The 72,089-nt window shown below is 36.5% G+C and overlaps 3 protein-coding genes and 2 long non-coding RNA genes across 8 annotated transcripts; 4 read left to right on the top strand and 1 right to left on the bottom strand.

The window, feature by feature from the left end:
- The first annotated feature begins 19,988 nt into the window (after positions 1 to 19,988).
- LOC130723680 (uncharacterized) lies at positions 19,989 to 22,079 on the top strand. The gene is made up of 2 exons (XR_009014327.1): positions 19,989 to 20,419; positions 21,639 to 22,079. It is a non-coding gene; the product is annotated as an uncharacterized LOC130723680 (long non-coding RNA).
- Positions 22,080 to 29,047: 6,968 nt separating this feature from the next.
- On the top strand, positions 29,048 to 32,063 carry LOC130726570 (uncharacterized). 3 transcript variants are annotated; one of them, XR_009014904.1, is made up of 4 exons: positions 29,048 to 29,458; positions 29,770 to 29,815; positions 30,030 to 31,101; positions 31,483 to 32,063. It is a non-coding gene; the product is annotated as an uncharacterized LOC130726570 (long non-coding RNA). The 3 variants fall into 3 exon arrangements; XR_009014903.1 differs by having other exon boundaries at positions 29,070 to 29,815; positions 30,030 to 30,267; positions 30,918 to 31,101; XR_009014902.1 differs by having other exon boundaries at positions 29,050 to 29,815.
- A 10,458-nt stretch (positions 32,064 to 42,521) lies between these two features.
- Positions 42,522 to 52,273, top strand: LOC130723812 (actin-related protein 2/3 complex subunit 1B-like). The gene is made up of 15 exons (XM_057574948.1): positions 42,522 to 42,695; positions 44,346 to 44,431; positions 45,920 to 45,996; positions 46,130 to 46,224; positions 46,560 to 46,629; positions 47,782 to 47,851; positions 48,619 to 48,692; positions 48,787 to 48,829; positions 49,968 to 50,049; positions 50,415 to 50,503; positions 50,614 to 50,699; positions 50,924 to 50,987; positions 51,569 to 51,675; positions 51,833 to 51,888; positions 51,996 to 52,273. The coding sequence occupies exons 1-15, from the start codon at positions 42,626 to 42,628 to the stop codon at positions 52,055 to 52,057; spliced, it is 1,131 nt and encodes a 376-aa protein (XP_057430931.1). The 5' UTR covers positions 42,522 to 42,625; the 3' UTR covers positions 52,058 to 52,273.
- Positions 52,274 to 53,506: 1,233 nt separating this feature from the next.
- Positions 53,507 to 58,617, top strand: LOC130723957 (glutamyl-tRNA(Gln) amidotransferase subunit A, chloroplastic/mitochondrial). 2 transcript variants are annotated; one of them, XR_009014405.1, is made up of 11 exons: positions 53,507 to 54,156; positions 54,626 to 54,937; positions 55,086 to 55,265; positions 55,406 to 55,500; positions 55,632 to 55,707; positions 55,861 to 55,938; positions 56,226 to 56,319; positions 56,394 to 56,443; positions 56,974 to 57,087; positions 58,139 to 58,308; positions 58,399 to 58,617. XR_009014405.1 is itself a non-coding variant. In XM_057575105.1 (10 exons), exons 1-10 carry the CDS (start codon positions 53,572 to 53,574, stop codon positions 58,229 to 58,231), a joined length of 1,677 nt encoding a protein of 558 aa, XP_057431088.1. In that variant the 5' UTR covers positions 53,507 to 53,571; the 3' UTR covers positions 58,232 to 58,395. The 2 variants fall into 2 exon arrangements, 1 of the variants encoding a protein (XP_057431088.1); XM_057575105.1 differs by lacking the exon at positions 58,399 to 58,617 and having other exon boundaries at positions 58,139 to 58,395.
- A 2,026-nt stretch (positions 58,618 to 60,643) lies between these two features.
- LOC130725408 (uncharacterized) lies at positions 60,644 to 69,293 on the bottom strand. Its single transcript, XM_057576642.1, has 13 exons — positions 69,228 to 69,293; positions 68,316 to 68,870; positions 68,164 to 68,242; positions 66,653 to 66,739; positions 66,335 to 66,493; positions 66,172 to 66,255; positions 65,945 to 66,085; positions 65,640 to 65,873; positions 65,118 to 65,556; positions 64,086 to 65,011; positions 62,916 to 63,995; positions 62,389 to 62,526; positions 60,644 to 62,310 (listed from the first exon to the last, which is right to left on the bottom strand). Exons 1-13 carry the CDS (start codon positions 69,291 to 69,293, stop codon positions 60,644 to 60,646), a joined length of 5,655 nt encoding a protein of 1,884 aa, XP_057432625.1.
- Between the last annotated feature and the right edge of the window lie 2,796 nt (positions 69,294 to 72,089).

Raw genomic sequence — 72,089 nt, 5'->3', positions numbered from 1 at the left:
AGAAAATTGTGTGAGTATTTAGAGATAGAGAACGTATGAAGGTTTTTTTTGCTCTACTAACCCTTTTTATTTTCTAATATAGATTGATATTGATACTCTATATAAAAAACAATATTTTTTAGGAAGATTTTTTTAACAGAAACTATCTAACAAAGATACATAAAAACAAACAACCTAAATCCTAATCAAATCTAAAATTTAAAAAGGTACTAAATAAATATAGATAAAAACTATCAAAATTTAGCAAATCACAATAAAAACTCATAAAATTCTGAATTAATTAAAAATCCGAAAATTCAATAAAAATACCATAAAAATTAATTAATGCTCTAAAAATAAATTAAAAATAAATTAAGATTAAATCAAGAAATAAACAACCTAAATCCTAATCAAATCTAAAATTTAATGTGGCAAACAAGGCCAAGGTGGAAAAGCTGATGTGTAAATTATTAAATGAGAATTAATAGGTGGAAAAGCTGACGTGTAAATAATTAAGTGAGAATTAATCTGGGAGCGACACGTCACTAACTTGGCCTGTGAGAGCGACACGTCATGCTAGAAGTTGTTCACATTAATACATGAACATTACAAAACAATAATAATGAAACATAGAATGGGTTAAAACATGCTTTGGCGAACAAAAGACACTTCTAGAACTACATGAAAGAATCATTAAAATTGAAGAAGAAGGATTACCAGAGATATGAGGAAAATGATATGCCTTTGACTTTTGAGTGATAACAATTCTTAGTCTACAAAGCCACAAAGCATTGTTTTTTACATACCTGGAACAAAGAGGCTGAAGCAAGAAGTGAGAAACTCGTTTTTGAGTTTGAAGAACATGCACTCTCAAATCTCAATTGTGATTTCCCTTGGTAACCATAAAAAAAAATTCTCAATTGTGATGGGGATAAATTTATAATGAAAAATTTAATTGAAGTGAGTGAAGGTCCATGTTGTTTTTGAAGCATATATGATTTGAGGTTTGCCATGGTTGAGATGAAGAAGGGAGAAATAGAGAAAATTGTGTGAGTATTTAGAGATAGAGAACGTATGAAGGTTTTTTTGCTCTACTAACCCTTTTTATTTTCTAATATAAATTGATATTGATACTCTATATAAAAAACAATATTTTTTAGGAAGATTTTTTTAACAGAAACTATCTAACAAAGATACATAAAAACAAACAACCTAAATCCTAATCAAATCTAAAATTTAAAAAGGTACTAAATAAATATAGATAAAAACTATCAAAATTTAGCAAATCACAATAAAAACTCATAAAATTCTGAATTAATTAAAAATCCGAAAATTCAATAAAAATACCATAAAAATTAATTAATGCTCTAAAAATAAATTAAAAATAAATTTAAAATAAATTAAGATTAAATCAAGAAATAAACAACCTAAATCCTAATCAAATCTAAAATTTAATGTGGCAAACAGGGCCAAGGTGGAAAAGCTGATGTGTAAATTATTAAATGAGAATTAATAGGTGGAAAAGCTGACGTGTAAATAATTAAGTGAGAATTAATCTGGGAGCGACACGTCACTAACTTGGCCTGTGAGAGCGACACGTCATGCTAGAAGTTGTTCTTTTCTAATATATATAGATTTCGAAATCTTTTGTATACCATTTGAACTGAAGGCCAAAATACCAACACCATAATTCATATTAAAATTTCAACAATCTACTAATGGATTAGATCATTAAAGCAACCACAGAGCATAGCATGATGTTTGCAATAGAAAAATGGCAAACAATAATCCATTTTGTCTCCAAATATGAATGAATAAGATTTCATTCAAAGTATTTAAGAATATATTAATCCACTAAAACTTGCATAATATAACCCGCTACCCCAGCAATTTCACAATTTGAGAAATAAAGGTAAGTGGCAGCAAGTGCAGAAAACATCATGTTACATGGCAAGTTGCTGCCATATTGAAGCATGCAATCCATTTCATCTAAGAGAAAGAAAATCATTTTTTTTTTTTGAAAATGAAATGTATATTATTATAAAAACCAGAGCCAAAAACACTCTAGGCATGAGCCAAGAACAATCTGAAATAACAGAACCAAAAGCAATAAAGAAACCTGAGCTGTGCTAAAACCCACCACCAACCCACAGAATGATATAGTCGAAATCCCAAGAAGGAGCCTCATTAAAACCTTACTTGGAAAAACCCAATGGGATAAAAACCAAGCAAGGAAAAAGAGTACCACAATTATGGGATAGACATTCTGCACTAATACAAATACGCACTACAATCCTTGAAACAAAAAATTAGCACTATCTCAAACCATGACCCTTTGCATCTCACAATCTACTTCAATTTGCATCATAGCCAACGTAAATCAGCAGCAACAGCAGGCCAGAACGATTTATTAGCAGCAGCAGCAGACACAGGCAACAGCAACAACACAACAGTCAATTTCGTAACAGTAACAACAACAGCAACAACATCAGCACCAGCAACAAACAGCAACAGGAAAACACATCCTAACAGCAACAGCAACAACAGCAACAAACAGCAACAGTGACAACAACAAATAAAACAACAGCACAAAGGCACCAGCAACAAACAAACAAAAACAGCAAAGCTGGAGAACCAATGTAAAACTGCTCTCTTCACAAACTTCCCTCTTTGTTGATCCGCCTAAGCCGCAAACATTCTAAGAGAACCATGAGCCTGACATGTCAAGTAAGATGGGGATGGTTTTGGCGAATTTGAGCTTCTAAACCACGGAGCATCAACGCTTCCGAGCCTCGCGGTCTCAAACCCAACTGCTTTCCGAGTAACCAAGTTCTCTGAGCCCGTGTCGTCACTCCATCTTCTCCCTGTAAAGGCTCTAAAAAATCAACAGGCAAAGGTTTTGGCTTATTCTTGCTTCCTTTTGGTCGACCACGCTGTGAACTTTTTTGTGAGGAATTTGTATTTGGCGTTTCCAAACCTGGTGTTACAGAATCAGTTGGAACTTCACAGCCAGGAGAACACGTAAGTTGTTGATTTTGTGATGGCGTCACAGGCGATGCTAAGGCACACACAGGAGAAGGGATTGAAATGTGATGTCTGATTATCTGGTTTGGAGTGGTATGCACAAAAACGTCCCGGCTTTTTCCTTGTTCATATGCTATTGTAGCCTCAGAAGCTGAGTGAAGGCCAAAAAACTCCTTTTGGTTGCTAAACTGATGAGGCAAACACGCCTCAAATCCTTGTTTTTTGTTATAATTTTGTGGGCCCCTGCAGAAGGAATTAAAAGGCCAATAATAATTTTTATTCTGAAGCAAATCAATGGAATTGAAAGAATAACCTGTAACTGAAAATCTCTGATTTTGAATTTTTTTATCAAAGATATGATTTTCTTTAATCACCATTCCTTCAGCTTTTAAACTCTTCCTCCATTCCTCAATCTCTTCCAATGAATAACCTGATTCAATGATATCCTGTAACTGCTCCTTCTGTTCCTCTTCTGCATTGAAAGCTGCCATTAACACATTCGAATTTGAAACGTACCCACGCATCTCCTCCTTTGCTGGCGGTTTTCTCAAACCCGCCTCCGCCTCCGGCGGGATTTCACCGTCGCCATGGGTCGCTGGCTGGGCTGCCTCCTCTCCACAGAAACGCAAGCCTTCCAAAGCCCCATCCCTGAAGACTTCATCTTCTTCCTCTGAATCAATTTCAATGGCCAATGCATAATCCTTATCGAGTGTGAATTCTGGCATTTTCGCAGCATCATCATCATTAGCTTCATCCTCTTTTGCCTCATCTTCTGCGTCATCATCCTCTTCTTCAGAGTTGTAAATTTTTACCGGCGTGGACGGCATATCCTCGACAGTACCATAATCATGCGCTTCCACATCCTTCTCAATCAAAATTACACAAGAAGTGCCACCAACATCAACAGCCATGGTGAAGCAATGTAAAAGGGGATGATTCATACGAACTAATATTCTAGCGAAATCAGCCCGATGTCGCAAGACCGTTGTGGTGTCAGTTAAAACGTAATTCCCCAATTTGTTTCCGACAGCAGTAAAGAAAGCTTCATTCCACAATCCCATCGGAACTTGCCACAGACGAATCCAGACAAAGTGCGCCGTGCCGAACGTGAACTCAGAACATGGTTTTATGTCAGTAAGCATCTGCTCTAGGAAAAAAGCACATTCCGTTATTGTGCTCTCCATCTCTTCCTTATTCTCGAACTCTAGTAGCACCTCATTCGCACCAAGCGGGATTAGTCTGAAATTAAACAATCCGATTTGACTGAACTCCTCCTGCAATACTTCAGCCGGCTTGATTGTGAGGGTTCTCGCCTGAGCACATCGTTGAACCCATGTTACGTCCATATCTGATGCAGCAAACTGTAACTGACATGCCTCTGAGTTGCCGGAGAAACGTTCTCTGCCTTGCTGTTTTTGAGGTACTGTATCATGCTTTTGCACCAAAATTTCTTCTTTCTGTCTCCGAGTTCTTCCTCTAATTTCATACTGGTTTTTCCCTGGGGAAGGAACCCTTGCAGCTTGTGGTGGCCTCTGGATTCTTGCTTTCTGCACCACCAAGTAATTCCCTTCAAGTCGCAAGCCATGAAACTTACGTATTGCTGTCCATGCCTCATCATTACTAGCAAATCGCACGAATCCGAAACGAAAGCGACGGTGATGTTTCTTATTTTGCTGGATAAAAACATCACGAAGCCTTCCTGCTTTCCCAAATACTGCTCTAAGTTTTGCAAGTGTAATCCTATCCCCCAAACCGTCAACGAAAATTGAAAAGGACTGTGTTTGCTGATTAGAATTGTGCTGTGTAGTATCTTGAGGGTGAGGACGTTGGTTATGAGGCCTTTCTGGAATCAAATTCATGCCGTCCCCTTTTGTATTTCTCGCCGTCGGAGCCTGCCATTGATGAGCACAACGTTCATACTGATCACGGTGGAATCCATATTGATGAGGGCGTGAATTATGCGCGTATGACTGCTGCTTCCGTTTCTGATCATAGCTCCCCCTAAATTGGCCCCCATTCTCTCCATATCTGCCAGGTCCCTGGGCTGCACCTTTCTGCCACTGCCGTGAGAAACCAGATCCATTCCCTTGCTGCTGTGATCTATCAAAGCTCCAGCGATAATTTGCATATCTCTGCTTAGGACGTTCCTCCTCCCAGTGACGTTCAAAGTTAGTCGCCGGTCGTCTCCATGGCCGCCGCCACCGTGCAGGAGGCTCCTTGGCAGACCTTCTTCGACTCTCTCTCATAAGTTATTTTTTTTTTTTTTAATCAATCAATTACTAATGTTTTTCTTCAAGAGAAAGAAAATCATAGAAATAAAAAAAATCTGAACATAACCAAATAGAAGAAAAAAATAGATGACAAAAAAAAAGAGGAACAAAGACAAAAAAAAAAAACAACAATTTTCTGAGTTCAGCAAAAATGGCCTACTGATTAGCAAATAGCTGAATTAGTTCATGCTCTGAAAGCAAGCCTTATTTTGCAACAATTTTAACCAATACAGAGTTTCATAAAAACAGAGAATTCTAATATGTAAAAAATCCAATAGTTACCTTCATTGCACGCCTTTCTCTTAAGCATGTAGATGTGCAGTTCTTTACAATTTTCAATCCCTACTATCATCCCTGCAAGCCCCAGAACCTGCAACATCATGACTCAGAATCTCACGATCGAACATTCAATTAATTTTTGAAACAAAAAAATAAGGGTAGAGAACAAAATTGCTTACCTAACCTCAACATTTCTCAGTGAAGATTGGGCAGAACTTTTATGCAAAATAGTATCAGCCAAATAATTGATAAGTCAACCCATCATTCTTAAAGCAAACCAAACCACATGGTATTCTTGTGCTTCAGCCTTCTTTAAGCGGTATTGAAAGTTTAAGATCTGAGTAGTTCATGGAAGAAAGTAACATTCTGAATTCATATTAGGGCCACAGTAGTTGATGAAACTGAAAGTAGTTATTCGTTGTCAATGTGATTGTAGTTGTCACTGTTTGAATGTAATGTTGAACCTAGATAGTCCTAATTCTACTATCAGCCAGATAACAGTAGCCTACGAACTAAGGGAATCAAACATCAGAGACAAAAAAATTTGGGCCTTTCAGGAACAACAGAGAGAGAGAGAGAGAGAGGGAAAGAAAATTCAATACCATAATCAAGAACAACGTAGAAGAACGACACCAATGCACAAACTGGAACCCCATAATCCCAGGAAAGGCGCACCAAATCTGCAGGACAGGAATCATAGTGAACAATTTGAATCAAATTTTCTTAGCCAAAAATCATCTCCATCACGAACTGGGAAAAAAAAAACAAAGGGAACGAATGGATGCTTGAAGGAAGAACGAATCACAGATGGGAGAAAGAGAAACAAACCTGAAAAATTGCAGGAAAACCCAAATCGAGTATGAAAACCCTGGCACCCAGCCAGCAGCCACCATTGAAGGAACTATTTCCGGTGCCAAACCTCAGCCATCTTCTCCATCACGATCAGGGAAAAAAAAAAGGGAACGATATCAGATCAGGAAAAAAGGGAAACGATATCAGTTCTGAATCCTAGCATATCACAAACAAAATCAGATAATTTCTTTCTAAATTAATAGCACAACACCGCCAGAGATCAAATACGTAATACCTAAACGGCGCAGGATCATGTGCGGCTCTCACGTGGGCGTAGAGGAGGAGGGCGTCGAGGGGCTTCTGGTCGCAGATGAAGCCGATGATGAGGGTGTTCCAGACGGCGGTGGAAGGGCGAGGCCTCCGGAAAACCCATCTTCACTTCTCCTCCGATAATCACTCTCCCCAACCTGCAACCGCTGAAACTGCCTCTGAATCTCAACGGGTTGACATTATCCGACCCGATAACCCGATCTGAAACGGGTACACGCGGCTGGTGCTCTGGATTGAGCGCGACGAGGTCCGGGACAGGATCGTGGAACTTGACGGCGGCGAAGGAAGGAGGCTGAGGAGGTGCTGGAAATCAGAGGCAGACACGGAAAATCAGTGTTTGAGAGAGAAGGTTTTAAACGAACTTGAAAGAGAAACGGCTGAGAGAAGGATTAAAGGAAGAAGCTAAGGTGAAAGGGGAAGCGTCTGTATTTTCCTGAAACTGAAAAGCGTTTCAGAAATTTAATAAATCACTTGAATGAAAGAATGAGTGGAACTGATATGAATGAACGGCTGAGATCAAACCTGAGTGAAATAAAATGACTCTTTACAAAAATATCTATGCCCACCTTTTATAGTTATTGGAATAAATTATTGAAGGACTTTTTTGCCCTCAAGGCTGCAAAACTTTGCTTTTATATATAGTATAGATATAGCGCTAGACATGTTATTCCTTAATAATATGTGGCATGGGCCGACATCAAAATTCTCAATAAGCCCAGCCCAACAATTTCCTCGCAATTAGCTTATGTCCCTATTTGAGTGGATGGTATTGAACCTCAACCCAATACTTGATCTTAGCCTAAAGGCCAAGAAAGGTATAATCTCAACCTAATCAATATCAATATCAATATCAATCAATATATATTAAAAAAGAAGAACTTTCATCAGGCTGATTTAGTGACGTGTCATTCTCACTGTAATTTAGGTTCCCTGTAGTACGAATGTCCTGTAGGATGCTAAGACAATAGGTTCGACAATCGCTTAACAGTAAAAACAGAACTTAAACCAGAAACAACAAAACACAAGAATTGTTAACCCAGTTCAGTGAAAAACTTTCACCCACGTCTGGAGGGTTTGCACCCAAAGAAAGGAAATCCACTATCTCAAGATTCAGGAATTACAGACACTCATGAACACAACAGTTCATAGTTCACTTCCTAATCTACCCAGTGTATTTCTACTTATAATCTCAACCTAAGTATGAGAGCCCCTCTCACTTTCTCTCAATCACTGCCACAATGTTTGGTGAATACAACGAACAATCAGAGTTTGAATGAAATCAAACACACAGAACCCTTCTTTGCTTTATAGAATCAGTGAGCAAAGAGGATTCACAACTAACAAAAGACAAAGCACAAACACAAATCCTAAAACACTTGATCTCTCTCTTTTAGCTTCGGTGATCTTCAAGTTTTAGGTCTTCATCCTTTTATAGACTTCAGCAGCGGTAGCATGGGCTCTAGGGTTAGCATGGGCTGAAGTAACATATTGCAGCAACAACAAATCAAAACGCAATCTTGATAGATTTGGTTTACTTATTGCACAAGTAAAGATAGAAACCAATCTTTTAACAAAGATTGTTTCAACAAATAACAACCCATAATTAAAACTCTTCTAGAATAGCTACTTGCTCCTCAAGTAACTCAAAAACATATCTTCAGTAAATCTTCAGAGGGCCCACAACAGAAACTCAAGCTAAGGACTGATGCCCTAGCTTCACGGAATCAGATGCCACGGCATCTGCCTTGACAATCAGTTGTTTTGACAAAATGCAAGGCAACATGTACCAACAATCTCCCCCTTTGTCAAATTTTGTCTAAAACAACACATAAACCAGAGAGGATAAAAATAGAGAATTAGAGAATCAATTATCCCCCTTAGTCAGAGCTCCCCCTCAAATGATGCATCCACACTAACAACTATCATACTCCAAACGACATAGTTGGAACAAAACACTTAGCAGCAAAAACACATAAACAGAAGTACAATCAAGCCTTAGCATATGATGACTCCAAAATAGATCAGCTTGAACACCAACAGATCAGAAATACTATCAGAAGCTACTCGCACATAAGCTATCCACATAAACCCAGAAAATGCTTCTTGAAACAAAACATAGCCATTGTCTTGAACTTGTCTTCAAATTAAACAGACCAAAGCTAACACTAGCAGAACACACATAGTCTTCACAGAATCAACTCCACAGTAGGAGCACAAAATATTACAGACCATAGCAGATAGAATCTTCAAACTTATAAAATCTTTAAACTTCAAACTACTCCCCCTTTTTAGCACAAATTTGGCAAAGAGGCACAAATACATCCAAAACAAAAAGACAATAGCAAAAGAACATAGCAATCTAGTCTTCTGAACTAGACTCCTCTCCAGACTCTTTTACACTTTCCTCTGCACTCTCTTCAGATCCTTCCTCCTCTTCATTTCTCTCATTCTGAGCAGCTGTAGCAGCAGCACTGTGCTCACCACCTTGGCGTTCGCCTTCTTGTAGCTTGAGTAGCAAAGCATCAACCTTGAGCTTCCTGGCAGTGCTCACCCTGATTGTCTCCTACAAAGCCTTGGAGACTTCTAGTAATTCAGCAATTATGGCCTGAGTGTCAGATTCAGTCACAGGAGGAGCAGATGTCCTACTGGTTGGCATGGCAATGTCTAGGACATGAGGCTCCATAAACAAACATTGATCCAAGGTGATTGGAACTCCACGAGACATAGCCACTTCATCAGCCCTGGGAATCTGAGGATGCTGCTTGAGAATGATCTCAGTGATAAGTGAAGGAAATGAAACAGGCAGCTTCATAGCACAAGTATCAGCATGCTTCAATGTCTGCTCAAACACAAAAGTTCCAAAATTAAAAGCAATAGACTTGCCAATCCTATAGATCAATTTGGCAAGTGATGCAGAAACACCAGATGTATGTTGTGTAGGAACCCAATTCACAGCACTAATCCTGTTAAGGATTACATACTTCACAGTAAGATTTCCAGTGGACAACAACTTCTTGCTGGGCCACTACTTCACATAACCAGCAGTAAGTTCCTTGGCAACATCATCCATGGAGACTTCCTCATCATCAAATTCAATAGCACTTCTTCCAAGTGCTTGATTTATCACAGCAGGTGAGAACGCAACACATTCAGCCCTCACAAAAACCTTCCTGAATTCATCACTCTCAGGAAGTCCAACATCCACAGAGAGATTCACCAAGAATTCTCTCACAAGCTTCTCATAGCACCTTCCAACATTTTGAATTGTCTTCATCAGACCAGCCTTCTCAATAAGAGCAATAACATCCTTACATTCAAGAACATCAGAACCAACTTCCCTTTCCTTGGCCATTCGCCTCTTGCAAACAAACTTCTACTTCTGAACATTCTCTTCTAAATGAAAAGACACTCTATCAATAGGAACAGTAGGAACATTTTGAGGGATACGCTTAACAGAAAATTTCTTTTTCTCAGAAGGTCGAATGTCCTGGACATCAACTTCATCATCTGACTCAGAGTCTTCAACATCAACTGGAATCTTCCTTTTCTTCTTCTCACTTGGAGTCTTGACAGCCTTTTGCTTTCCCTTATCCTTCACACTTTCTTGTCTAGATTTATAGGTTACATGAGATGACTTGGATCTCTTTGGTGGAGTGGGAGTAGCTTCTGGAGTAGAGACCCTTCTTTTTCTTTTCATCCTGGCAGCAACGCTATCAGGAATGGACTTAACCACGAGCTCATCATCAGAATCATCATCAGAGATGTCCTGAGCAGGGGCTGGAGCCTGGGTTGGCTCTGCATAATTGGTCTCCTCAGACTCGTCATTCTATGGATCAACATCCTTTGAAGAAGATGATACAGAGATATCAGGCTGGGTAGCATCGCCCGAATCTTCATGAGAAGTGGAATCCTTTTCAGGATTTTCTTTGGCAGAAATTTCCTTAGACCCAGATGTCTCAACATCAGGCACAACATCAGGAGGCGATTTCACAGGGGAGTCTTCAGCCACGATTTCCTCTTCATCAGTAACATCCTCACAGAGAGGAACATTGGTGGGTTCTTTGTTCTAAACCTTGGACATGTAGGTCTTTCTTGCTGGGTATCTTGTCTTTGTCTTCCTAGGAGCTTTCTTTGACACAGTAGAAGGTTGGGAAGAGCCACTCTTCAAACCCATGCATTTAACTCCTTTAGCAGTTCTTTCAATCTTTGCCTTGACAGAGTCATTCTTTCCTGAACTTTGAGACATGATGAAATGAAAGCAAACGCAAACAGAGCACAGAACAATGAAGAAGAATTGCAAACGAGAGAGAATGAGTCTTGAAGAAAATAGATGAACAAGCGGTTGAGAGAACACAATTTTCCCATTGGAGGTAGTTATAGGGCAAGTGAACCATGAAGTAACTTTCTCTCTGTTGATGTCACAACGGCAGCTAATGATGACAAAAAATAAACTAGCCGTTAACACAATGGGACACACTAATTGCTATGCGTCAAAAAGGCAAATCCCTAGATTTCCTCTTAATTTTTCAAAAGTAATTGCATCAAGGGGTTTTGTGAAAATATCAACCAATTGCTTGTCAGTTGTAACATGCTCCAAATTGACAATTTTATCCTCCACCAAATCTCTAATAAAATGATGTTTAATATCAATATGCTTAGTTCTGCTATGCTGTATGGGGTTCTTGGAAATATTGATTGCACTGAGATTGTCACAGTACAATGTCATGACATCTTGTTCAACATCATACTCCTTCAGCATTTGCTTCATCCACATAAGTTGAGTACAACTACTTCCTGCTGCAATATACTCTGCTTCAGCTGTAGACAATGAGACACAATTCTGCTTCTTGCTAAACCATGAAATCAGATTATTCCCTAAGAAGAAACATCTACCAGATGTAATCTTTCTATCATCTGCACTACCTGCCCAATCTGCATCACAGTATCCAACTAAAGAGGAATTTGTATCATGAGAATAGAGAATACCATAGTCACTTGTGTCATTGATGTACTTGATAATTCTCTTGACTTGTAGCAGATGACTAGCCTTAGGAGCTGCTTGATATCTTGCACATACACCAACAGCAAATGTGATGTATGGTTTGCTAGCAGTAAGTTACAACAGGCTTCCAATCATACTTCTATAGAGACTTTGATCAACATCTTCTCCTTGCTCATCCTTAGACAGTTTGATGTGTGTAGCAGCAGGAATTCTATTGTGACCAGCCTTTTCAAGGCCAAACTTCTTGACTAAGCCTTTAGCATACTTACTCTGTGATATGAACATAGAATCCTCCATTTGCTTGACTTGTAGCCCTAGAAAATAATACAATTCACCAACTAAGCTCATCTGAAATTCAGATTTCATTTGTCGGACGAAATGCTCCACCATTGAGTTCGACATTCCTCCAAAAACAATGTCATCCACATAAACCTGTGCTATCATGAGCTTACCATTGTCATTCTTCACAAACAGAGTTTTATCAATTTCACCCTTACAGTAACCATTGCTTACAAGGAACTCAGTTAACCTTTCATACCAAGCCCTATGAGCTTGCTTTAAGCCATACAAGGCTTTCCTTAACTTGTACACATGATCTGGATGATGTGGATCTGTAAATCCTTTAGGTTGTTCAACATAAACTTCTTCACTCAAATAGCCATTTAGAAAAGCACTCTTCACATCCATCTGATAAAGTCTGAACTTCAAGAGACAAGCAACACATAACAAGAGTCTTATAGATTCCAGTCTGGCTACTGGAGCAAAAGTCTCATCAAAATCAACTCCTTCTATCTGAGTATATCCTTGAGCAAATAGCCTTGCTTTATTCCTTGTGACTGTTCCAGTTTCATCTGATTTGTTCTTGAAGATCCACTTGGTGCCTATGATGTTTACTTCTTCAGGCCTAGGAACTAACTCCCACACTTCATTTCTCCTGAACTGCTCTAGCTCCTCTTGCATAGCATTTATCCAGTATTCATCAGTGAGAGCTTCATTGACATTCTTGGATTCTATCTTAGAGATGAAACAACTGTGAGCAATCATACTTCTGGATCTGGTAGTCACCCCTTCTTGAAGATTACCAATAATGTTTTCTTGAGGGTGATTCTTCTGAACCCTGATTGATGGAGCTTTGTTTGATGGGATATCTTTGTCTTCCTTTTTATCAGCACATGTCTCTGACTCATTGTCGACGGCGGTTGCTGGAGCATCGGCTGGAACATCAGCACCATCATCATCTTCATTCAAAACTGCTTCTTCCTTCTTGCTTGGTTCATCATCCACAGTCACATTCACAGATTTCATCATGGTCCTTGTGTGAGAATTAAAAAATCTGTAAGCTTTTTTGTTCATAGAATACCCCATGAAAATCCCTTCATCACTTCTTGGATCAAGCTTCCTCCTAGGATCACGATCTGCAAGGATATAACATTTACTTCCAAATATATGAAAGTATTTTACAGAAGGCTTTCTACATTTCCATAACTCATACTGTGTAGAGGATGTTCCTGCCCTGATGGTGACTCTGTTGTGTATGTAACAGGCAGTACTCATAGCTTCGGCCCAGAACTGGTGTAGAATCTTCTTAGCATGTAACATTACTCTAGCTGATTCCTGGAGAGTTCTATTTTTTCTTTCAACAATTCCATTCTGCTGTGGAGTGATGGGGGCAGAAAACTCATGGCTAATACCTTCTGTTCCACAGAACTCCAAGAATTTTGAATTCTCAAACTCCCTTCCATGATCACTTCTGATTCTCACAATCACACAGTCCTTCTCATTCTGAAGTCTCAAACATAGGTTCTTGAATATTTCAAAAGTCTCTGATTTTTCTCTCATAAATTCAACCCATGTATACCTTGAAAAGTCATCTACACAAACAAACACATACCTTTTTTCTCCCACGCTTTCAACCTGCATGGGACCCTGAGATCCATGTGAAGCAATTCCAGAACCTTTGTCGTGGTCTGATGCTGGAGCATCTTGTGAGGCACTTTCGTTTGCTTACCAATCTGACATTCTCCACATAGCTTTCCTTTTCCCAAGCTCAAACTTGGCAAGTCCTCTTATTGCTTCATCAGCAATAACCTTTTGCATGCTCCTGTAGCTGAGATGTCCTAGTCTTTGATGCCATACATTCAGCTCATCTTCTTTGGTTAACAAACGTCTAGAAACATGAGTTTTTCTTCTGATGTCCACATATAACAGTTGTCTTTTGATCTGATTCCTCTCATCACAATTTTGTCCTCATCAGTGGTCACAACACATTCTATTTTATTGAACTTCACATCATACCCTTGGTCACACAGTTGGCTTATGCTTATCAGATTTGCAGTTAAGCCATTGACAAGTAACACATTACTCAAGTTAGGAGATTCTGTGCTAACAAGCTTTCCTTCTCCCTTGATCTTTCCTTTAGCTTCATCTCCAAAGGTAGCATAGTTGGTTGAGTGACTTCTGATGTCTTGTAAAAAACTCTTGTTTCCTGTCATGTGCTTTGAGCAGCCCTTCCTTTGATGATGCTCTGAAAGATGTGTAGGCTACCTGACATTTGATTTCACCCTTGGGCTTCCATAGCTGCCTCATCTGAATAGGCTTTGTAGACTTGATATTATTGTGCATCTGAGGATAGCCATATAACTTGAAGCAGTAGGGTTTTATATGATTATTCCTACCACAGTAGTGACACTTCCAAGGCACAGTTTTGCCAAACTTAAGCTGAGGGTTCACATGCTGAGGCACATGTCGAGACAATGGGTCTGACAACTGATAATTCCTGGGCTTCTTGAATTCAGTTTGTTTTATAGCAGAAACAAATTTCTTTGATCCTTTCTGATCTTCTTTGTTAGATGTCCAGTAGTCAAAGCCAATTCCCTTCAAACTCCCTCCTTGCTTGCTGGTTTCTTTCAGAATTTCATCAAGCATATCAAAACCACTGTTCAGCATTCTAACAGATTTGTGAGTAGCTTCAAGCTTTCTTGTCAGAGTTGCCACTTCCTCTTGAAGTTCTGCATTAATCAACACCAGATTAGCCTTTTCCATAACATCAGCATTATTAAACTTACTTTGCCATTCCTCCAGATCTTCCTTCAGCTTTGTGCTGAGCTCTTTCAGCCTTTCATTCTGAGAGACAAGTTGTTCTATCTCACTTTGCTTTTCTCTCACAAGTTTACATGCTTCTTCCCACTTGATATGTAGCAGCTTGTAAGTCTCAGCCAGCTCCTCATCTGTAATGTCCTCATCACTTGTATCAGACTCATAGATGGTTCCAGAGAAAGCATTGACTTTGTTTGTAGATATCTCCTCCTCATCTTCAGTGTCTTCATCTGACCAAGTTACCATCATACCTTTCTTCTGCTTCTTTAGATAGGTGGCACATTCAGACCTGATATGGCCATATGCTTCACATTCATGACACTGCACTCCTTTATTCTGACCAGATCTTTCTTCTTCTTTGGTCTTCCTCTGTGAATTAGAAAACTTGGGTTTGTTGTCGAACTTCATGTCCTGGACATTAGGCCTGGTTCTTTTGTCAATCTTTCTCAATGCTCTGTTGAATTTTTTTGCTAGCATAGCCAGAGCCTCAGAAAGATTTTCACCCTCACAGTCTTCATCATCACCTTCATCAGTGTTTGACACAAAAGCAATACTCTTATTCTTCTTTTCAGACTTTCCACTCAGTTTCAACTCAAATGTCTGCAAAGAGCCAATTAGTTCATCAACCTTCATGTTCTCAATGTCTTGAGCCTCCTCAATCGCAGTGACTTTCATAGCAAATTTCTGGGGAAGTGATCTCAAGATCTTCCTAACAAGCTTCTCATCTGACATAGGTTCTCCCAAAGCAAATGAAGCATTAGACAAGTCACGGACACGCATGTGGAATTCTGAGATAGTCTCTTCTTCAGTCATCATCAAATTTTCAAATTGAGTAGTGAGCATCTGAAATCTTGACATCCTTACTCGAGTAGTTCCTTCATGTGTAGTCTTCAGAATTTCCCAAGCATCCTTTGCCACAGTACACGTATTGATCAGCCTAAACATATTCTTGTCAACTCCATTAAAGATAGCATTTAGAGCCTTTGAGTTTCCAAGAGCAGCTTCATCTTCAACACTGGTCCATTCCTCTTCAGGTTTCTCCACAACAGTAGTAGAGGTGCCTTCAACCTCAGCCTTAGTGGGGTGCTTCCAACCCTTGACAATAGCTTTCCAAGTCTTGTTGTCAATTGACTTGAGAAAGGCTATCATGCGAACCTTCCAGTAGTCATAGTTAGTACCATCCAGAATGGGTGGCCAATTGACTGATCCTACCTCCTTGTTATCCATGAGAACTTAAATAAAACTCCCTGGAGGTCACCCAACCAGAACAGGGTGCCTGCTCTGATGTCAATTGTAATTCAGGTTCCCTGTAGTACGAATGTCCTGCACGATGCTAGGACAATAGGTTCGACAATCGCTTAACAGTAAAAACAGAACTTAAACCAGAAACAACAAAACACAAGAATTGTTAACCCAGTTCAGTGAAAAACTTTCACCCACGTCTGGAGGGTTTGCACCCAAAGAAAGGAAATCCACTATCTCAAGATTCAGGAATTACAGACACTCATGAACACAACAGTTCATAGTTCACTTCCTAATCTATCCAGTGTATTTCTACTTATGATCTCAACCTAAGTATGAGAGCCCCTCTCACTTTCTCTCAATCACTGCCACAGTGTTTGGTGAATACAACGAACAATCAGAGTTTGAATGAAATCAAACACACAGAACCCTTCTTTGCTTTATAGAATCAGTGAGCAAAGAGGATTCACAACTAACAAAAGACAAAGCACAAACACAAATCCTAAAACACTTGATCTCTCTCTTTTAGCTTCGGTGATCTTCAAGTTTTAGGTCTTCATCCTTTTATAGACTTCAGCAGCGGTAGCATGGGCTCTAGGGTTAGCATGGGCTGAAGTAACAGATTGCAGCAACAACAAATCAAAACGCATTCTTGATAGATTCGGTTTACTTATTGCATAAGTAAAGATAGAAACCAATCTTTTAACAAAGATTGTTTCAACAAATAACAACTCATAATTAAAACCCTTCTAGAATAGCTACTTGCTCCTCAAGTAACTCAAAAACATATCTTCAGTAAATCTTCAGAGGGCCCACAACAGAAACTCAAGCTAAGGACTGATGTCCTAGCTTCACGGAATCAGATGCCATGGCATCTGCCTCGACAATTAGATTTGATTAGGATTTAGATTGTTTATTTCTTAATTTTATCTTAATTTATTTCATAATTTTATCTTAATTTATCTTATTATTTATTTTTAGAGTATTAATTAATTTTTATGGTATTTATTGAATTTTTGGATTTTTAATTAATTCAAAATTTTATGAGTTTTTATTGTGATTAGGATTTAGGTTGTTTATTTGATTACTATTAATACCATTACTATGATCGAATTTTAAAAGATTTGTCCTAATCATCTAAGATTTACCTAGATTAATCTTTACTAAATTTATTTCTTCAATCTTGATTTAAATAGGTTATAAATATGTTTTATTATTTTGGGGAATTAAATGAGTTATTATTTGTTGGATACGAGGAATATTACAATATTTGATTTGATTGGTTTCCAAATGTTTAAGAAAATGAAAGGTTTTATTATGTCCCGGTGTTACAATATTCACCATCAAACATTTAACTATTTATTTTGAGTTGACCAAAGCCGTTTTCAATAATTTTTAATTTTCATTAAAAATTTAATTATGAAAATTCATGTAAAATTAACATAAATAATTTTTTTAATAAGATGTCAGTATTTTACAATGTAACTTCATATTAAACATGTTCTACATAATAGTATAGTCTATTTTTATTTTATTTTGTTCAAATTACAGGGCAAAAAGCTCCTACGGGAAAGAACATTTTAGCATGGAAATGCTTTAATGTCAAACATAATAAGAAGGGCCTCCAAAAAGAAGGGGCCCCCAAAAAAATTCACATTAAACTTTCTCAAAAAAAAAATAGTTATAATAATTAATGTTCAAAACATTATTAATGACTTTAGCTGGTCTAGTGGTTAGTAACTGTTTATGTTACTTTTATATCTCGGGTTCGAATCCCACATTTTGGCTTTTGACATGTTATTTGTTAATTAATTTGAATTGAAAGAATTCAAAAATTAAAGCAGTTGCTTGGATTTGAACACGCAACCTCTGAGCGGGTTGCAAGAGACCAATGACCAAACGAACCAACATAATGGTTTTGATGAAATTTCGAACGTTAAATATATAACGGTATCTGGCAGATGTATCTCCAAGAGATATTTCACTTTATTAGGGGTCCATTTTTATTATTTGCACAGGGCCTCCAAAATGTCGAAACCGGCCCTGTCAACAACCTTAACATCTAACCGCTCTTTCAGCTCATGAAAACAATTCTCAGACACATTACAACTAACAGAAAACATGGACTTGTCCAAATTAATCATTTGCCCAGAGGCTCATTCATAAGTTGCAAGGATGGTTTTGATGCATTCTGCTTTCTGAATATTAGTCCGAGCAAAAAAAACACTGTCATCTACAAAAAAAAAAAATGAGAAATCACAGTTGCAGACCTTGCAACGACAGAAAGAGAGCTAGAGTGCTAAAAAGAAATACAAACAAACTAAAGCTACAGCTGCCGCTAAAAAAAACGAGAGAGAGCTAGTTGCAATAAGTTAAACATCCTCTTATAACCGAATAAAAATTTCTATAAGTTAAAATTATTTAGGTTATTATGACAAGAAACTTAATTACGCACATAACTCTTTGGCTTGTTTTAAAATCAATTATCACCATCTAATAAATGATGATTATAAAATTGGTTTTAGTCATACAAAAATAAATCGTTATTTCTGTACCATTTGCTATTACTTAGTTAACATTAATTTGTTACTTAGAAGAAATGAATATTAATGGATATGCACTGACAGTGTAAAATAGTTTTACACAGTCATCCAAATAAAGCATGCCACATAGGAGAGATAATTACATTTGACTTTAATTTTAATTAAAAGAATAAGATATTTTCTGATTTGCCGGAATTCAATTGGATGTCTGTGTAAAACTATTTTACACTGTCAGTGCATATCCATTAAACTCAAAATTTATATATATATATATATATATATATATATTAAAGCAATAACTTTCCAAAATGTCATTATCAAAAATCTTAGCTCCAGAATATTTTACAATATTTTATTCCCCTAACTTTTAACCACAACTTGCCATGTGTCTGTCCTCTTTGTATTATTATATTCAAATTTAATCATTCATTCTTCATTCTATCTCTTCCCCCACTATCTCCATCCTTTTTTCTCTCCCCCAGTTACTCGGCCTCCTCAACTATTTATTCTGAGTGTTTAATACTATCTGTTTTCTATGTGCAATTAACTCTCATTCCCTGAAAATATATGTGCAATTAACTCTCATTAATTCCGTTTTCTAAAACTTTATTTTAAATTTTTCTTTGCCCATAAAACTCCTCCTTAATTCTCTCTCCCCCCAACTTTCGTTCCTCTCTCCCATTTAATGGAATTTCAAAATTCCCTAAATCTTCCTATTCTAATTTAGTGGGACTACAATCAATTTATTAATATTTCGGTACTTCCCCTCTTTCTCTATGTTCTTTCAAATTTTTTATTTCCCCATTTTCTAATTTAAATACAATTTAAAAGAAACCTTATAAGAAGGATGTTTTTGACACATGTCACGTATTGAGTACCTTTCAACCATTTTTTCAAGAATTAAATAAATAAATAAGAAATCTTTATTTCCTCTTTAGGAAACTTCTAAGTGGCTCAATTAAAATATACAATTTAACTGAGGGTATACATGTAATAGTTCATCTTAATTATTTATATTTTAAATTATTTTAATATATTTAATGTCTCATATTAATGAATAATCAACTTTTGTCTCCCACCACCTCTTTATGGACCAATCAATTTTTTTCTTAAAAACAATTTAAACAATCCTTTTGACTATTTCAAAGCCACCTCATTTATGACTGATGAGATTTAATCTAAATTAACTCTCATTTGAATCATCTTTTTTTTTTCTTGAACGTTTTGAATCATCTTTATATGCTTTAAGATTATTTTGATTGGAAATAGTAGACCAATTAAGGCTTTGTACTATCAAAGCATACAGCAGGTACCCATAAAGCATGCTTCGACTATTCTCTTCTTGGAAATTATTTATTGGCAAATTCTGTGTTGCCTCTCGATTTTTAAGGGTGTAGTGCCTCCAAGCTATCAGCGAATAAGAAACGGCCATGTGTATTATTTTTTCAAGATTTTCTTTTTTCCTTCAAATTTCATATGTTTTTTGAAAATAAAAAATTAATTATTATTTTAAATGGAGAATGGTCTTTTAGCAATTTTTTGAAACTTACATCTAATATTTAACCATGAGTGAGAATTTTTACCATCAAAGTGCTGATTCATATTCTGAGTTCATCTTATTGCTTGTTGTTCATCTTCATCCTGAACCCTAACTAATAGGAGCTTCTTCGCCTTCCACAGTCCATATTCGATTCTTCATATGATCTGATTCCAATTTACCATCGAATTGTTCGATGTTGGTGGTTTGGACGACGGTGACGAGATCGAGCTCGCGGAGGTGGAAAGATAAAGTGGTTGTTGGCCTCTGTTGTTCGCTGCATTAGGTTTGGATCGAGGAAGACCTCGTTTTGGACGGAGATGAGGTAATTGTCAATTAACACATGGTTTGCAATTTCGATTTTCCTTGATACATATGTTTAGTTTCAGATAAAATTGTCATGTTTAATAACAAATTTTGAAACGGATTTGTATATGAGAAACAAGATTTTGCTTATACATGTGAGATGTGGTTTCATGCTTGATGCACGCAAGTTGTTTGATGATATTCCTGAGAAATGAGCAAATCTTGAAGGGGCTACGTGGCAATGGATTTCACAGATGCAATTGGATTCCTGCAGTTTCACTCTCTTAACCATTATATGTTCACTTCCTGAATTGTGTTTTAACTTATTTTGTATACATTAGCCTTACTTTTATGTCTCCTGTTATGAGTCTCATGATAGAATTGGTATATTTAAGTACTAATAAGAAGAGTATATCAGGTAGAGGGTAGTCACACAAATTCTAGTTCAAATAATTAAGAATGATTTGAACTTGTTAGGATTCATAACTTTCACCATGAGACAGATTGTGGAGAAGTTTTTGTGAACAATTTTTTACAGCCAAAATTTATTCAGAGCTAGCAAAAATAAGCTCATCAAAACTTGCTATAAGACCAGTTTTCTAATTGGTGTTTGGTATATTAAGGAACATGAGGCTTTTGATCCAGTTTTAGTATTATGATGATTTTGTGATGTAGGAAAAATTACAGGTCCATTAGATATGACGAGCATAATGATATAAGAATCATTGAAGATTCATGTTGCTTGAAGGATATTATATTTTATAACATGAATAATTCTCCTTTGCTTGTTGGATACGGCTACCAGGGGAATTTCAAGGAGGTTGTCGCTGATCTATTTATTGACTTATTGTTACTTGAAGTAATAGAAGATTAGCATTAAGTAGAGCCTGGAATGAAATTCAGAAGTTGAAAAGTTAGATGGCAAGATGTTAGTTTTCCCACCCTACTGCATACTGCTATAAGTGTTTGTGCTTTTGCTTGATGTGCTTGAATTGTATGTTTGAAAACTGCTTCTGTGATTTCCCACAAGCTTGTTCTTTTTTACGGGTTTTCCTGTATGCTTCAATCCAATCATCAACACAACTCAAATGCTTATGTGAATATGTTGCAGATCCATTTGAATGCTTCTCTGACCTAAGGAACATATGAATAATAATTTTTACTATTTTAAAATTATTTATAGTCTCAACATTATTTTTCGATAGTAATAGTAAATTATTATTTTTTGTCATTCACAGGTTAAGGGATACAGTGGCAGTCTCTTTCGACAAATAATTTTCATAGGGTTCAATATTATGATCTTGGCTTTTGAGGGATATCTTGGCTTTTGATTGCATTTTGGTGGGCTTTAGCTTCTGCTGCATAAGCATACCCCCTGCATAAGCATAATCTGCATTTTGCTGTGCAGAGTCTCGTTATTTGGTGGGGGGACTGGAGAATAAATTTGGTTGGGGTGGATGTTTGTGTATTTGTTTGTTTGGTAGTTGGGTTATATCCCATTATGTGGTCTGGAAGGTGATTTAATAGTGATGCAAGTTACATTAGAAAGAGCATTGGTTGGATGAGGGTTTAACTCATGGTTTGTAATATGTTTTATGGTCTTGCAATTTAATACTTCCATTGCAGTGTTAGTTTGGATATGCTCATTGTTTAGACTGGATAGACATCTTTGTTTTTTATTCGTCAATTTCAATTGATTATAGTGCATCTGTTTTGTCTAGAAAACCATTTTGAGCAATAGTGGCGGTTCTAAACCCCCACTTGCATACGTTACAACTGCCAAAAATTGAAAATATGATTTAAATATAAACCTGTGCAGTATGGTGATGGGGTCGGTGAGGAACGAAAGTGCAAGATGATGTTAAAAATTAAAGGGTAACGCTTAATATTTAAAATGTTAGCCAGGAAGGATTGAACCAGGGACCCCTATAACACATACATTTCTAACAACCACTAAGCTAGCAAATTTTTTAATAATTAATTGTAAAAAATTAGTATTAATTGGGTTCATGACTAAGTAGGACTCATGTTGGGCCACCACTCTTCCTTATGTGGCCCAATAAGGTTTTTCTTCGACTTTCCCATCACCGGACTCATTATGGGCCACCATTCTTCCTTATAAGGTCCAATTAAGTCCAATAAGATCTTTTTTCGACTTTCCCATCACCGGGACTCATGTTGGGCAATTATTCCTTATGAGGCCCAATATGGTCTTCCTCCGTCTTGCCCATCATCGGGACTCATGTTGGGCCACCACTCTTCCTTATGAGGCCCAATAAGGTTCAATATGGTCTTCTTTCGACTTCCCCATCATCGGGACTCATGTTTGGCCACCTTTCTTCCTTATGAGGCCCAATAAGGTTCAATATTGTATTCTTTCGACTTCCCCATCATCGGGACTCATGTTGGGCCACCACTCTTCCTTATGAAGCCCAATAAGGTCCAATAAGGTCCAATAAGGTCTTTCTTCGACTTTCCCATCATCGAGACTTATGTTGGACCACTCTTCCTTATGAGGCCCAATAAGGTCCAATAAGGTCTTTTTTCGACTTTCCCATCATCGAGACTTATGTTGGGCCACTCTTCCTTATGAGGCCCAAGATGGTCTTCCTTCGACTTCCCCATCACCGAGACTCATGTTAGGCCATCACTCTTCCTTATGAGGCCTAATAAAGTCTTTCTTCGACTTTCCCATCACCGGGACTCATCTTGGGCCACTCTTCCTTATGAGTCCCAATATGGTTTTCCTTCGACTTCCCCATCATCGGGACTCATGTTGGGCCGCCACTCTTCCTTCTGAGGCCCAATAAGGTCTTTCTTCGATTTTCCCATCACCAAGACTCATGTTGGGCCACTCTTCCTTATGAGGCCCAAGAGGGTCTTCCTTCGACTTCCCCATCACCGAGACTCAGGCCACCACTCTTCCTTATGAGACTCAATAAGGTATTTCTTCGACTTTCCCATCACTGAGACTTATGTTGGGCATATCTTCCTTATGAGGCCCAATATGGTCTTTCTTCGACTTCCTCATCACCGGGAGTCATGTTTGGCCACCACTCTTCCTTATAAGGCCCAACAAGGTATTTCTTCGACTTCCCCATCACCGAAACTCATGTTGGGCCCCCTCTTCCTTATGAGGCCCAATAAGATCCTATAAGGTCTTTCTTCAACTTTCCCATCACCGGGACTTATGTTGGGTCACTCTTCCTCATGACCCAATATGGTCTTTATTCGACTTTCCCATCACCAGGACTCATGTTGGGCCACCATTCTTCCTAATGAGGCCCAATAATATATTTCTTCAACTTCCCCATCACCGGGACTCATGTTGGGCCACCACTCTTTCTTATGAGGCCCAATAAGGTCTTTATTCGACTTTCCCATCACCATGACTCATGTTGGGCCACCACTCTTTCTTATGAGGCTCAATATGGTCTTTCTTCAACTTCCCCATCACCAATACTCATAAGCATACCACCGGATCATCTTTATGCATTTTGACTCCCTCAAAATCCGCTGATGAGATTACTATATCCGGATGCTGGAAACCAAAAGGAGCTTGGTATTGTTGCACCGAGGTTACTGCCCTGACATGTCTTTTTCTTGCCGAAGTTGTATCTCCCCCTCCGCCGAAACCACCTGTAATTGTATTAATTGTGCCCACCGGTGGGTCGAGATCTTTATTAAATGTTTCTTCTGCGTTCTTTTTCTTGGTAACCAGTGTTTCCTTCTTTTCTACACTCGGCATGCGGCGGCGATCCTCCCGTCGGCGATCATCCTGCTGGCGAGAGTTCCTATACCTATTTCCCTGTTGTCGCTCGCCATTCCAACGCTCATTGCGGTCATTTAGCTGCGCTCGCCCTGCTCTGATGAGCTTTTCTATCTCATTCTTTAAAGTGAAACAATCCCCTGTATCATGTCCGGCTGATCGATGATACTCACACCACTTAGTCTTATCTGATTTTGGTCGTTGCGGGTCTGCTTCCCTTTCGCCCTCGTCAACGGCATGGGTCGCCTTGACCTCACGCAGCAGCTCCGTTAGATGAGCACTGAGACTCTTTCCCGACTCTCCACACCGACGAGAGTCAACCTGGTGCCAGGGTCGGCGATGCTCAGCATTGTCCCTCCTTGGATACAAAGGGTCTCTCGTTGTCTTCTCCGCTGCCCGGACTTTCCTGTCTCGCCTCTTACTCCCTTCAACCTTGAATTTGCTTGCTTTATCCTCTGACGACGCGTCCCCCTGATCACCATCCTTTTCCACCTTCGCCCTTCGTCCCTTGAAAGCGTCGTCCTCCTCATCAAGGATGTACGTGTTCGCCCGCGCGCGTACCTCCGCCATCGATTTGGCCGGCTTACGACTCAGTTTGCTGTTTAGCTTTCTCAGGTTGTAGTCCATTTTTGAAGGCCCGGGCACAGGCATTCGGCTCCAATTCCTCAATCTTTACAGACGCAGCACTGAATCATTTCACGTATTGTTTCAGAGTCTCCCCTGCAGATTTTCGCACGTTGTACAAGTCCTCGATCGTCACTTGCTTAGTCTTGCTCGCTGAGAACTGGACGAGGAATTTGGACAAAAAATCTCAGAAGTTGGTGATGGATCCTCGCGGAAGAGTTGTGAACCACGCCATTGTTGTTCCTTTGAAAGTCGCTGGAAACATTCTGCACTTGACTGCGTCTGAAGCGGTGCTAATCACCATCTTTGTATTGAAATACAGTAAGTGTTCCGTTGGATCTGCTTTTCCGCTGTATGTTTCGAGGACTATATTCTTCATATTATCTGGAATGGCCACCTCCCTTACCGCCGCTGATAATGGCTCAAATTCAGCCACAACCTCTGCCTCGCGCTCTCTTTCGTCCTGCTGCTCGTAACGATAATACTCTAGCTGCTCCCGAAGATAGTCGTTCCGCTACCTTATCTCGTCGATGCTGCTGATCAAGCATCTCCAATCTTGTCCGGAGATCGGAGCTTGAGGTGTCTGTGTCTCTCCTCCTGAGTCCTCAGGTGACTGTTCTGGCGACCTTCTTTGTTCCGGTGACGTTGGCGATGAAGGCAGCGGAGGTGTTGGAGACGGAGGAGGCGGGGGCGGAGCCGGAGGGGTTACTGGAGTTGCCTCCTCGCGATGAATCGTCTGGCGGCACGGTCGGCCCCGAACGCGACGCGACGGCGAAGTACATCTTCGCACGGGGTCTTCTTCCCGTCGTCTGCGACGTGTTTCCATCGACACCTACAAATGCTCACCAAAACTCAAGAACTAACGAAATGTCTCACAGAAAACCAGAGAATTTCTCCTTCAATTCACGATCCACGTAGTATGGGAATCAAAATTTATCGTTCCCCACAGACGGCGCCAATGTTCCGGCCAAGAACATAGAATCAAGGCATGGTGCCTAGAGTGTGTGGAGTGTGATCGGAAATCTTAGAGAGATGAACTCCTAACTGTTTAGAGAGAGAGAAAATATAACTGAATTTCAATGTTGTTATTGCCAAATGAGCTAAGAGTCTCTTACAATTGGTAAACTTCCCTTATTTATAGATTTGGGGTTGAGCCTTCGTGCCTTTAATCTGTCTAAATGGGCCGATTGGGCCTTAGGGAGAGTGGCCCAAGGTCCAGGCATGTTCCGCGCCTAAGGCTGAGTCTCCTGGGCGAGGGACCCTGTGGTCTCGCCGAGTCCAATGAGCTTATTTTTTCTAGCTATGAATAAATTCTGGCAGTAAAAACTTGTTCACAAAACTTCTCCACAATCTGTCTCATGGTGAAAGTAATGAATCTCAACAAGTTCAAATCATTCTCAATTATTTGAACTATAATTTGTGTGACTGCCCTCTACCTGATATAATCTTCTTATCAGGACTTAAAATCCCAATTCTATCATGAGACTCATAACAGGAGACATAAAAGTAAGGCTAATTGGACTCTGTATACAAAATAAGTAAAAACACAATTCAAGAACTGAACATGTAAAGGTTAAGAGAGAGGACCTGTAGGAATCGAATTGCATGTGTGAAATCCATTTCCACAAAGCCCCTTCAAGATTTGTTCCTTTCTCAGGAATATCATCAAACTGCTTGCGTTCATCAAGCATGAGACCACATCTCACATGTATAAACAAAATCTTGTTCCTCATATAAAAATCTGTTTCAACAGCTGTTATTAAACATGGCAATTTTATCTGAAACTAAACATCTGTATCAAGGAAAATCGAAATTGCAAACCATGGGTTAACTGGCAATCACCTTATCTCCGTCCAAAACGAGGTCTTACGCGACCCAAACCTAATGCAGCGAACAACAGAGGCCAATAACCACTTTATCTTTCCATCTCCGCGATCTCGATCTTGTCACCGTCGTCCAAACCACCAACCACAACCTCTTCGTCGCCGAGACCTTCTCTCACAACCTTCGACAAGCCTCGCCAGTCTCTCTCTATTTTTCCAACTCCACCACTACCGCAACTCTCTGCCGTTACTGGAATATGACGGCAAAAGAGATAAGAGAGTATATGGAATGCGAGTGCAAGATGGTTATATCTAAAGACCGTGTACAGCGGATCTCGTTCTTCACGACGCAACAAACAACAACGATATTCGCTGTCGATGGACTGGTGATGGCGGACCTCTCCATAGGTCTTTCTCCAGAAGAAGAAGAACTCATGAATCCTTCGAAAGCCGCGTCTTCCATCGTCTGCTTCTCCCTTACAGCGACGTCGTCGTCTTTCCGCCGTCGGAACTCGTCGTCTCCGCAATCGCTCTCGGTCTCTCTCTCAAGCGTCTCTGGAACTTTTTACTTGGGGAAGGAGGAGAGTTTGGAGAAAAGATAAATGTTGTTTCAGTTTTCAAAGGATGGGAACATGAATAATCATGTCAATTCAATTGACAAAGTTACTTTTAGTGTGGTAATTAATTAAATGAGGGACCTGACAGCAAATTAATAAACATTTTATTTTTATAAAACCTTATTTTTTGAAAATCATTTCCTATTATTTTAAATCATTTCAGAATAATTGAAAAGTCAACCTCATTTAATACATGTCACATTCTTACTGGTCCAAATAGAGAGAGGCACCATACCTGTGCCTGGGAGGAGGCACCACAGAAGGGACCTTATTTATTTAGTAAATTTTGTTTGTTTGCATTTGAACGTGCTTCTGCAACTAATTATATATCTTCTCATCTGAACGTGCTTCGTACAAAAGGAGTTTTGAGTTGCATCTCATGACTGTGCTGCATGGGCTCGCCAATTCTTCACAGAGGCGCAATTTGCTCCAGGAGCTCTTCGTCGGCGTAGCTTTGGAAGTCGATGACCTATCCAAAGGTGAGTTCGCAACCTTGCTAGATTCAACACTTATCCAATTTCGTTATTGTGGAATTTTCATCTAAGACCTACTATCATATATGTGGTTGGTGAAATTTTCCTTTTTTTTTTTCACGACAGATGTAATTGTCAACAAGGAAGAAGATGTTATTTTCCAGATGTTATTGTGTTGCATGTCCTGGGAAGGGCTAAGGCGATCGAGGTATGGAGGAATTTCTCTGCAAAATGAGGTCTCAAACAGTGTCTTTTCTCGGAACGGTTTTTGTGGTTTGCGATTGAGATTGAACTGTTTTGATTTTTAATAGCGAATCTGCAAGTGTACAGATTGCTCGATTTAATAAAAATATCGAACTACAGAGATTGCGTAGTTTATACTCTAAATTAACTAAACTTAGAATGAAATGATGTGAAAATAAAAATAAAAATAGAGAGATGAATGATTGTTGGTATGATCCTGATTTCGTTAACCCTCTCCCTATGTATCTCCCCAATCAGTTATAATTATGAATCAAATTAATTATCAAGGTGCTAAACCTAGATGTCCACTTATGAATTCCTTGCATAAATGTCCCTTCCAATTAATTACTGATAGCTAATTCCTTATTACCTAATCCAAGTTCAATTCAATTCAGGCAAACACGAGCAATTTGTTACCCTTATTCCTAAGGCGCAAAGACCCTTGCCCAATTTCTCCCCAAATCCCTAAATTCTACAAATTTTCCAATAGCATAGAACATAGCAAGACAAACTATTGCAATAGAAAGTTTCAATTAAAACAGAGGAGAAATTCAAGAAATAAAATAAAATCCATAATCATAACTAAAACTTGATTCAAACTATAGTTTGAAAGAAAACTATATCAATCACCCTAACACTAAAGAGGTTTAGCCAAACATAGTCATACAAATTACAAAGGAGTAAGAAAAACCTATGAAAAATTCAAAGCCGTTTCGTTCCTTCTACTGTAACACTGCTACTGCCTTCCTACTCCCCCCTCACGTTCTTTAGGTTTTCAATATATATATTGTTTCAGCCAATTCCTTTCTTTCTTAACTTTTTAAGCACGTGACATCTTTTGGGCTGATTTTGTCCAACACCCTGCCACATGTCAGCTTCCGATTGGGCCAAGCTTTAAGTAAACAATCTAGTGCTTCGCGCGTACCATTCTTACGGTGGACCACTTCCTTGATCCCGCCATGTGTTAGACAACAAAACTGCAGCCATCCATCTCTACAAGTGCATGGTAATTCTCGTGATCCGTCATTACAAAATCAGCTTTCCTTTATTAATCCGAAAATCTAATAAAATATGAATAAAAATCATAAAAATTATAGAAAAATACTGAAAACACATAAAAATAATAAAATGCATGAAATAATCCTAAAATGACCTAAGATGGCTAAAATATCCTAAATAATATATTAAAATGTATAAAAATAAGTTAGAAAAATAACTTAAACACCGGGTCATCAATTTTCTTCCTTCTCCTCTTTCATTCGGCCTCTCACCAATATCCTTTCATTAGATTTTTAGAAGATTTGTCTAAACTACACTGCGAGGTTTTGGAACTTCCTGTCTTTTGCATAGATGCTGCCTTCTAATTTCAAAGAAATAATGCGCAGAGTTACTTTCCCCTCTGATCATACAATATTGTTTCTCATTCTGTGCTTCAAAATCTGATTTTTTTATTTTTTATTTTTTTCTTGCAAATCCTCTTAACAGACAAACATGTTGCATTTTGGGTAGGTAAGTGTTTGTGGATAAATAGATTCCCATATCCCCTCAGCTTTTGTTTGTTATTTATCTCTGGTTTTATATTCAAACCATGCCCACATTCATAAGTGATGTTTCAAACTTGATTATTGAGAGATAGATTGTTTCCTATTAACTATTTTTCTGCTTGGTCTTGGAAAATTGTCTTGGACTTGCTGAGTTGTTGACTATCTTATGAACGTGCAACCAATTTAAAATACACCCTTTCCTTGGAGCAAGAATGGATACAAATTATGATTTCTGTAGATTTCGCAATTTGATTTTTTAGTTTTAATTTTTTTCAGGTGATGTGGAGAAAGGCTAATCAATAAGAAATGAGACATGCTTTGGGTAAGTATGGAGTATTATCAGCTTCTACTATGATGACCCATTACAGTTTCTCTCATTAGATCTTCTTGAATGATTTTTGTTTGGATATCCCCTGTTTAGTCTAACTTACAACATCATGAATGGAGTTTTAGGATTTTTGCAGGAGGATATGTTTTATTTTTATATGAAGTGCAACTACTGTGTTGTGATTTTATTTTCTGATCTCTGTTTTCAGTGGGGATGCTGACAGTCTAGATCACATGTGGCAGAATAAGAAGGCTGAGATCAAGCAGCAAGAGATTATGTTTTCAAGGTCTATTTTTGTTAGAGATATTTGAGTATTATGATCAACTTAAAGGTGAAACAATTGTTGGGAGAGAGGAGCAGCAAAGGAAAAACATTGCAACAAAGTGAAGGAACCACATTTAATGAAAATGTATCTTCTACATGATTCAACATTGTTGTCATTGGAGGTTCCCTTTTATTTTATTGTTCTCATCCCTTCACATATTGTGAGAAGAAGATTGTGATGAAATATTGATGATAATTTTTGCCTGAGAATAATCAAATAAGCTTTTTTTAAACCTTTGAAAGAGATTGCTTTACCATGAATTTTTCTATTTGAGTGAAAAGAGACTAACCTTTGTATCAGTTGTATCTTCTATTAATGAGAACCTTTTCGAAATATCTGTATAGTTTAGTTGAGCTATAAGTGGTTTATTCTATTAATGAGATCCTGATCTGATAATTAGTATATTTTAGTTGAAGCTAAAAGCTAATTGTAGCTTATCCTGATCCTGATCACGGTGTTTTATAGTGATATGGTTCTTATTTTTTATATGACAGGGATTGATTACCGGGAATAGGCATTATGTGTCTTTCACTCTATGTCTGGGTTATTTTTGCTCTTTGTTTTCATTCTTCAATTGATACTAATATTTTTCTGTTAAATTTGTTTTTTTCAAGTCTTATATAACAGACCAGGGTAGATTGAGAGATGAAAACTGGGGTCTATTTTGTATAGTCTTAGGTGTATAACTGAAGCGGGACATGTTAAATCAATTATTTGAATTTGAACTCAGTATTTTTCTTCTCTCACATTGTGGACTTGCTGTGATTACAGATTTGGACAGATCAATATTTTAAACATATCTTGCTATCAGTGATGAGCTTTAATCTCTATCCAGGGAGTTGCAATGTCGAAATAAATTTTGATGTGTTAAGCGAATATATGGTAGCAAAGGAAGAAGTAGATTGTAGAAAACTAAAGTTGTGGAAACTGCATAGAAAGTGCTCTTTTCTTTAAGGTGCTCTTTTCTTTATGCATCTTTGAATATTAGAGCTTTTGAAAGATATGCATTTTTTTGTTGGAGGTGGAGATTATGTGATCTGTTTTGGCCTGCTTGATTGATTCATAATCAGGGCCGCCATCTCAATTTGGTCCAGATATGATGCTTTTTCGTAGTTTCATTATAATCTATCTAGGGAATCTTTGGAAAATCAAGCTTTAGTATGTAGTTGTTAATTCAGTCATGGTAGTGTTACTCCATACTGTTTATATTGATCTAAATTTAACCCTTGCTTTATACTTTTTCAGAACTTTGCTTAAACTTATGGTTTGATTTCAATTAATATATGAGTGCTTCTTCAATCGTTTTTTTTTTAACTTCCATTATTTATATTTTTAGGCAACAATCTGAAGAGCTTTGATGTGAGCCAGAACAACTTCAAGGGCAGATTTCCCAACAGGCTTCTGAAGAGCTGCATGAGTTTGAATGTGAGGTCCCTGCAGGGTACAATACAGAACTAGACAATCAAAGGATGTCATCTTAGATGAACAGACTTTAGAAAAGGAGGAAGAATCCAAGGGAACAAACCAAGAAGGAAGATACCAAGGGAACAAACCATGAAGAGAAAGGGGCAAAGAAGATGAAAGCTGATAAAAAAACATGGGGCTGATATTAGTCAAGTTCTATCCTTGGGACGTTAATCAATATATTTTTTTAGTGCAGGTACAATAAAGAACTAGACAATCAAAGGATCCCAATTGATTGAAGTTAGGCCTGCTGAAATGATTTTGTAAAGATACATGAGGGCTTTGTAGTGTGATTAGGTGTTGAAAGAAAATATGAAATTTAAATTGTGCTGAATAGGAGCTTGAATTCTAGGTTTAGGTCATTTTTTCTACTTTGTTATCAGTTAAATGTAGGGTTGTTTAGAAAATAAAAGGTTGACCTTTAATTCCTTGAAGAAATTAACTGGCTTTTCTCCTTCACTTGGATTCTTTTGCTCTCATCCATCAACATTTTTAGAATTTCTTGACATGTTAAAGAGCATCCCAGTGTTGGGATGCTATCCATTAACAATAAATTCTGATTAACTTTTGGTTAAATAAAAAATAAATTCATAAATCAATGTAAACACTATAATCTATTTTCATTTTTTTCTAAAGCAATCTACTTTCATTTTTATTTAAGTTACAAGATAAAAAAAAATACTCACGAGGAGTTATAGTTTACATGTAAAAAAATTTATGTAAAAACTAATATATAAATTAATTTATTACTCATTTTATTCTAAAATCATTATTGTTTAGGAAATGCCAACAGTTTAAGAGCTCACGAATTGGATTTTCTTTTGGCTAATTTAAAGTTGTGTTTTATTTAAAGTTGAGTTTTATTGAAGAGAGAGTGATGATTTTTGCTTAAGTGATGAGAATTGTGATTGGTGAGAACCGGATGTGGTAGGTGGGAGTAGGCCTGTCCAAAAATTTGAAACCCGACCGAACCCGACCGGCCCGCTACAAAAAAAGGCCTCCCCGGTTCGGGCGGGTCGGGTGGCGGGTTGGGGTTGGAAAAAAACCGGCTCCCCATGGTTTGGTTCGGTCGGTTACGGTTTAGAGCCCAGTCCGACCGAACCGACCGAACCCAATATATAAAAAAAAAAAAAACAAATCAACCGGCCCAAGTTTTTAAAGCCCAAACCCTTTGGCCCCAAACCCAAACCGGCCAAACCCTAATATCTCACCCTTCTCCTCTTCTCTTCTCTTCTTCTTCTCCCCAAACCTAAACCTTACCTCAGTTACCTCCTCACCGCCGCCACCTTCTCCTCTTCTCTTCTCTTCTTCCCAAACCCAAACCCTACCTCCTCACCGCCGCGCCGCCACCACCCTTCTCCTCTTCTCTTCTTCTCTTCTTCTTCCCAAACTCAAACCCTACCTCCTCACCGCCGCCACCACCCTTCTCCTCTTCTCTTCTCCTCTTCTTCTTCCCAAACTCAAACCCTACCTCCTCACCGCCGCCACCACCCTTCTCCTCTTCTTCTTCCCAAACTCAAACCCTACCTCCTCACCGCCGCCACCACCCTTCTCCTCTTCTTCTTCCCAAACTCAAACCCTACCTCCTCACCGCCGCCACCACCCTTCTCCTCTTCTTCTTCCCAAACCCAAACCCTACCTCCTCTCCGCCGCCACCACCCTTCTCCTCATGACCTGCGCCGCCATCCTCTGTGCCGCCACCACCCTAGTCACTCCACCACCACAGTGCATGGCTTTTTCCTTCACACATCTCAAACCTCCATGCTTCTCTGATTCGAAAGAGTTTGCTCATCTTCATTGCCATCGATTCTGATGTGAAATCGCAAGGATGAAGTGAACATTCTCTTTCGCATGAGAAAAGCAATGGAAAAAACTTGTTCTTGACTTCATGGTAAGTTGGTAATGGTATCTCCAGATCTGATCTGACATAGTGTGTTGTTCTTGGTTAATTTGTTTGATGAAATTGAATGAAATTACTCAAATTAGGGTTCCATGCTCTTCATCTTTCTGTTCTGATGTTCTCTGCAAACCCGGTGGAACCCGCCCGACCCGCCCGTTACCCGACCAACCCGAAACCGACACAAACCGACACAACCCACGGTCGGTTATGGGCCCAGTTTTGTCTCATGCGGGTTCGGTCGGTGGAGCTTTTTGGGCCCGAATCCGACCGAACCCGACCGGTGGACAGGCCTAGGTGGGAGATACAATTGAAGGTGTGAAAAACGACTAGAAGGGGGGGTTGAATAGAGTTTTGAATATAAAAACTTTCCCCTTAAGATTTAAAGTAAATATTTTCGGTTTATCTGAGATAGATGATGCTGCGGATAAAGATTGAGAGAAGAGAGAAGCACACAAGTATTTTATTCTGGTTCACTTGATAAATCCCTTAAGCTAATCCAATCCACCCGTTAAGGTGATTTCTTCCTTCTTAGAATGAAGGCAATCCACTATTCAGAGTTTGCTGCACTAGCAACCTGCTCAGTGACTAACAATACAATGAACTAGTAAACACTAAGATTCACTCTCTTAGTCTTCTCAAGGATATTGAACTAACTGGTCCCTTAAGGAATCACACTAAGATACACAGATCCTAGTCTTCTTAAGGATACTAACCTACCATGTCCCATAAGGAAAAACAAACATCTGTTTGAGGTTGGTGTTTACAAAGGTTTGCTTCTGAATAAGCTAAGTGTAAACTAAATAAGAACAGATGAAGAAAGTCGAGACTTGAATCTTTTCTTCTATTGCAGCTCTTGGTTTCTCTCTCCTCAGTCTTTCTTCTCTTCTTCAGCCTTAAATAGTCCAAGGTGCAAAGGATATTTCTGTTGAGAAAATGTGACCGTTGGAGGGCATTTCTGGAACTTCCAAAACCTGTTGTGGCTGAACCTTGGTAGGTAGGCTTGTCATAATAGTACACTGCTCTTGTACTTCTTGATAGTGACATTTGCCTTTAACCATTGACTTCTGATCTGACGACGTTTCATGTTGGAACTTGTGAAGCTTGGTGATCAGAGTCAGAGGGAAGCTTGGATCCTCTGACCTTCGTAACTTCTGCTTCTGGACCTCAGAGTAGAAAGTACTTGGTCTTCAGAGCCAGCTTACTCTTGGACTTCAAAGTCTTCACTTCTTAGCTTCTAGACCTTCAGAGCCTCTGGACCTTCAGAGCCCCTGGTCCTTCAGAGCTTCTGGACCTTCAGAGCTTATGGACCTTTAGAGCCTCTGGACCTTCAAAGCCTCTGGTCCTTCAGAGCTTCCGGACCTTCAGAGCTTCTGGTCTTCAGATCTTCTGATCCTCAGAACTTCTGATCCTCAGATCTTCTGATCTTCAGATCTTCTGATGAATATATCTTCTGGTATCAGAATCAGAACCTGTTTGTCAAAACACTCAAGACAAACGTTAGAGTACCATAATTGTTCATCCACAAATAAATACTTGTTATCATCAAAACATAGAGTTGTACCACATGACCAAATCTTGATCTTACAATCTCCTCCTTTTCGATGATGACAAAACCATGTATTTGATGAACAACTCTAAACAAATAAACTGAATACACTCAGAGTATAAGGTATCAGAGTTAGAGCTTATCCCGATGTGTATAGTTTATCTAGCTCCTTCTGAATCCAAGACTCGAGCTTGATTCTGAGCTAAGCTCCCCCTTAATCTAATACTTAATATCAACCACGTTAGAAGTATCTAGATTCTGAGCTATATTGAAGTATGTGATCAGAGTTGATTGAGTCATAAGATGTATCATAGCATTGAAAGAGATGACATCAATCAGAATGTATCGTCAGAGCATAGAAATTGATCACATAAGGGAGTTGTAAAGATACTATTAGTTCTCCCCCTTTTTGTCATAAGCAAAAAGAATGAAGGTGGAAAAAAATAGTAAGAGCATAAGACGAAATACTCCCCCTCAGAAGGAATACCAAGGGATACCTGGCTTCTGATTAGTATATCTTCTGATGAGATCAGAAGTGTCAAAGTCCAGAGGTTCTGGTGACATCTCCATTTTGGACAAAATTCCATCTTTAGATACTTCAGAATGAGAAGGTATGAACCTACTCTTCTTCTGATGACGCAAGTCAGAAGTTGTAGTAGCATCTTCTGATGTTGTTGCTTCTAGTTTGTCAAGTTCTGGGTCTTTGTTTCTTTCTGAAACGGTCATGCTCATCTCTGCAAGCTTTTTCAACTAGCTTTGACTTGTCAGAGTCAAGCTTATCATTAATTCTAACATGAATAGTGTTCAGAATATCAACAGAGGGGTTCTTATCAAAAACTAATGATTCCTTGACCAAATCTTACTCTACTGATGCCTCCAAGATCAACTTCACCTTTAGGTTCAAGTTTTAGATCTTGGGACATATGCCTTTCTCCCGTCATGTGTTGCCTGCATCCATTGTCCAGGTTCCATGGTTGGAGTTTCGATGGACCTATTGAGGATATCTGCAACATATATAATTTTATCCCTAGGTACCCACTTTCTGGGTCCTTTCTTGTTAGTTAGCCCAGAAGTTCTGACAACTTTGGGTCTTTCAGCAGGATAATATAAAGGAATTTGAGCATGATATTTTGACATAGAGAAAGTTCCTTTCTTAAGAGATGATGGAGCAACTTCAGAAGGTTTAGAATAGCCAATGCCATATATTCCATTTCTGCTTACGCCATAGATCATTGAAGCCATTAAGCTTCTGTCTACGCTTTTAGCCAGGAATCTTTGAAAGGATTTTTCATATTTAGATTCATTCTTACTATCAGAGGCATCACAAGCAATAACTTCTTCTAACTTAATAATTTGATTTTTGAGCACAGAGTTAGAGTTAACTAAAGCATGATTACTCACATTTAATTCAGAAATCTTTTTCACATGTTCAACAGAAGTTTCAGAGGCAGCAGAGAAATTCTTTTTCAACTTTTTATGCTTAGTCAAGAGAGAGTTATATTTATCCATAATTTCAGACAAAGCATCTTTAAGTTCAGAAGTTGAGAAAGAGGCAAATACATCATTTTCATCGTCAGAGTCTGGCTCTTCCTCTGATGCAGATTCAGCATTAGGTGCATCCTTAGACTCTGCATCTTTGTTCTTGACAATAGCCATGAGTCCTTCAACAACTTCTCCATCAGAGTCAACATCCTCTGACTCTGATTCATCAAAAGTCACCATGAGACATTTCTTTGCTTTGAAATGCTTCTTTGACTTTTTGTCCTTTGATGAGCCTTTTTATTTGCTCTGCCTGTGCTTCCAGATGCAGTTGAGCTTTCTGGATATCAGGGTTAGCTCATCCTCATCAGAATCTTCAGAGGTTTCTTCAGATTCTTCTGTAGCTGCTTGGAGAGTTTTAGCCTTTTCAGATTTGGATTTCAAGGCTATAGACTTCTTCTTCTGATCCTGATGTTCAGCACGCTTCAGTTCATGGCACTTCAGTATGCTTATGAGTTCTTCCAAACTCATATGCTTAACATCTCTTGTGAGCTCCAAGGAAGTTATCAAAGGCATTCAGCTTTCAGGAAGACCTCTAAGGATCCTCATGACATGATCAGCAGTGGTGTAGCTTTTGTTGAGGGGTCTTATTCCAGTAATGAGCAACTGAAGTCTGGAAAACATATCCTCAATGGACTCACTGGGTTCCATTTGGAAGGATTCATACTTCATGATCAAAGACAACACATTTGATTCTTTCACCTTCTTGTTTCCTTCATGGGTCATCTTCAAGGAGTCAATGATACACTTAGCAGAATCACGTTCAGTAATTTTCTCATATTCTTCATATGAAATGACACTCTGCAGAATAACTCTTGATCTGTAATGATCTCTGAACTCTTTCTTTTGATCTTCACTCATCTTCTCCCTTGGGATCTTTGCACCATGTTCATCAACAGGAGGGGTGTAGCCATCAACAACAAAATCCCAGAGATCAGGATCAAAGCCAAGAATGAAGATTTCGATTCTGTCTTTCCAGTAATCAAATCTCTAACCATCAAAGATAGGTGGTCTTGCAGTGTATTGATATTCGCTTGTAGTAGTGGTGGAATCCATGAGTTTTTCACACTGGCCCGGATCTACTGAACACTGTTAAGTGTGGTAATCAGAACCAGGGTGAAAATAGTCTTGAAATCCTAAAACAACAACCATTTTGACAAATATGTAAAAAAAAATAACAACAATTTTGGATGGTGTATGTATTGCTAATTTTTCTATATTTTTAAAATAATTGTCGAATTAAATATATATATATATATATATATATATATAAATAAGTATTTACAATGTACGAAAATTTGATGATGAAATTAGGAATCATTAATACATATATATTCAAGATTTGTTCATGTATAAATTATAGGGTTTCAAGCCCAGGAGGAACGAGCATTAAATCATATTGATATTTTACTGAAGTCCTTAAATTATTTTTTTAAGTAGTATCGATTAATATAATAACTTTTTATTTAAGCATTTATTATTAGATGTAAAAGATAGCACTGATATATTCTAGATAAACAACAAAATTGTAAGCAAGTTATTAATAACTGGTCAATCTACACTATAATTTCAAGTAAGATATATTTTCATGAGCATGCATAACATTCATCGGAAACCTGCTCCACTATCAAGTTTTAATTCGACAAACTTTTATCGGATTCCTATTCTGAGATAAAACTCCTCATGGATCCTTCCACACAACCCTCCATTCTCTTCATGTTTTTCTCCTTAACCCGCTCTCGCTCTCTGACTCTCTTCACCATCTCGCTGTCTCATTGTGTTCTTTCACAAAATCTGCCCCCTTCGACTTTACTAATACTTTAGGAAAACAATCTAAAAAAAATATAAAGGGTAAAAACATGTTATACGGATATTAAAATTTTTCAAATAATTGCATGTAACTTGGGACACAAAATTACGTAATAAAAATACAAAGCATGAGAATGAACTTTCTACAATCGAGTATATTAAGATTTTGTCTTAGAAGAAATACACACTTCTAATTTAGTACTTTTTCATAGTTATATATTTATATATATATATATATATATATATATAAAAGTATGATAATTTGATGATGAAAATATCTCTGCAGAGATTATAAGACTTTTTGTTGAAACCGAGATTAGAAAAAATCAATATATATACAATCTATATTATTTATATTTAAGTTACAAGGTAAATGACTCCCACGGGGAGGAACATTTTGAATGAAAATATTTTCACATAAAAAATAATATACAAATAAATTTTAATAAGTTTTCATTGGTTTACAATATAGTTTCATGTTAAATTTGTACAACATAATAATATAGTTTATTTCCATTTTAATATAAATTACAAGGGTAAAATTCATCTAAGGGGATAAACATTTTAACAAGAAAATACTATCATGTTAAACCTAATAGAAAAACAAAATTTCATATATTAAAATATATTTTTCATAATTTTTAAATAATTTTAGGAGTAAATATATATAAGGTAAGAATTATAAATAATTTTAAACTTTCTCATTGTGTGTTTTTTATTATTTGATAGTTTCCAACTTATGATTATTGTTTTTTTTATCTATTATAGCTCTAACGGGAAAGGGCAGGGTCTTGATCTTTCTTTAGTAGGATATTTGAAGCAGATGATTGACAGTAACAATGTTCTAGCCAAAATATTTAGGCAGGTTCGAGAACACTTGAATTCTAATGATTCAACTCAATTATCTATCCGTCTTTTAGAGCCAAAGAGAAAGATCCTAGAACCTATAATATGTCGTCAACATATGAGGTTACAGCTTTGATTGTTGGGGAAAATTGAACGTAAAGTTAATATGGCAAGATAAATGTGCAGGTAGGTTTCTGTCATGTGAACTTCTATGCCTCAAGATGATGGTTTCCAGATACCCTGTTAAACTTGCTTTTGTTTTTAATTAAGACTTTATACATGTATTAGTGACGAAATTGGACAATGCAGAGTGTGTAAAATTACAGCAACATTGTTTATCTTTGTTTCTCTGTCCCATATTATAATGGAATTGTGTATCTTCTTGATATGTAGGATCTCCTAATCCAATTTTCTGATATTGATCTTGAGTGAATGTTACATTCAATTTTCATGTGCCATGAGTTTGGAAGTGGTGGAGACAGTAAAGATTTTGAAGAATCACCATTTTCATAAAAAATATGATGGAATTGAAGATCGAGCGAATTCTGTCCATATTTATGATTTTAAAGTTACCCTAGAAAATAGAATGTATAATGAATGAATATAGTGTAGCTGGATTTAGCATACCAAAATTGTTGACGATGCTTATTGTGGATGACAAAGGGGTAGTCTCTAATTGCACTCGGAATGCCGTGTACGAAGAAGTATTCCATAACATATGATTGGTTAGATTTTTTATTTTAGATTTTATAATTTTTTGTATCATGCGCATCGTAATTAGCATACAGTTTTTTTCTTTCTCTTTATTAATCATTTTCCAAATTGTTACAGGTACAATGGATTTGAATTGAATGAGGGAGAACAAGCAACAACTCTAATGGTGTAATTGAGCATTCTTATTGCTGAATTATATTGCTGTAATTGAGTCTTCTTATTGCTGATTTATATTGCTGTAATATTAGTCTTTTGTTGTATTCAATTGAGATTTTATTTAAATTGTTTGTTTCAATTTAGTTCAATTGTATTTTATGTTCAATAAAACAAATCTGTTGTAGTTCAAATCTTAAGTTTTTATTTTCATTTTCGAAACGATGCTGTTATTAATGTAAGAAATTCATAATCGTTTTTCGCCGTGCTGCGCACGGGTAAAAACACTAGTATTATGTACATTTTATCTAGATGAAAATTTCATACATTTTTTATTGTTTACGTCATACCACATTATAATTATATCATCCTCAAACACATGATAGGATAAGAACTTACCATACTCATATCATATCTTGTTCAACCCAACTCTCTTATCATATCATACCTTATCATATTGTGACCAACAAACGAAGCATATACATCACTTAAATATGCAAATTTTCTTTATCTCTCATTCTTTATCACATCACATCATATATTCTCTTATTTTTCTTTCTTACTTTAGGTGTATACACCTTTTGATGATCTACCAAACTTTAGCCTTTGAACATACATGTTGTGTGACTACACTTAATTTTGGGTCAAATATAATAAAGTGTGTTAACGTGTATCCTAACATGTCTTATTTCGTTTGACTATTTTTACGTCAAATAAAGTGTGTTTTCAAACTTTAAAAAATATGTTTGGAAAATGTTCTATATGTTTTTTACGTTAGGAAAAGAAATGTGTTAAGTACTCATTTACAATATTACATTTTTGAAACTCTACGTTGATATTATATCTATCATCGTATGTCTGCTTTAGTACTTTTATCAGTAAAAAACTAAAAATCATTTCATTTGAAAACACCATTCATTTTAAACATACTTTTACACATCCTTATCAAACACATATTCATCATTTTAAAAGCAGTTTTGATCCCTTTGTACAGTATCCGGATGATCTCGATCCTCTTAATTTTTTCGCTTAATTTTGGTCCCCTAATTTTTCTAATCAAACAATTCGGGCCTCCCTTCATCTTTTCTTATAATATTTAACATTTTGAAGAGAATTCTAATCAAATTAATCCTCTCAACTGTCAAAGTTCTTCAATCAAAGTTTTAATCTTGAAAAGAACATCATTCTTCCACTTTTAATTTCCATTTTCAGCAACTGAGGTAGCCTCATTATCATCTTCTAACCAAGCATAGAAATTACAATATGACTCATTGTCATGTAAAAAAAATAGTCTCCAAAATCAAATTTTCATCAACAAATCAAAAGCCCACAAAAATAAAAGAGGAGGATCACTTACCTACCTTGGGAATATAGCAACTATACAAAGTTTTTCCTAGGTTCTTTCGAGCTCTTGAGAACCACGCCACAACCTCTTCACTACGATAATGATTCATCAATCTGCCATTAATATAAGAGTTCCACTATCATAACCAAATTTGTTTGGGTTGTGTGGAACGCGTGATTTCAACCCACCCATCATATTACGACACAAATGTGAATTTAGATTTGAAAAATCTACCCACCTTCACAAATTGAAGATTTTCAAATATGGGACTTTTACCTCTGTTACAAGATTTTTCTTCCGTTTAAAATGACCGCGCAAATTGAGTTAATTTGCCACATGACCACACCACACCACTCAATCTGTTATCATTAGTTGGCATCTAGAGAAGTAGAGCTTAACACGACCTTCGATTTCCACAATCAAGAACCACGAAAGTCGAAAATGTATATTTTAAGTTTAGATACTAACTTGACCGACACTCACATTTTCAATACCAATTTAAGCTTTCACTCTAAACTTAAGTATACAAAACTTACTTTAACATTTTTACCACTCTAAGAGCATCTCCAATGCTAGTTCTTATTTCTTAGTTCTTAGCACTATTCATGTGGGCGTATTGCCACATGTGTTTAAGCAATTCTCAAGCAATTTTGCTCCAACCATAAATTCTTAGTTCTTAGTTCTTACAACTATTCATTTGGTCCCACCAACCACATTATTTATACTTTTTATTTTCATAATGTAATAAAACAAAACTCATAAAGTAATAAAGTGATTTGGATGAAAGAGAAATAATTAATATTTTAAGCTAAGAACTCAAAAAGCAAAACATCTTATATAAGAACTGAGTTCTTATTTTTAAGAACTAAGAAGTCCATGTCAGCACCTCCAATGATAAAGTTCTTAGTTCTTAGTTCTTAACTCCAAAATAAGAACTAAGAACCTTGCATTGGAGACTACTCTGCCCTCAAAAAAAGTAAAAAGACAAAGTGACCTAAGCTAAGTTATGATTAAAGTAAAATAATCCATTAATATTTCATAAAAATGCCATTATTACTGAAATTCACCATCATCTCCCTGACACGCCAAGCAAAGTGTTTCTTTTTGCCTCAGTCTCGTTTCAACAGATCTCACTCTGTTCGGCGGAGCAGAGCAGAGAGAACATGGCGGTGATGGCGGTTCATCAGTTCGCACAATGCATCACTTGCCACGCATGGAGCCCCGATCAATCCAGTAATATTCATTCCACCACTCTCCTTGTTTTTCTTCTGTTTACTTTTCCTTGTTTGGCTTCCGAGAAAATGCTACTTTTCGAGTTTTCATGGATGGCGATTTAGAGAAAATGGATCACGCTTTTTGATTTTTCTTCTTAGAGTTTTAGGAATTGTTTGATTTTTTTCGTTTTCTTCATTTCATTGACCATTTTTGGAGTTCTATATGCAATTATGATTGGATCTGATAAATCAAATCGTTTGTTTGTAGAAAAGGAAAGATGTATCACTCGTTTGATCATTTTGTTAATCAGTTTGAGTAAATTTGTTTCCATTTTGAGCTTGATTTGAATGTATTTGTTGTGCTGTTGAATTTTAGACGAACTAGTTTGCTTTGTAATTTTAGGGGAGTGTTGAGTTTAAGGCGGAAAACAGTAGAAATGGTTAGCTTATTGTTCATGGGAATCCAGTATGTCTTGAAGAATTTGAGTGAGAGGAAGGTACTAGAAGTTCTGGACATTTAGCATTGTATAGGCTAATAATGTGTGGTTTGCGCGCATTGCGATGTATGGTAAGGGGAGAAATTGAGAGGTTTAAGTAATAAGTTTGAAGTTTCGTTCTGCTTGTTTTGTATGTTTGAAATCTTCCTAATTGGGTTGGCTTAAAAATGTTCATATTAAATGGGGTAGTTTTCGGTAATCATCTTTTTTCGTCTCTGAATTTGGATTCTCTCCGGCCATCTTATTTCCATCCTCACTCCATCCGAGGTTTGAGCGAGTGATTTTGTGTCTATCGGTCTAAAAAAGCTCGTAGTCCAAGCTCTACTTGGTGGTCTGAGCTCATAGTTTGAGCTCTGAGCTTTTTAAAACCCTTAGATATAAAATCAATAGCTCATATCTTGAATGGAGAGAAGTTGGATGGAGATGTTCCAAATGTTTTCCTCTCCTTATTTTATGAAATTCCCAAACAAGAGGAGACTTATCCTTCCTATCAACTGGTATCTCCTCCATCCAAACGTATCCAGCTCATGTAATTAGCTGAGGAAGAGAAAAGGCCTACAATAATGATGTTGCTTTAATTTAATTGTTATTTGTCTCAAATACTTTTCCTAACACAACATGTTTTCCCATTGGAAAAGAGTGACAGATAGTTATTGAAAATTTGCCTAAATATTGCACCTAGGTGGAACTTCTTGTCATGCATATTGACCTTAGGTATCCATTTTTTGTTTCTGGACTAAATTAATGTGCAATCAATATATGTTAGAAGTTTCATCGCAATTAGGAAAATAATAGTTTGATTGTTTTCTGATAGTAGTTGGGCATTGGTCACGTGTTAAACTGTTAATATTAGGTCATCTATAAAAGTTGCTTTTTCGTGACCAAATTAAGGACTCTTCCCCACCAGTCCACCACATAATTGTTGAATATTTCATGTAATACTAATAGTGGAAATAATTGAGATGTTTCAGTTTTTTTTTCTTTCTAATAATACATTTTTGTTTCATTAGATAAAAAAAAAGATATGCTAACATTTGAGCATTTTTATATATCACAATAAGTTCAAAAATACAGTTTATAGGTCTTACTATAACAAAACCATTTATTGGTTGTCCATATGATTGCAGCTTTTATGACTTCTTAACATATAGTATATTTATCTCCTTTTGTAGTGGTCGCATTATGTCCAAACAATAATGAAGTGCACATATATAGATTAGTGGAAGACAAATGGGAAAAGGTGCATGTTCTTCAAAAGGTATTATCCTAGCATTTTTTCTCTTTTATCGATTTAAATAGATATTTATTCTATATTCTTTTATATCTTCTGGATGCAAGCACAATTATAAAGATTTAAAACTGATATTTTTGGTGCTTACGAGTTGATCACTCATGTGAGAAGTTCTTGGACATGTAAGAAGAATGAAAGCAAGTGTTTCTGCAATAAGTTGAATTCTATTTTCAATGTATCTGATACTGTTCTATGAACTAATTTCTGAGTCTTGTAGCAGTCAATTTTGGCCATGAATTCATGTGGTGCTCAATCACTAATGGTGTAAAGGGAAAGATTAGTTAATTATGCACCCAGTCATGTTTGCTTGTCTTGGGTATGTTTAATTGTTAGCTTTTGCAATGCCGATCCCTCCTAGGATTATCTGAAGAATTTAGAAACTTGTGAGAGATTTGCCTGTCCTTTATTATTTGTTATCTTTTGACAACACAATTTCACTGTTCAAAATTTGTTGTGTTCTCACTTTCTAGAATCCACTTTTCCTAGATTTTCTGTTTTGTTGGAACCTGAAGGTCAGAGAGACTTAAATTGCAACCTTTACTCGCTACTTAACTTTGATATGTTGTTGAATAGCTTTCTATGCAGTTTTGTACTGAATTTGTCATCTAACAAAAGAGTTTTTGTCATCCTGAATTGTCTTTCAAATTAAATCGAACTTGGGTGTCTCTTTAGTTTTATGTATGTAATCTCTAGCGCCGAACAATTAAGTCATAGCTCATGAGCCTCATGGCTAAGGTTGGACTAATCTGATGTTGTCTCATTTTATAGCATCTACACATATTTCTATTTCTATAGTTTATTTATGCCTGACATGTTGAACAAACTTTCAATTTGCTTGTCTTTAGTCAATATCGTTTTCGTAAAGAAATGACAAGGAGAATTTATAGTACATGTCTTATCAATATGTAATGACATGCCAATCAACGTTGACAAAATCATGATCTTACCTAGAATAGGAAAGGTGCAATACATGTAAGTTGTGTAATCATAACTTGGATTGTAAAATCCTACATAAAATACAAAAATTGTTTTCAATTATTAAAACATACACATATGCACATAGGATTTATTGGAGTAATGTTCTATATATTGACATTGTTGCCTTCGTGCATTGCGGCCGCATTCCTATATTACTATATATGTATCATTGTACTGAGCTACCCAACGTGTCATGACAGCTCTCAGTTAGTTAAGGAGTTGGGTTTGATTAATAGGACTTCTATTATCAGTTGTAACAGAAACAGTTGGGCTTGGAATCCTATAAAATATAAACACTGCTGTGATTTGTATTGATTATCAGAATTAAAAACAAAATACATTTTCAGATTTTACTCAATTCCATCTCAGATTTTTTGCTTTCTTTTTTAATGCATTTTTGTTTTTGAAGGAACAAATTATTTTGTTGGAGACTTTGTGAATAGTTTCTAAGCAATTTCTTGGTTTTATTTTTCACAGCATGACCAGGTAGTTTCTGGGATAGATTGGAGTACGAGATCAAATAGAATAGTCACTGCATCACATGATCGAAATTCGTGAGTGCCTGTCTGGTTTAGAACATCAAAGTTATTACCCTTGGTTTTGGTGATTTTTTAGCATTGCTAGTTTCTCCTTTATACATACATATTGATAACAAGTTAAAGTAGAAGCAATCTGCTCTTTTTGTAGATATGTCTGGAATCTTGAAGGATCAGAGTGGGTACCCACTCTTGTTATCCTTAGGCTAAACCGTGCTGCTCTTTGTGTTCAGTGGAGTCCAAAAGGTATGAAGCACATTGACATGTCCTAGTTCCTCTCTTTTCTTGTGTGAAGTTCTTCTCTTCTCTTCTTATGTAATGATATGCTTATGAAGTCATGAAACTTTATGGTGTTGACGTGTTGTAATATTATATGTTATCATTTCTTTACTGGTTCAAGTCTTCTGAGTCTTGTTTGTAATGTTATTATTGGAGGTTTAATTTTTTTACCCTTCCCTAGCCAGACGCTTGCTCTTCCTATATGACATTTTTTCATTTGTATAAATATTGCCTGCTAATGATTCTATGAAATAATTATTTATATCTATGTTTTAATGCATTTTCTAATTGTGTTTTGATAGAAAACAAATTCGCGGTGGGAAGTGGAGCCAAAACTGTTTGTATATGCTATTATGAGCAGGAGAACAACTGGTCTGTCAGCGTTCCTTGCACTTTATTTTCTATGTTTATTTGCATCCTGGCAATATGTTGGTTATGCATAGTTTTTTTCCCATTTTTTTTGTGTTTTCACTTCGGATGCACTTTAGATTTGCTTAGACCATAGTTTTGAGTCTTGACTGTATGAAGGCACCTAGTGCCACAATGCAATATAATCTTTTTTTATTGGAACAGCTGGTTCATATCTTTATCTCTCTGAAAAAAAGTAAATTGAGACTGAGTGTCTAGAATTCAACATGGAGGACCTTTTCCTGCAAAATAAAAAATGAATGTTTTATAAGATATAGGGAATATCAAAATATAACTTTTGTGTTCAACATGGCTATTTCTTATCAAAAGTAAGTGAGACTGCGACTGAATAAAATAGAGATGAGAAATTGATGCAGCATCTGATGGACCATTCACCATTGTAATCAGAAACTGATGGTTCATTTAGATGACAAGTTCTGTGCAAAATTAACAATGAAGTCAATGATTACAGCAACCCATATACTGTCTGTGATGATACTAATTTCAATTAGCTTACATGATCAATTGTTTATTGCTTTTGAGACTTGTTATGATACATTAGTTCATTTGACATTCATGTTTATTTTAGACTTGCCATGGGCCACTTCAGTCTTTAGTTTGTTTAAGACTTATGTAAGTTTGTTTAAGACTTGATATATCACTTTTTAGTTCATCTGAAAATTGAGTGCTATGATGATTATAGTCAAGACTTCTTATATTTAATGAATTTTCCATTTCTTATCTCACCATTATATTTGTATGTGAAACTTCCCTCCACTTATGACAGACCTACAGATTCACCCGAACTCAACCCATTCATTATTTGGTTGGGTTGTATTAGGTTAAGGCGGAATCTCATGGCGGGCTTTTGGCAATCCGCCATAGTCTGCCATCTGCCATTAACAACATTTTTTGAAAGAAAACATATTTCCTTAACTCTGCCCCCTCCAATCCACTGCTTTATGAGCTGTTTGGATCGTAAAGTGACCCTAAACTCAATCCAATCCATAGACCCCGTCCCCTAGTTGATATAGTTGGAACATAAGTTTAAAATTTCAACACACTGCATTGCTTTTTTTTAATTGTTAATTTTATATAGTTGTATCTCTTATGCAGGTGGGTCAGCAAACTTATAAGGAAAAGACATGACTCTTCAGTGACAAGTGTTTCATGGCATCCCAATAATGTTAGCATTCTATATATTGAGTGTTTTTTGTTATGTGATCATAGTTAGCAAAAGCCTATTTTTATACTATAGGTTAGCTCGTAGGATGCACTTGCTTGGCATGTTGTAAGATTCACCATAATGATTGATAAATTTTGTTTATGGCTAGAAAACAACGAAAGTTTCTTTGCTTGTGGATTTTCATTATATATATACATATATATATATATATATTATCTCGACATTTCTAATATATAATTCTTGTTTTTCCTCTGTTTATTTTCTAAATATTCTTTTTGTATATTATTTCAGTTAGATCATGTTTGGTCTGTTAAATAATTTTAGCTTCACGATCAAGTAAATAAGATTATTAGAGAGAAATTTGGAGTAGCTCCCATTGTAGAAAAGATGGTAGAGTCTGACTATCTGTGGTTTGGCATGTAATGAGAAGACCCATAAAAACACTAGTTTGGAGGGCTGCCCAGATTGAGGGCGACCATTGCTTGATTTAGAGAGAGACAAAGGAATATTGTAGGCCAAATCATTAAGAGAAATTTATTGATAAACCTTTAATTTTTAAAATTTAATGCATGGCATAGCTTTATTATGGCATCGTCACATGATCTGTCATCCATGTAACCGACCCCATCTAGTGAGAAAAAACTTGGCTTTTGTTGTTGATCAAATGTTAGATAAATGCTCTTAAAAATATATTTGTCGGTTTGTCCTATATGATGTAAATACACTTGATGCACAACATATGTTTTTCTTTTCTTTATCAATTGCAGATTCTTCTTGCAACAACATCCACGGATGGGAAATGCCGAGTATTTTCCACCTTTATAAAAGGCGTAGATGCAAAGTATGATGAAGCAACTCTAAATATGGTTGACTTTTTCTGTTTATGTTTTATGATTATGTTATATAATTCACGTTTGCATGTTGAATGGGCACAGGGATTCAATAAAGGGTACTTTATCAGATTCAAAATTTGGAGAGGTTAATTTTTAACTCTAATTCCTCATGTAAATTCTTGATATTGTTTCTATGCTTGAGGACATATTTTTCAAGGTACACCCATTTGTTGACACTTTGTAGACAATAATAAAGGCTGATACGAACAAATTACTCTTTCAAGCCTTGATGCTCTCTGTCTCTCTTTCCTCCCCAAATATCTCTTCTTTGTTTTTTATGAGATTGTCAGAGGGAACTGTGGCCAGTGGTATTGAAATGTTGGTTTCCTTCCATATGAAATATCATGGTACAGACTGATGGCCAATATGCCAACAAATAGGAAGCAAACAATAATATTATGAACTTAATAAATAATTTCGATTTACGGTCGATCTTTACCAAATTTTTATACATGTACTAAAACATCGCTTATGGAGTAATTTATGTATCCTATAGATGATATTATTCACCTGTTGTTTATCAGGAAGTTGAAATTGAGTTGAAACTGACATTAAAAAGATGTCTTCTTTTACTGTGTTTGGTTCAATGGAGGGGATGGAGTGATTTTAGTGGAGGGGAGGGGTGGGAAGAGATTTAATTCTTATCATATTTGGTTAAGAGGATGGATTGGGTCAGGAAGGAGAGGGCAAATGACGCCTTTTGTATTTGATTGATGAGGGGAGGGGAAGGATTTGAAAACCAGTTTACTTTAATTGCCCTAACTTTTAAAATACAGATTGAAGTTTTAAAACATGAGAAGGGGTATTTTTGTCAAATGAAATATTTCCCCTCCAATTCCCCACTTTTGGAGGGGAGACAAAATTGAGATGAGGGGTTTTGACCCCCTCCCCTCCCCTCCTAAAATTTGAACCAAACATGATAAGTTTAAAAAATCCCTCTGCTCCCCTCCATTCACCTCCAACCAAACATAAATGTTGTCGAGATCTATATATTTTGTGGTTACTGCATTGAGTATCTTTTAGTATATTGACCAACGACTGAATGCTTCTGAAAGATTTGGTTTGTATAAGATTATAGTTACAAACTGAACAAAGGTTTTTTATTAGTTTTCTTATTAACAATTTTTCTTCCATCTCCTAAAAAAAGGAAAATAGAGAAAGGTAATGGAAAGACCTGTTGGTTCTCTCTAGCTTCTGCTTATAGTATTTTTCTTGGTTAACAGTTAATTGTTCAGCTTGATCTCTCATCATCTTGGACATTCGGAGTCAAGTGGTCACCAAGTGGCAATACTCTAGCTTATGTAGGTGAGAAAATTCTCTCCTCTGGCTGATCTTATACTTGTGTAGCCGAAACTAATGCTGCCAGCTATATGCTTCTTTTTGTCTGATTTCATTTTTCTTCTGTCTAAAGTCAGAATTCAAGATTTCTTAGTGTGAACTTCCACTGAGGTTCAGTTATTAAAAGAATATTAGAAAAAATGTATTGGTACTGATAGATATTCGTGGTGCGCGGAGATGTTATTAATTTATCTTAACCCATTTGTTTTTTTATTTGAAAGAAACATATTGGGGTCAAATTTCGATAAAAATCATGGGTGCTTCTGAAACATTGGATTCTATTATGCCAATTTATTTTTTTACTTTTGACCAACTGTATTTATTTTATACAGGTCATAATTCTATGATTTATTTTGTTGATGATGTTGGTCCTTCTCCTCTGGCACAAAATGTCGTGTTCCGTGATTTGCCTCTCCGTGATGTGGGTCAGCATCCATTCTTTCTAACCATTTTTAGTTTCTCCTGGTCTTCTTTGTTGACGATTTACTGATTTTGCTGGAATTGGTGGGTCATTGTATCAATTCTTTTCAGGTACTATTTGTTTCTGAGAGAACTGTTATAGGTGTGGGATTCGACTGTAACCCAATGGTTTTTGCTGCTGATGAAAGAGGAATTTGGTATGTGAAAATTCAGATTTGGGTTTCTATGATAGGGCGTAATCAATGTCACTGGGCCAACTTGCATGCAATCTTTCTACTAGAAACAAACAAATAGACATTAATCACATCACCATGGCTTTTCATCTCAAATTGATGTTGCTTTGAATTCTCTTTCCAGGTGGAAAAGAAATGCTTACTTTGGTTCCTTATTTATTTTTCCTTTTTGATTTTTTTCTCTCTAGGAGTTTTATCAGATATCTTGGGGAACGAAAAACAGCATCTTCTCCATCAAGATATGGTTCACAGGTAACTACATTTCTAAAAAAAGATTCTTCAATATACAGCTTTGGGAAACTTGAATCTCCAGTTGGAAATCAAATTTATTATTCTTAACAAATATCTAATGTGAGATAACTAATAAAGTTTTGGTACGAGACTAACTTGATAGAGATAATTTCTGATCCTTCGAAGTTCGGATACAAGTTTAAACTTCAATAAGAAAGAATTAAATGAAATATTGGGGGAGAAGTTGTCAGCGCTATGGGGCCATCGTTTCCATTTGGATGCCTACTGAGGAGGCTCCAGCTATAACATTTAGCTGAATCCCACAATTTTTTTAAAGACACCCTTTTAAGGGAGGGAATGGATCTGTTTATGTTGTTAACTTGCTCTCTTGCTCCCTTTTTATCAAATTCAGTTTTACAATTAGTTTTGTGAAGCATTTGGGAAGTTCTATGACCAATCCAAGCATGGGAAAGTAAAACTAGCAGAGGATATGATGCCCTCTAAATCAAGCTTAGTTGATTTGCATAAGGGTCACTATTTGTAGCTATTTCTGTTAATGCTGCTAACTTGCTCTCTTTCTCTCAATTCTGTTTTTCAATCAGTTTTCTGAAGCATTTGGGAAGTTCTATGGCCAATCCAAGCATGGAGTGAGCAATGATACAGTTGATACTTCAAGAACACGTGGAGCTGTTCATGAAAACTGTATAAAGTAAATATCTCCCTCATTATCTCCATACTTTCCATTAGTAAAATGCTCTTTTAATTTTTTCAATCTTGCGATGTAAGAATTTGTCTGATATCGAGTTCGGATCGACTTATATGTTCATATAAACTGTTAATGACTGGTGCCTTTTCTGGGTTTGTAGTTCTATCATTCCTCTTGGGGAGCATGGGGCATTGACAAGGCGTTTCAGCACATCAGGTTAGTCAATGGTGGACGGTAATCTGAAATTTTGCTATTCTTTGTGCTCATAATTTTGTTATTTTTTGTGCTTTGGCTAATGACCACTCCTTGAAATGAAACTACAGGATTGGATGGAAGAATTGTTTTATGGGATTTGGAAAATGAGCAAGACATATTGGAATTATAAGCTCATGAGTAGATTGTCTACTCTTCGTGGTAAAGTCTCTGAAGGTGATTGTGGCATGCAGCATATTATACCTTGTAGATTAATTTGGTTTTGGTTGTGAGAATCATTGTGAACAAGGGCTGAAAGTGTCTGATATTAGCCCCTAGAATATGTTTATAAAATATGCCTGTATGATAATAACGCATTTTCCTTTTATATATTTTGTCTGTTCTGTTCCCCGCAATGTTTTTTTTATAACTTTCCCCGCAATGTTTCTTGTGCTTGAATATCACATTATAAATGAGTTTTCACAAAGTTATGTACTTGTAAAAGTCTTTCAAAAAAAAAGAGAACTTGTAAAAGTTTCAAAAAAAAAGAACTTGTACACGTTTTTCAATTTTTTTAATTGTAAATCCAATAACTGAGCAAAAAAATATAGGTTTAAAAATTAAGACAAAAACTTGTCTGTTAATATATTTCTAACCCAAATCAAAGAAAGTGAAATCACAGAGGGATGAGAAAAATGTACCTTAATTTTGTTTAGAATTATTTTGTTCCAAGCAAAAGGAAATGCGATGTTTAGGGTTTAGGGGTAAGTTGAAAATTTCTTTGTGAGGCGTATTTGGTTTTGGTTGGGGGTTGGAGCTCACCATGCTTTATTCTCTTTCACTTATGCGTCGGATTGGGTGCGTAACCTAGCTGTGATCTGGAACCTTTAGTGTGTGAGAAACATCTTTTGCTTCGAGCATAAGCTTGTGCCAGATGAAGCTCTGTTTTCAAACATCCATGATCATAGGAGTATTTTCTAGTGTGCTTGGGCGGGAGGTGCGGTGGTGTCTCAGCCGCGTCAGGTCTCTTGGACGCCTACTACGGAGGACGGGGTAGCTGTGAATTGCGATGGCAGTGTTGGCAAGAGCCCAACGCGAGCTGGTTTGGAGGTTGCATCCAAAACAACAATGACGAGTGGGTGATTGGGTTTTATGGTGCTGAAGGTGATGCAAATATTCTCCACATGGAAGTCGTTGCAAGTCTTCATGGGTTATCGGTGGCTTGGAACCATGGGTACCGACGTGTGAGTTGCCATTCTGACTCGCGTCAATCGGTGAAGTTGGTCCTCAATCCTCCTTCTAGGTTTCATGTCATGCCTATGCTGTCTTGATCAAGAATATCATGGATTTGTTTCACATGCAGTAAAATGTTCATTTGCTCCATACTCTTCGTGAGGGTAATGCATGTGCGGACCGTTTGGCAAAAACAGACGCTCAGCATGATACTGACTTCTTTCTAGTCACCAATCTTCCCGACAATCTTATTCATCTCCTCTCGGCACATGCTATAGGAATTAGTTTCACCCGAACGTAGTTTACCTATGGTGTTTTCTTTTGCCTTTTTGACATTTTTTTTTGAGTAAATTACTCATCATTGTCTTTGAGTAAATTCATCACGAACAGTATATATCAGTTTCACTCTATCATTGGTTCAGTCAGAGTGAGTGACACTCGCACAGTGGTGGTGAGTGGAAAACGCAAACGAAAATGCTATCCACACTTCAAACCCCTCGCTCCCTCTCTCTCTCACGCTTCTCCTTCCTTCCTTCAACCTCAAACCCCTTCACTCTCCCTTCCTCCACCTTCAACTTCACTTCCACCACTCTCCCTCAAGCTTCCCTCACCGACCACCAATCCCCAACCACCACCACCACTTCACCGCCGCAATCCCAGATCCTCTCCACCCGCCACTCCCTCCTCTCCCGCCACCTCACCGCCACCGACCTCGTCCACTCCCACCTCGCCCGCCTCCACCTCTCCGAACCCCACCTCCGCTCCTTCCTCCACCTCCCCGATGACGACTCCCTCCTCTCCCGTGCCCGTGACCTCGACGCCAGAATCGCCGCTGGTGAAGACCCTGGCCCTCTCGCCGGCGTCCTTGTTGCCGTCAAGGATAATATCTGCACTGCTGACATGCCATCCACCGGCGGCTCCCGTATCCTTGATGGTTACCGCCCGCCCTTCGATGCCACTGCTGTCAAGAGAGTGAAGGAGTTGGGTGGCATCGTTGTTGGCAAGACCAATTTAGATGAGTTTGGTATGGGTAGCACCACTGAAGCCTCTGCATTTCAGGTTTTTCTTCTCTTTTGGTCAATGCCCAGTTTGTATTATTAGTAATGAATGTGATAGGAGATGACTTTATGTGTTTAGAAGTTGAGTTGTTGATTGATTGCCTCTTTGTTTGGTAGAGAAAATGATGACATAAATGAAACTTGTCTCAGTGAATGACATGGTGAAAACTTGCATTGATGTTTGCTAATTTTTGTTTTTTGGATATTACAAAATAAAAACAAAGTGTGTTGATATCAGTGTTGTTAATTGCGGATGGCGGGTCATGGCAGAAAGCCAAAATCTCGCCATACATGACAAATAATGACGGAAAGCCAAAAAACCGCCATGAGAAACTGCCATGGTGGAGTGGCCCTTCCTGTGGGTTGGCTAGGCTTTTATTGTGTTTGGTTTCTAGCTTTGTTACTTTTATCGCCTATTTATTTATAACTGGGATTGGTTTACTCAGGTGGTGCATATGTTCATTCAATAGGTGACTGCCAACCCATGGGATGTTTCTAGGGTGCCGGGAGGATCATCAGGAGGATCAGCTGCTGCAGTTTCTGCAAGGCAGTGTGTTGTATCTTTGGGAAGTGATACTGGTGGAAGCGTGAGGCAGCCAGCGTCATTTTGTGGTGTTGTAGGTTTGAAGCCGACATATGGGCGTGTGTCGAGATTTGGACTCATGGCGTATGCATCATCGCTTGATGCCATTGGTTGTTTTGGTTCATCGGTTGCTGATGCGGGGATTCTCCTTCATGCTATTGCTGGTCATGATAGATTTGATGCCACCTCAAGTAAGCAGGTATGAGTTCTTCACCATGTGTGATATAATCGTAGTGACGATCTAGTTTCTCAATAAGATGGGTAATTGGTGAAATCATTGCAATTGTATATTTATTTCTTGTTATTAAGCCAATTTGTTTCTAATAATGAATAATTCCTTTTGTCAGGATGTACCCAACTTTCTATCTAATTTTGTCCCTGCAAGCTCCTTGGAAAGTAAGCCCTTGAAGGGACTGAAAGTTGGTCTGATCCGTGAAACTATTGACGAGGGTGTAGATGCTGGAGTAATTTCCGCAGTTCGTGCTGCTGCTTTGCATTTTGAGGAATTAGGATGCTCTGTGAATGAGGTTCTTTGCATCATTTAAGACTGTATCTATAATTCTGAACCACATAATAACTTTTTTCTATTCTATAGTAGGTTTACCAATTTATATTACTACAGTTTATATCCTTAGTATGTCTGTTTCATTAGTCCATCAACTTACAGGTCTCACTGCCATCCTTTTCCCTTGGATTGCCTGCATACTATATCCTTGCGTTGTCTGAGTCATCTTCCAACTTGTCACGCTATGATGGTATTAGGTCAGCTGATGCCTCTCCTGTCCACCCTCTCCATTCAACATACACACAAATCACCATAATAACTCATTTATGTTCTTTATTATTTTCATGGATAGACCCACTTAGCCTGTCGAGCCTTTTTATCTATTTAGGTATGGAAACCAAGTTTATGCTGATGAGCTAGACTCTCTTTATGGAGATTCTCGAGCTAAAGGACTTGGTTCTGAGGTACATACCTTATCAATCCTTAATTTCCAGTTGGGCTTAAAGATGTTTGTTAGCTTTATATATAAATGTATAAAGAAATGTCCAACTTTATTTGAATTAAAATTTTAAGAAATGTATAAACTATGAACGCTTTCAATTCTAATTAAATTTCAGGTCAAAATGAGAATTTTGATGGGGACATATGCTCTTTCAGCTGGTTACTATGATGCATATTACAAGCGGGCACAGCAGGTACTACTAACATGATCTATGCCTTCACTCTTAACCTAATAGCCATGAATTAAGTTTCATAGGACTGGTTTGTTTTTACTTTAAGAAGTTCCGAGCTTCGAGATTTAATCTTTACATGATTTATGTTCAGTTTTGTTTTCTAGGTTATGTAACTAAACAGGGATACTTCTGTGGTAAATAAAACCTTGCTTCGTTTCTTAAAATTGGCATATCAATGTTCTGCGTTTCATCTTCATCTGGACACCAGTGTTTTAGGATCTTCAAGATATTTGCTTGTTATGTTACAGGTGAGAACCATAATAAAGAATAGCTTTAAGGAGGCACTGAGTCAAAATGACATTCTGATTTCCCCTGCAGCTCCTTCTGCTGCTTATAAAATCGGTAAGTATCTACATCTCTTTGCTTTTTCATTATTGTGCATTAGTGCCCGCTGTGTTAATTGTTTTATTTTCCAGGTGAAAAGAAAAACGATCCTTTGGCTATGTATGCAGGTGACATCATGACCGTAAGTATTTCACTCTTCTTTTTAGCTAGATTTCTGTCTCAAGTTTTTTATAATATGTGAATCAGACTAACAGTGTCAGTACGTGGTCTTAGACTTAGACTTATGCTATTGAACTTCTTCAGCTCCACTGAGCTCAAATAAAGCTTGGATAGCTGTGAGCCCTTGAGCAGACCACGAATCTGCTTGTGATCATATTTGGTTAAAATTGTAGGTTATGTTTTAGATATTAAACCTAACTGGTCCAAGAAGTTTTAGATACTAAACCTAACTGGTCCAAGAATGGCCTTCGCTAATCATTAACTGCAGGGTTGGTTGCACTGCATGAGTTTGTTCTCAGCATGTGGCAAGTATATAATGTTGTCAGTTCTAGTCGCTCCACAAGGGAATTTCCTAGTGGAAATGGAATTAAGTCACCATTGAATGCAATGATGCACCCAATGGTTAAGAGTTTCATCTTCTGTGTGTATTGTCTGAAGTTTCATTTCTAGCTACATCTGTTTGCCCTTGTTCATTGGTGTTTCTTTTAACAGGTAAATGTTAACCTAGCTGGACTACCTGCCTTGGTTTTGCCATGTGGATTTGTTGAGGGCGGCTCGGCAGGCCTTCCTGTTGGCCTACAAATGATTGGTGGAGCATTTGATGAGGTACTTTCCTACTTACTGCACTGGACTTCTTGTCGATTGAATTTCTCTATGTTGCCTCTAGTTTCGTTCTAACTGTTAGTCTTCATTTCTTACAAATATGAAAGAGGGAGATGGTGATAGTATAGAAGATTTTTGGCTTTATTTTGAAGATGACTACATAAAATCATGGATCGAAAAATAAGGACATTAAAGGGTTAGGGTTAATGTAAAGTTCTGCAGAATTTGGTCCCTTTGATTTTGGTTTCTTTCCTCTCTTTCTCTGGGGCGGTTCAAAGGTTCTTATTCCAAAATTCTTCATTTGTTTGAGCATGGCTTTTATGTCATATGCATGAATTTTGTATTGAAAACACCTACTCAAGTGGGTATGTTGTAAGATAAGTCAAAACAAGCTTCAAAAAAGCTCTTTCAAACACCCCTTATGACTTGTATTGTACATACCGTTACCCATACTTATCATTATCAAACAAAGTACTTGTCATTATGAACTTCTTGTATTTTGGCATGTGTTTTTTTAAGAAAAAAAGTAATTTAGAACTTTGTTTTATGTCACTCTGGATTTTGGAACCCTTTCAAATCTATAAAGGGAAGAATATTGAAACTGGAAACACAAAGGTATTTTCTTGCTACTGCTAGTCTGCTACAGTTGCTAGTAAAGACTTTCTGAACTACATGTGGATCAAGCGTACTATTTTGTCCTATTTGCTTAATTTTCTTGTTTATATAAAAATTAGGGATGTTTTGAGCTAAGACCATTCGACATTTTTAACGGAAGATACAGTTTGCCAGTATGATTTCCTTTGCATTAAAAAAAAACTATATGGTGAAAGTGAGCTATGTGGTTGGCTGGTCGCACTGATAATTTTGAATGCAAAATTTGGGCCTTAGGGTTTTGGGGAATAAAATGTCTAATGAATATATGTGAAATAAGTGCTATGTTTTAACTGAAACAAAAAATAAAATGTGCTATGCATTTTCTTACTAGTTTTGCATGAGATAATGTGCAGGACTATATTTTTGACACTGAACTCTATGGCTGGGAATTTAATTGCAGGGAGAACTGCTAAGAGTGGGACATATCTTTGAGCAAACTCTTGGAAATGGCAGCTTTGTTCCACCAATTGTAGCGGATAACATTGCATGCTGAGAATAAGGGCTTATTTTTCATCTTGGTTATTGATAAATATTTTCGTTAGTTTCATGTAATGTGGTTGGCAGAAGCAGGTATTTTTGTATTTTTAGATTGTTCAGAATGTGCTAGTTGGATTCAAAATAGTAAATTTAAGGAGAACATGATTTTGATTCTTGACACAGGTTATATACTCATGTTTTCCTCAGTCGTCACACGGCAGAAACTATGTTCAGTGTGCTTGAAAGTTCACTCATTATGTGCAGAATGACCTTTCAAGTAGCTGATGGGGAATTTCACCAGCTATGGTTAACAACTAGTATCTACACCCGTGCTTTGCACGGTTAGATTTTGTGGTTAATACTATGCACAGATAGTAGCAAAACAAACATTTTTCATTCAAACATAATAAACACGTAGCAACATTGTCGATTAAACATTACAGAAACCCAAATTTTAAATAACAGTTGTCCAACAAACGATAGAAAGCACTTCCTACAACTAACTAATAAGCCAGTGAGCCTGAAGAGTACCAACCATTGTGTCACAACTAATGGTGGAATAGAACATCAACAACACCTATAGCTTCACTGGTTAAAAAAAAGGACAACACATCCCCAGCCTTCAATTGATGTGCGTTGCAAAATGCTTTCCAACCCCTACCAAACTTCGCATATTTCCTGACAGGCACGCCAAGTATGGTGCAATCTACTTGCGTTCCAGAAGGCCCTCTCAAAACCCATTTGTATAGTTGCACATCGCGAAGGTATTCATAGACATGCACTGGCACATTCTGCAATGGATAACAGGATTTAGAAAAGCTATATAATATCTAAAAGGAAAGTTGTTAGTTAAACCTTACCAACTGACTCCCAGTCGCTTGATTTGAAGAGAGTTTGCATGTGAAAAAGCATGGATAAAAAATCCAGTTCGCTTGAATGGTTGGTTCTGGGGTTGGATACGGCTGGTTGCTCACTGTACCAGAATTACTGTTAACAGCAATGACAGGCGTTATAACCGGTAAGGGGGGAATAGGAATGTAGCACACTTCTTCAATCCTCTCATTGTAGATGAACAGGGAAAAGTTTGATAAACCATGGTGCTTAAGGAGAAACCAGTTCAAACCCTTCAATGAATAATACTTGCGAATGTCCATCAACCCATTAAACAAATGTGGTTTTTCCAAATTCTTATCATATGATACCAAATGCAACTTTCCAAGTGGATCAAACAACTTCCACTCCGTGATAAGTTCATTTTCAAAATAAGCAGCAAATTCGCGGTGAACCAAAGCTACCTCCTGTACAGTTTTAAACAACACTTCATTTGATTTTCAACACCAACAATAATCAATCAAAACTAAATTACATGCTAATTCTATTCAAACCTGTTCAGGTAGGGAAGCAAAGGCAATGGAATCTCTGAAACCTAGAGTATCATCTCCATATCTGCCCAAGAGATGGATTCAGCAGTCCCAATATTGCTGGAAAGCAAAAGTGCTTGTAAGAGATGGTAATGAGTGAAATATGCACTCACAATGGTTAAAATAGCGTTATAAGTGGTATTTCGCGAGCCACGTATCTCAGACCTTGCTATGCCATAGTCACCTCTATTTCGATTGCACCACCCATAGCCTTTCCTAGACTTTACTACTTTTCCCTTGATAGAAATTAGGATTAGGATACCATTTTGTCAGAGCCATCATACCATCTATCTCTTTTAGTCCCAATAAACAATTACTTCTGACAGTTGACAAACTTAGTTTAAATGCGTCTTTTTCTCAGAAGCATACCAGGTCTGATCTGTTGCATTATAAAGTGTTTGACAATATTGCTGAACCAGTAAATGCATTATAAACTTAACATTAATGCGTCGAACCTGAAATTTGCCCTGATCATGTACAGTGTCCGGACTTTGTGCTTATCTGCAAAAAAGGTTTGGGGCCCTATGTTTAACTACGACACTAACTGCATATTTCTACCAGTTCAGTTGTTCTCCACTCATTCCTAATTAGGGCCAAATATTTCTTACAAAATTAGCAATTGAGATATATGTCTCCTACCCATTATTGACATTCAGACAAAGAATTTTTTTGTTCATAATAATAATTTAACAACATTTTAACCTATTAAAGACACACATGTAAAACCAAATTCGTTATGAATAAGCAAGGTACTAATGAAGCTACTGACAGATTCAATTTTAACAACAACTGTGAGTATCATTGTTATGATAATTTTACATATAAGATGATTATTAAAATAACACTACAGCATTATGGACATATTAAGAGGAATGGCCAGCACAAATTTCTTCTGCACCAATGATCCTGCCAAAAACAATAATAGACGAAAATGAGTAATGAATCACCTTTCTCAACGATTATAATATATCTTAGTTAAAAACTTACACATTGCTGAATAAGGATATTTATACGTTATCAAATACTTCTTTGTAAACCACATTTTTTGTAACCTTTGAAATTGAGCCATCTTCATCTAGTATCAAAACTTTAAGACCTTTCCTAGACTTCACCCTTGATAAAGCAACGTATAACTGACCATGCGTAAATACTGGTTTTGGCAAAAACAATCCAACATGTGACAGTGTTTGACCTTGACTCTTATTAATTGTCATTGCAAAACATAGAGATATGGGAAATTGTCTCCTTACAAACTTGAAAGGCAAACCAGAGTCGGTTGGTATTAAATCCATTCTTGAAATAAGTACTTTCTCCCCTAGTTGCTTCCCAGAGACAACATTGGCAACAATCACATTTTTTCCCAACTCTTTGACAATCATTCGTGTACCATTACAGAGACCTCCAGCCTGATCAATGTTACGCAACAACATAATAGGAACCCCAACTTTCAAAATCAACTTGTGATTTGGTATTCCTGAACATTTAATGTTATTCAGAAACTCACTGGTAAACCATTCAGCTTCAACTTCAGAGTTATCATCAGACTTGCAAGTACTATCACAACTAAAATATTCTTTTATACCCCCTGGGATTTTGGATAGCATCTCATTGTTAACAACTTCTACGCTCTCTAAAGTGGGCGCTAGAATAGCTCTTTCTTCAAAGAACTTATAATTTTTTTCCTCAAGACTTTGCAACATATAAGGATACGCAAAATCAATCAAACTCTGTAAAGGATTGTCGCAAGAGGAAATAAGAAGATCATTTGGAATCTCAATGGTAGAAACCCCGTCATTAGTTGTATTCACTTTCCCATCCCCAATGTTCAACAACCAATCAGCAAAAGTTTGAATATCAACATGTTCATCAGGAGATTTAGAACTCATAAGCCGAAGGTTTTTTGTAAGTCTAAGAACTTGACATTGCTTCCATAAATAAGAAGAATTGATAGTGGCATTAACTATATCACAACGACTTCCTTTCTGAATAACCGGAAGAATTTGTCTGAAATCTCCTCCTAAAACAACAACTTTACCACCAAATGGCTTATCATTATCAACGGCTGAATACGACTTCATCAAATCAGTCATAGTCCTATCCAATGCTTCAAAACAAAACCTATTAAGCATTGGTGCTTCATCCCATATTATCAAGCTTGTTTTCTGGAGCAACTCTGCTTTTAGCGAACCCTGTGCTACATTGCATGTTGAGCATTCTTTTATAGATATAGGAATACTGAATCTCGAATGAGCAGTCCTCCCCCCAGGGAGAAGTAAAGATGCAATACCGCTCGAAGCAACATTCAATACAATCAACCCTTCCGCCCTAACTGCAGCAGATAAAGTGTTCCACAAATATGTTTTTCCTGTGCCTCCAAATCCATACAGAAAAAAAAGACCCCCAGATTGAGACAACACTGCTTTCATTATTTCATTGTATATCTGATGTTGTTCTTCGGTCAATGAGCTGAGTAATGAGTTGCTTAAATTTGCCATTGCAACTTTATCATAATTCAATTCATCAGCTATAAATTTGTTAACATACTGACAATCATCAAAAAGTTGAGAATACGGTAAGCATGGATAATCTTTTAGAGACCTCCCATTTAAGTGCAATAATTTCTCCAATTCAACTAAACAGAGATTTTTTAAATCTTCATCTTTTATATGAAGATCTACAAAACAAATAAGCATATATCTAATTAGTGTTAGATAAAAAATGATAACACACATATTCATTGTGCAAAACTCACCAGGTAGGCGTAGTTTTTTTCTTCTTTCATAAACAATACCATCACACAAAATCCGCCAAGACTTTTCCCACACAAATTCAGGTTTACTCATTGTGTTTGTTGTAAGCAACATAACAAAGAATTTTCGTAGTTGTATGCCTGTAAATATAATGTGGATTAATATATATTATATACCATCAATATTTACTAATTATATAATCAAATACTAATAAAACAACATTTATAACAAAATAGTACCCCCTCCGTTCCTAAATAACTGATACTAATTTGGTTCTTTTTTTTGTTCCTATTTAACTGATATTTTTACAATTTCAAGAGAGCATTAATGCTACTTTATCAATTGTGTCCTTCATTTATTGTTGGTAGGAAAATTGAAAAGTTAGAATTGATAAGAGAGATAAAGGGTATAATAGGAAGTTAGATAGTAATTTTAGTAAAATAAGAATATTAATTGCTACTTCTTAATATTTGTGCCACAACCTTAAAGTATCAGTTATATAGGAACGGAGGGAGTACATACTACTAACCTGATGCCAAATCATTAGATTCAATGATTGCATCAATAAATTCTCTGTCATCTGCTAACAACCCCAATGCATAACACGCATCATGAAAAGAGGCATACACAACATCTTCAATAGTGCGAATGCTTTCCCAACTGGTGCAACCTTTTTGGCGAGTTAATAGAATTCTCAAGTAGTATAATTCACCAACTCCATGAGGTATATATTGGAGTCTCCCAATAGAATATCCATTTTTCCTAGGATGCCATGATTGAGAATCTTCATCAAAGACAAAATATGATGGAAACTCGGAATATGTTAATCCCTTCCCCTCTTCATACATGGCATTTGCTCTCATCCAAGCTATAAACATAGTGTCCTTTTCAGCAGCCTTTTCAACAACATATTGTAAATTATCATTGTCTTCAAAACAAACACTCTGATTATTCTGAAGATGGAAAGTCACCTTCAACACAGCAGGCCACTTGACATGAATATAATATTTAAATGTTCTCCAAACAGCCTCACATGGGGTAAGGTATCTGCAGTCATAATATTGCTTAATTTCATCTTTTACCTCAATTTCCAACCCATCCTCTTTCTGATTGGTAATCTCCAAATTTACTCGATCAGGACCTTTACTCACATACTTGAAAAGATACTTGATTGCATTAGATTTGTTGCAGTATTCAACATTGATATGACCATTGTATAGCATTAATAATTGAGGATTATAAGGAACAACAAAACTATTATCCATGCGAATACCTTTCTTCTCAACATAAATTCCAGTATCTCTCCTTTTATACAAAGGATAACCATCTTCATCAATAACAGTGCTTTCTTGAAATTTTTTTGGAAAAAACTTGGTGCACTTACCTTCAGACATGCATGGAGATTTTAAAAATTCACGTCCACATGGACCATGCAACATATAATTGCAAACAACTTTGTTCAATTTGGGATATAAAATAGGATCAGGAATTTCAGCAGATATGCATTTATCAATATCAGAAGTTGTTACTAACTTGTTGTCCTTTGACAACCATAGTAGGATATGAGCATGCGGTAAACCTCTCTTCTGGAATTCAATTGTGTACATACCTGCAGCAAAATTAATATAGTAAAAAAACACACAATTTGCTAACTAAAAAATACTAAAAAATAATAAATGGCTTTAGAAATGCGATGTACCTGCATCTAAAGGTCCAAAAATAATACCACTTTTCAAAGTACTAACTAAATGGTCCAATTTCATCTTGAAAACCCGACAGCATATATCGGGCCTTTCATCAGGTCTAAGATTTTTTGCTCGTACAAACCTATCAATTTCTTTCCATACAGAATTGCAAGTAAAAGTGATGAAGAGATCAGGATAGCCGTATCGCTTGCAAATTGCCATTGCATCTTGACAACAATCAAACATATAACGCCTTCCGCCAACAAATGATGACGGCAATACAATACGTGTTCCCAAAGAACCCGCGTCAGTTTCTCCTCGATCCATAGCTTCTTCAATACCATTTAGGAAATCAGCTCGAATCAACTTTTGGTTATTTCGAACAAAAGAAAGTCTTTGAGATTCAATCATGGTAAAACAATCTACCAAAAATTGTTGAAAAAGCCTTCTACATAATAGAACATTACCATGCTCCAAATCTCTTTCTTGAATCCTAAATGTTATGAACTCTCTCAATGTCACGCGAGGTTTCAACCTAGTGCTAGTAGATGCGGATACACCACTTAAAGGAATATCTTCTTGCCATCCATCTTCCCCGTAAGAAAATACCAATGGATATTGTAATGGAATAAATGATGTATGAGTTTCATGTATCCGAGAAAGTACTCCATCTTTTTTCACAATAATATCTCTACCAACCTCAATGTTATCAAAGTCACCAATAATAAGCGCTGCAATCTCATCACATGTAGGAAGATTATAGGTTCGAGGATCCTTTCCTCTTTTTCGAAATAGTCTCAAGGCAATTGGTGTTGATTCATTAGACATTACATAATCTCGCACCTTGCGAAAAGTCTTCGCAAGTATATTGTTTTCATCAATCATTTGCTTAAGATCATTCACTAAAGATATATCCAACTTGTCCCCTTTCTTCCCATCACTGCACATCAATAAAAACAAAAATAATAAAATAAGTCCAACCTATACAAAGTGATAATTTGCTGCAAAGAAACCAAAGGACGAAGCTTATAATTCATTACACTTACATGAAAGGCTTCATTCTGTTCAGATTTTCATTTTGCGTATCGTATATATAGAGCTGTGCAAATTTTGGCGCTTGCCCACCTTGAGGTAGCAAAGTCCCAATTCTATGATAATTTTGACCACTCAAGACAAATTGAGGTGGACCTCCACCATTATTCACAGCAGATTCTACTTTTCCACCAATTGAAGTAAAAGCAAACATACTATTATATGCTCTAATGTTATCTTTGAAATGTTTACTTCGGGGATCGATTCCATGTAACAAATTGTATAACACCAAGGGAGGTTTAGATAACAATGGCAACACAACCTTACCTTTCATGCAACACAGCGAAAATTCAGGTCTTATACTCCGCTTACTTTTAGCAATTCTTTCTTCGTACCACATGTGAGCATCACAATAACGACATGTATAAGACGCATCCCCAAGGTCTATCTCATCTATACACACATATAAATACAGATTTAAAAAAAATTAATCATACTTAAATAACAACTGTCAAATTCAATGTAACAAAATATACCTAATAACTCAGAGTCTTGATATAGTTGATCCAAGCACTGTGACTCTGAAGGTGCTGAGTCATTTCCTAATCCAACACGCACAGAGCCACCCATTATGCAAGTAGTGTCAACAACGGTTCCATTTGATGACTTTCCTATATAGTGCCTTGAGTCAGATCTTTGATGCAGATAATTTTTCTTCACATTGCTCCTTTCATATCGTTGCTTTATATTCAACCGCTTTGAATTGTTACCTACCACCAGTTGTATACAAAATCAGTCTCACGGGCAGCCAAATGACGATTACAGGTTCTCCTATAAATACCTTGTTTGCAAAGAGTTTTGTCCTTACGCAAAGCTACCAATCTTTCCTTACCAGCATCATGGCTCCTACATTTACTTCTTATATAATGTAATCTCCTAGCCCTTGCAAACACACACTGCCGTTTTTTCTCACTAAAATCAACTGCAATTCGAAATCACAACCCAAATTATCAGAATATTACAATAAATATTATCCCAAATTTTCTTAACCAATATTTGCAAACTAACCACTATTATTTACAACATTGGAGATGCCACCTGGAGATGTGGATAACGGAGTTGAAGATAACCTATATTGAGAAAATCCATTGCCTGCAATATACCAACCTCTAAAACATTTTTTAAATCCTATTTCAAATTAATGATATAGATACAACACTATCAAACTTACCAAGTAACCTGCTTGTAGAAGTTACAGTGGATCTGAATGACATGCCATTCACAGAACTACCCAAATCACTTGCGCTCAAAGTTAAACCGTTTCCTTTTGTCAAGTTGTTGGTAATATCTGACAGAGGGGACCTTGAATAATTCTTCCTCACCTTTGTAACTGTTTTACACATGATAGAAAAACATCTATATCACCATACAAATAATAGCATGACAGCTTTGAAAGATATCAAAATATCCCATAAATGTACTTAACAATATAACAAATAAACTACCCATGCAACACTTTACACAATTATAACTATATTCACAAACTTGCCTTCCATACTACTACTACCAGCTTTATTCTGAGACATTTCCTCAGAACTCCTCTTCCTTGCCATTAATTGCTTCCTCCTACTCCTAGCTACATGGGAAATAATAAAAGGCTTATATAAATGATTACTATTAGATATTCATTCCAAAATTAAATGATGCATATAACACACTTTATATAATTACAATTCATTAGGAACTTGAATGTTTAGTTATATAACTCTACCTTGCTCTGAGACATCTTCGAAACATTTAGAGGCTGATTAGAAAACTCCATGATTCCCTTGTTTTAAACCACAATATTTCTTTGACACCGTAAACTAAAGAACTACCTCCAACTAAAGAAGTTAGATAATAAATGTAAATCAATTCTCCATTACAACACCATTTTCAGTTGGATAAATTTTCGCATAAGCTCATGTTTGGAACATATGCGATGAGCTCTACAATATTTGTTAAAAAATGAACTTTATACAATTTTTTGCCATTGGGCACAGAACCTTCCAATAGTCAGGCACATGTAGCCTACTGTACTCTACAATAGAACCAAGACATTAAACACATGTTGTGCCCAGGTACATATGACCAAATTAATATTAATAAGTGTTTGCAAAATTTAACACACTCACAGAACTGTGGTTACAATCAGTTATATGAGAATGGGTAATGTTTCATCCACACCTCTCTTTTGAGGTGGAGAGGTGGAATGATGAAAGAGATAGGAAGAAAAGAAAAAGTAAAAGAGAGAAAATATGATATGTGATAGATGATAAGATGAGAGAGATAGAAATAAAAATATGTGGAAATGAAGTGTTTAAAAAATGAGGTGTGTATATATCATTACTCATATGAGAATATATGAACCACTAATATAAGGCATTATACAAATTCTGCAAATAAATTTAACTTCCTTCATGGAAAAAAAGGTATAATTTAAATGCTCCCCTCCTGCCACATCTGAGAGTATAATCAATTATGCTAGGTTAAAATAAAAACTTTTAAAATAACTTACACTTTGTTCACTCATTCTTAATGTTCAGACATTCATTCCAGCTATTAATAAGGATGAATAAACTCAACAGTATCACATCTTGCAGTAGAACACAAAGAAGAAACTTTCATTCCTTAAAGAAACAGAACATAGATAACTTATCTTACAATGCCATTAAACATAAATCTGCAACAGAATGCAGGACTAAACATTGTTCAAACAACTGAACTTAGAAAACACAAATTACACATTAAAGCACAATAGTTAAAACCACCCAGATTTTGAAAAGGACTTCTTCCCGCCAAAACACTTTTCCAGACAAAACAATTGAGACCATAACCTCTGGACCACCATAACCAACTATCTGTCGAAAACAACATCAATAAGCCTAGCAACCCCGTCTGTAAAGTTCATAGTAATCCTGTCACCCGGAAGAACACCGTGAAGTTTACAGAACTTCCGCCACCCTTTGCCAAGTTTCGTGTGACGTCCATTGGTTCGGTGCAAGACGTTAACCCTGATACAGATCCCAGACGGCCCTCTTAACACCCAGGGCTCAAGACCGTGCCGATGAACATAAAGCGCAACCCTACGTGGCAAGGTCTGCAACAGATAAAATGAGAATCAGTTTATGTCATAAAGTGGTAATATAATGATGAAGAAAAAAAAAACTTACATACTGACTCCCATAAGCTCTATAGGGGGTTATAGTACTGTTTAAACCCATATGGTATTGAAGCACAACACCTTCAGGCAGCCCATTTGGTGCAGGCAAAGCCTCCGGGACTACCTGGTCATCAAGGACTTCATTGCACAGCACAGAGACCGGTGATGAGTTCACTTCTGGAACAACTTGATCCAGATGAAGCTCAGGCAAATATTCATCAATGCTTGGTGAAAAGTCAGCAAAAAAGTGGTCCACATCTTCTGGGAGAAACAACGGTGGTGAATCAGGCACTTCCATACGATAGTACAGAATCTCTCCCCCAGCTTCAGCAGAAATGCTCATGTGAAAATGACATGGAACAACCATCTTCAACATACACCAGTGTTTTCCTGATAGACCATAGAACTCTGACAGTGACTTCCAACCTTTTTGGAGAGCAGGATTGTTTAAGTCTTTGTTGAACTCAACCACAAAGATATTGTGTAGAGGATCTTCAAGGTACCACTTTTCCTCCAGCAAATAATCCCATGAAAGAGCATACCTTAGATCAATCTTGGCTACCTCCTATATCAAATATTTCACATTAGAATTTTGTTTCAATATGTTATAGACTTAATGGATTATTATGATCCACAAAATACCCAAAAAAACCTAGAGCCATACTACCACAATTGATGGTTTTAACTGACACAACAAACATAATTTGAAACCAAATCTGAATAATTTTACCATTATTAGAACTTATTATAAGGAAAAAGTTCTTAGATTACAAATTTTAGCGTGAAATGAAAGGTCAAGGTTCCAACAAAGAGTAATAACAACTCATGACTAAACTATGGAATATATAAAAGTTAATAAGATTTTTTTTTTCAACAAAAGATCAATAACCAAATATTTTCAAAGAAAAAGAAAAAACCATACTTCCCCAGGATGCAGAAAAATCCCAACACTGTTAACATATCCATCGTCTGGTTCTACATGCACCATGTTCTTTCAAAATGATATGGAAAAACTTAAAGAGCAGGTAATGTAAAGCAGAGAAAGTATGACTTATCCATAACTCAAACTATCTTTTTATAGTAAAGTATTCACATAGAAAACTTTAAGCTGGGTACTAAAAGGACTACGTGTACATTTTGGCCAACATATTGTATTTTAGAGAATAAAATATTTCATAGCAAAATTTCAAAATAATTTTAACACAATAGATATAAATTACAAAATAATAAATTTACTACATAAAAAGTTACCACAAAAACCCTGCTTAAAGTCTTATTTCATTCTGGAAAAAAAAAAGAGTTTTTTTATTAAAAAATACACAACAATTAAGTGTACAACATTATACTTTTCCACTAAAATTTGACAGCTCCTATTTCCAAAATTAACTGAAATACATTTCTTATAAACGGTTGAAATCAAATTTTAAACACAATTTTACAACTACTAACATTCACACCTAAATATCTAACACATTGTATTAGATTATAAAAGCTCCTAAAACAACGTCAGATATAATAAAATATCTACATGTATAGATCACCTTCATTTACATTATAAATTTAATTGCTTAAGTATCAAATACTCTATAATAATCTATCTACCAATTATAGACTTTCAAATCTGCACAATTTAACCCATGCATTGTTAAAAGATGATATCAAACACAACAATATGACATTTTAACTCCAACTGCTTTTGACTTTATTTATTTATCCAGATTCGAAAACATGCAAAACCAGCACAAAAAGACTTTTGAAATAACTCTAAACCGAGGCCATTTTTCAGACTTAAATCCTAATTAATATGTGCAACTACCAAATCTGGTATATACTCTATTATGTCCTTTCGTGCATATATCAAGAAGATTTCTTCCCCAAATCTTGTGCTGTGGCCTGAAAACCAAATCATTACCTATATTATGCCTAAAATAGAGAAGCAGCCGTAATTGCTCAAATGAATTAATTTCTCCAAATCACTGCAGGACAGGTACACGAACGCACAGATACTGCCAGGCACAATTAATCTTGATTGAGATTAGAACTCCAAGGCTATGCACTAAGCCGCGTCGCCACTAAACCATACATTTCTTCTCCCCAACACATATTCCCACAGTCCTATTGCTGAAAAGATTCAGGCCACAGTAATGTTAATTGATAAACATGAATTGATTGATTCAGTGATGTGAGGCATACCCACATTATTAATTACAACTCAATTGGATCAACAATTCAATTTACAAATTTTCTACTTTCAAATTAACCGCCAAAACAACCTTCAATTTCTAGACTCCAATTTAGCACACTTTAACTACGACACACAGATATAATGGGACTATTTTCCAACTCCTTATTTCAATTGATATACCCAAACAAACACTTATCTGTCTTTTTAAAGTTATTAACCCTACACTATTAATATCACTCAAGCAACCATAACTCCCACACGTTAATATATGTATTAGACACTCATCCAATGTAACCACTGTAATGAATTTGGCAAAATTCAGGATAAACTTACATTCCAAACCATTTACACTATTCAGTGGTGATACCAACACAATATATTACGCATTTGATCTGCCTGCTCTGCAATTTTTAGTCCAAGTGATCTTTCTATATCATGTAACATTTAATGATTTATCCTAATACCTAAATAATTTTATCATCAACATTCTTCTACAACATAGCCTTTCAGTTTAACACATTATTTTTTATAAAATATAACCTTACAAATTTGATATATATTATATTTCTTTAAATAAAAACATGTTGACCTCTTATACCAGATTTAAAAAAAGATGTAAAATTACTCCACTCTAACAGTGATGCATATTAAAGGTCACATATAATGTATACCGGAAGCATTTCCTAACATATTAGTACTTACCTAATCATGTTTACCTAGTGAATATAAAAAATGACATTTAGACGGATGATTAGAATAAGAGCATTAGTTTTAACACCCCCTTATTAATCTCACACCCTATTTTATTTTCTAAATTCTCTTATTAACCTCTCTTATAAAAAGATAATCAAAGTGTGAAAATATTTCACACTCACTAAGTGTGAAACACTTAAAACGACATGAAAAAGGTGAATAGAGAATGAACATACTCGATTCACACAATTCAGTTTCACACTCAAGATCAATAGTGTGAATATGCCAATTGTTGAGAATTTTAATTTCAAGTTTAAATTTTTCATGTCTTTATAATAAGATTTCACACTCAAGTGTGTGAAACATTTTCAAATTTCACACTCAAGAATGTGAGTTATTAAACTAAAAATAATTTTATTTTTAAAATTTTATTTTTTCGTATTTTATATTTTTATTAAACACTCGAGTGAAATCTTTTCAAGTTTTACACTCAAGAGTTTAAAAGAACCAATTGTTAGAAAAATTATTTTTAATTTTAAATATTTTGTTTTTTATAATTAAATTTCACACTCAAGTGTGTGAAACATTTCAAATTTCACAATCAAGAGTGAGTTATTGAAGTATTCATATTTTAATTTGAAAAATAATTTTTAGTTTTCTTACATTTTCATTTCACTATCAAGAGTGTGAAATATTTTTAAATTTCACCCTCAAAGGTTTGAAATAACCAATTGTTAAAAATATGAAATTGTTTCACACTAAGTGAGTGTGAAACACTTAAAACACAAGGAAGAAGAAGAATAGAGAATGAATATTTCTCGGTTCACACTTATAAAACATGAAATGTTTTCACATATATTAAGTGTAAAAAGTGGCAACGAAAAAAAAATATGAGATGAAACTAAA

Source organism: Lotus japonicus, chromosome 6 (assembly GCF_012489685.1).
Source record: "Lotus japonicus ecotype B-129 chromosome 6, LjGifu_v1.2".
NCBI lineage: Eukaryota > Viridiplantae > Streptophyta > Magnoliopsida > Fabales > Fabaceae > Lotus > Lotus japonicus.
The sequence above is the reverse complement of the archived record's forward strand: the minus strand, read 5'-3'. Positions and strand labels throughout refer to the sequence as shown.

Coding starts and splice junctions, on each gene's coding strand:
- LOC130725408 (XM_057576642.1), bottom strand. CDS start 69,293: ATGGTGCATGTAGAACCAGACGATGGATATGTTAACAGTGTTGGGATT. Junction 66,086..66,171: donor CAATGTTGTAAATAATAGTG/GTTAGTTTGCAA, acceptor TTCGAATTGCAG/TTGATTTTAGTGAGAAAAAA. Junction 65,874..65,944: donor CAAAACTCTTTGCAAACAAG/GTATTTATAGGA, acceptor AACTGGTGGTAG/GTAACAATTCAAAGCGGTTG.
- LOC130723957 (XM_057575105.1), top strand. CDS start 53,572: ATGCTATCCACACTTCAAACCCCTCGCTCCCTCTCTCTCTCACGCTTC. Junction 54,157..54,625: donor CTGAAGCCTCTGCATTTCAG/GTTTTTCTTCTC, acceptor TTCATTCAATAG/GTGACTGCCAACCCATGGGA. Junction 56,320..56,393: donor TTCTGCTGCTTATAAAATCG/GTAAGTATCTAC, acceptor TTTATTTTCCAG/GTGAAAAGAAAAACGATCCT.
- LOC130723812 (XM_057574948.1), top strand. CDS start 42,626: ATGGCGGTGATGGCGGTTCATCAGTTCGCACAATGCATCACTTGCCAC. Junction 44,432..45,919: donor AGGTGCATGTTCTTCAAAAG/GTATTATCCTAG, acceptor TATTTTTCACAG/CATGACCAGGTAGTTTCTGG. Junction 50,700..50,923: donor GCTGATGAAAGAGGAATTTG/GTATGTGAAAAT, acceptor TTTTCTCTCTAG/GAGTTTTATCAGATATCTTG.